This window comes from Muntiacus reevesi, chromosome 22 (assembly GCF_963930625.1).
Source record: "Muntiacus reevesi chromosome 22, mMunRee1.1, whole genome shotgun sequence".
Lineage (NCBI taxonomy): Eukaryota > Metazoa > Chordata > Mammalia > Artiodactyla > Cervidae > Muntiacus > Muntiacus reevesi.
This window is the reverse complement of record NC_089270.1, coordinates 46,722,636-46,794,338: the sequence shown is the minus strand read 5'-3', so window position 1 is coordinate 46,794,338 and position 71,703 is coordinate 46,722,636. Positions and strand designations below refer to the sequence as shown.

General features: G+C 39.2%; 3 protein-coding genes across 6 annotated transcripts; 1 reads left to right on the top strand and 2 right to left on the bottom strand.

The window, feature by feature from the left end:
• The first annotated feature begins 14,927 nt into the window (after positions 1 to 14,927).
• OCIAD1 (OCIA domain containing 1) lies at positions 14,928 to 37,947 on the top strand. Of its 3 annotated transcripts, none has more exons than XM_065914651.1 (9): positions 14,939 to 15,106; positions 16,461 to 16,523; positions 16,951 to 17,031; positions 21,503 to 21,556; positions 28,177 to 28,224; positions 28,991 to 29,126; positions 30,019 to 30,194; positions 34,188 to 34,340; positions 37,425 to 37,947. In XM_065914651.1, the coding sequence occupies exons 2-9, from the start codon at positions 16,466 to 16,468 to the stop codon at positions 37,460 to 37,462; spliced, it is 744 nt and encodes a 247-aa protein (XP_065770723.1). In that variant the 5' UTR covers positions 14,939 to 15,106; positions 16,461 to 16,465; the 3' UTR covers positions 37,463 to 37,947. The 3 variants fall into 3 exon arrangements, with proteins under 3 accessions (XP_065770726.1, XP_065770723.1, XP_065770725.1); XM_065914653.1 differs by lacking the exon at positions 14,939 to 15,106 and adding an exon at positions 15,165 to 15,271; XM_065914654.1 differs by lacking the exon at positions 34,188 to 34,340 and having other exon boundaries at positions 14,928 to 15,106.
• Positions 35,212 to 35,479, bottom strand: LOC136153020 (small ribosomal subunit protein eS27-like). The gene has a single exon (XM_065914655.1). It carries the CDS (start codon positions 35,477 to 35,479, stop codon positions 35,228 to 35,230), a length of 252 nt encoding a protein of 83 aa, XP_065770727.1. The 3' UTR covers positions 35,212 to 35,227.
• Positions 37,948 to 46,687: 8,740 nt separating the features above from the next.
• On the bottom strand, positions 46,688 to 58,427 carry OCIAD2 (OCIA domain containing 2). Of its 2 annotated transcripts, none has more exons than XM_065914249.1 (7): positions 58,307 to 58,427; positions 55,714 to 55,841; positions 52,483 to 52,579; positions 50,732 to 50,785; positions 50,368 to 50,415; positions 49,081 to 49,198; positions 46,688 to 47,853 (listed from the first exon to the last, which is right to left on the bottom strand). In XM_065914249.1, exons 2-7 carry the CDS (start codon positions 55,777 to 55,779, stop codon positions 47,772 to 47,774), a joined length of 465 nt encoding a protein of 154 aa, XP_065770321.1. In that variant the 5' UTR covers positions 55,780 to 55,841; positions 58,307 to 58,427; the 3' UTR covers positions 46,688 to 47,771. The 2 variants fall into 2 exon arrangements, with proteins under 2 accessions (XP_065770321.1, XP_065770322.1); XM_065914250.1 differs by having other exon boundaries at positions 55,714 to 55,837; positions 58,307 to 58,403.
• Positions 58,428 to 71,703: the final 13,276 nt, after the last annotated feature.

Below are 71,703 nucleotides of genomic sequence, written 5' to 3'. Positions count from 1 at the left end.
ATTGACCCTTGGGGAAGAGCTTCAGAGGAGAACTGGGGGTAAAAGACGGTAGTAGCTTGAAGAATGAATTGGAAGCAAGATGCTGGAGATGTGGAAGGTAGACAGCTTTTTCCAGGAAAATACATAATCATTCACTTGAAAGACAACCCTGACATCAAGCTATAATTTTACATGATAGGGATGGTGGTGGATTTAAAACATGTCCATGCTCCATGCTTCCACTGCAGGCAGCATGGGTTCAACCCCTGGTTGGGGAACTAAGATCCCGCAAGCCATGTGGTACAACCAAAAAATAAATTAAAATAATGCATCGATATGTCCTTAAAGCCCTTGATGTGCTGCGCTGTGCGGTGTTTAGCTGCTCAGTCGTGTCCGACTCTCTGCAACCCCATGGACTGTAGCCCACCACGCTCCTCTGTCCATGGGGATTCTCCAGGCAAGAGTACTGGAGTGGGTTGCCATGCTGTCCTCCAGGGGATCTTCCCAACCCAGGGATTGAACCCAGGTCTCCCACATTGCAGACGGATTCTTTATCGTCTGAGTCACCAGGGAAGCCCAAGAATACTCGAGTGGGTAGCCTATCCCTTCTTCAGAGGATCTTCCCAACCCAGGAACTGAACTGGGATCTTCTGCTTTGCAGGTGGATTCTTAACCGGTTGAACTATCAGGAAAGCCCAAAGCTTTCAATCCTTCTCCCTTAAAAAGCTAGAGTTCAATTTCCCCTCCTCTTGGGTGCAGGCCAGACTGAGTGCTTTACTGGACTTACTTGCTTCTAACAACTACATACAGAGGAAGTAGTGGTGATGGCTTCAGATACTAGGTCATAAAAGGCATTGCCGCTTCCTCCCTCCTCTTTCTCTCTTAGATAATTGCTCTGCAGAAACAGCTGCCTGGTCACAGGGACACTCAAGCAGCACTATGGAGAAAAACTGAGGCCCTTGCCAGTAACCAGGCGTAACCTTGCCTTGGAAATGTTGAATTCCAGCCCCAGGCAAAGCCTTCAGATGACTGTAACCCCAGATGACACCTTGACCAAAACCTTATGAAAGACCCTGAGCCAGAACCACACAGCAAACACACCCCCAAACTCCTGAACCACAAAAATTGTGAGACAATAGATGTCTATTGTTTTAAGCTGCTAAACTTAAGAATAATTTGTTACATAACAATGGATAGCTAATACATACACTATACAAATGGCGGACAATTTGAATTTTTGTATGGCTAATACAGGTTTCCCAGCTGGCTCTAGTGGTAAAGAACCTGCCTGCCAATGCAGGTGACGTAAGAGATGTGGGTTTGATCCCTGGGTCGGGAAGATTGCCTGGAGGAGGAAATGGCTCCTCACTCCAGTATCCTTGCCTGGAAAATCCCATGGACAGAGGAACCTGGAGGGCTATAATCCATGGGATCACAAAGAGTTGGACACGACTGAGGCGATTTAACACACACACATGGCTAATACTCTGACTTACTTCAGATAGATCTGGAAAAAGACAAGTCACACGAGATTTATCAGAACTCTCCCTTTCTCTTTTTCAAGTTTGTCTATGTATCCATGTATGTTTAGTTTGCAGTTATTCAGAAGAAATTACATCATTTAAATTTTAGTGGTGAGCAATTTAATTTTTTTATTACATGGGTAAGTGGATTTCTACATTTTATGCTGGTTGTATACATTAATGATCTCTAGAAAAGATAATGTCCCTGTTTTTTAAAACTAGAACAATGTGCATTTTATTTATTCACAGTTTCATGTCTGGCTTTAGCATTTGTCAGTTAAACTTGGGAAAACATTTGGGAAAAAGTAATCAATTTTTACTGCTTTCATTAGAACATTTTCTTTATCAGCTTTGGGAATGGATTTTATACATTGTTGGTTTTCAACCTTTCTCTATATTGCCTTTATAATTTTCTTTATCTTCACTCAGAAAGACTCTTTAGATTTAGAGTATGTTTTAAAAAATCATTTCAAGTTGTGACTATTTTTTAAATTAGACCACAGATATTCATGATTAGATTGATTTGACTGATCTCACTTTTTGGTAGATGGCCCAGTATCATCACTCCCTCCTCCTCACCCCACCCCCATTCTTAAAATTAATTTCAGTCACTTTTAATGCCCCACCCCCAGTGTCTTTCATGTCCAGATCCGGCACCCGAAAATTCCACTTGAATTAGTTTGGGGCAGGACCTGGACTCATTCCTTTTACAAATCTGACTAGGTGATTCTAATAGGTAACCAACTTGAGAACCAGCAGTGTGACAGATCCTTGCTATTCAAAGACGATCTTAAGATCAGCAGAACTGGCTTCACCTGAGAGTTGTTTGTTGCACAAACAGAATCTCAGTTTCCATCTCAGACTCGTTCAAGCAGAATCTGCTTTTTAATAAGTCTCCAGGTCATTCGTAAGGACTTCAAAATTAAGAGCACTGGCTAGATTCAAATCCTCCCTCTATGACTTACTAGCTATGTGACATTGAATAACTCAACTTTTCCAAGCCTCAAATCCCTCATTTATGAAGCAAGAATAATAACAGTACCTATGACCTATAGGGTTGTTTTGAGAATTTCACATGATATTGCACTAAAATATTTAGGACAGTGCCTGCCTTATAATAGTGAGGGCACAAAAAATGTTAGGTATTATTTACAGCGGTTACCTCTTCCTGCTTCTTCTTTCAAGCAATACTTCTTGGACTCAACCACCATTTAAACCACTGGCTCCTGGTTGCTTCTTTGGAAGCTGCAGGCTAGCCAGAGCAGAATCAACTGAGTGCTTTCAAGAATCTAGAAATCCCTCAGTCTCCTCTCTGAAGATTCTGATTCAGTCAGTTTGCGGACTGAAATCAAATTCCAGAGAATCTGTGTTTTTAAATCCTCCCAGGGTGACCTGATGTTCCAAGTCCTCAGACTGGGAATCAGTGCTTGGCATGCTGGTATTGCACAGCATTCACACTACCTATTCACTGCTGTAACATCAGCTCCACTGACGGCCTGACAACTCCAGATCGACATACCTAACTGACCATGGCAGCCCTCCACTTGGGTATCCTGTAGATACTGCAAAATCCTCATATTCAGAATTCATCCCAACAACCAAAATGCCCCGCTCCAATAGAAAGTCCTTTGACACTCTATCAGCCAGTGGTTCCAGCACTGTGCCCAAAACCGGGAAGCTGGGAGTCACTCTTGTCCTCTTTCTCTTTAACTGTCCTACTCAGTTACAATGTCCTCTTGATTATACATCTTCATTATTCCTGAAATCTGTTCTCCTGTCTTTGTTAGCAGTTCAACCATATTAATTCAGGCTTTCATCTTTTATTTTTTGCAATAAAATAGCCTTAATTGGTGTAGTTGTTCTTCTTGTCTTTTTTTTTTTTAGATTTTTTTGATGTGGACCATTTTTAAAGTCTTTATTGAATACGTTACAATATTGCTTCTGTTTTATGTTTTAGTTTTTTCGCCTTGAGGTATGTGGGATCTTAACTCCCCCACCAGGGATAGAACCTGCACCCCCTGCAAAGGAAGGCAAAATCTTAACCTCTGGACCACCAGGTAAGTCCTCTCCTTGCCTTTAATTTAATCTGTTAACTACACAGATGATAGTGATTTTTCTGAAATTCAAATCTGATCCTTGTTTCAAATCCATCTATGCCTTCCCTATTGTCTTTAGGATAAAATAGAAAGTCCTTTCTGTGACATATGAGGCCTTTCATGGTATAATCTCTATTACTCTGACACTTTCTCTCTACTACTTCTTCTCTGCTATGACTAATATGATCATTTTGGAGATGCTGAGAGCAACCCACTCCCTCACCTGGAGGTACATATGCTGTACTTTCCTCCCTGAGAACCCCTTCCTTTGTTCTTCCTTTAGCTAACTCATTTGTCTCTCAGAATTACCTCTTGCAAAAACCTTGTTCCCTGTGATGCTATAGGATCCCCTTAGTTACAATAGTAATTGCATTATGAACTGTACACACAAGTAGTTAAGCGTATGGATTCCAGACTCAGAATGTGCTCTGAGTCCTGGTATCACTGGTTACAGCTCTATGATACTAACCTACTTAATCTCTGTGCTTTGGTCACCTTGTTTGTGAAAGTATTATTTTCATAAGTCATCTCCTGTTTTGTCTTGAGAATTAAATGATATGACACATGAAATTCTTAGAACACTGCCTGACACAAAGTAAGTGCTTAGCAGCTATCAGTTATTATTATTATCTCCACTGATGAACTTAGCTTTTTAACAGCAAAGGCTGTGTTTATGTTTGATTTTGTTTATGTCTTGCTTTGTTTTTTTTAACCTCTGTGCTCTTTATCTGGTCCCTCCCATATCGTGTATACTTGTTAATGACTATACATCTTTTATTCATTCTGTCTTCTAACAAATATTAGTTGAGCACTTATGTCAGGCACTATTCTAAGCACAAGGGATACATCAGTGAAAAAATTAAAATTCTGCCCACATAGTGCTTACCTGGAGACAGAAAGGCATAAGTAAAACATGTCAGGTGGCAGTAGACAGGTAGTCAGAGAGGGAATGGGAAATGCTAGTGACAGACAAGTGTTGCTGATGGGAGAGAAGGAAGAGAAGCATTCCAGTTTTTAAATAGGATGATCAAGAAAGGTTCATTAAAAAGGTGCAGGCTCAGCAAAGATCTTAAGTAGATGAGAGGTTGATATCCTAGGGCACTCAGATATCCCACTCAGAGGAGGAAACAATTACATAGTCCCCAAGATGAGTATCTGCTTTGCGTATTTGAGAAAATGCAAGAGCAGTGTTGCTGTAGTGTAGTTCGAAGGGGAAGGGCAGCAGAATATGAGGTCAGAAGTTCTCTGATGGCTTAGCAGTTAAGATTCTAGGCTTTTACTGCCAAATTCAAGCCATATTTGGGGAATTGAGATCCTGCAAGCCATATGGTATGACCCCCCTCAAAAAAAAAAAAGGTCAGAAGGGAGGCAAAGAAAGATTGCAGGGTCTTATTAGCCATCATAAGGACTTTGTCGTTTATTGGAGAACACTGGAAAGCCACTGGAGAGTTCTGAGAAGAGGAGTGAGTATCTAACTTGGATTTTAACAAGATCAGTGTGGCTATGTTAAGAGTAAACTGAGGCAAGGCAAAGAAAGCAGTTAGGGGACTTGAGCAATAATTTAGGCAAGAGATGATGACATGGACCAGAGTAGTAGTAGTGAGTCTAGTGAAAAGGAATCAGATTATGGTGATATGACTGGAAGAGAAGCCAAAAGGATTTACCACGTGAGTGCATGTAGGGTGTGAGACAAAAAAGGAGTCAAGGACAGGATGCCTCCAATGATGTTAGCCCAATTAGAAAGAGGAATTGCCTCCAAGTGAAATGGGGAAGATTGAAAATAAGAGGTTAATTTTTTTCTGTTGTTGGAGATCAGAAATTTGGTTTGGGATGTGCAAAGTGTGTGATGCCTGTTAAGTATAAAGAGAGACAGATACATGAGTCTGGAGTTCCAGAAGAAGGGCGTATACTAGAAAACTAAATTTGGGAGTTATCAGGGCACAAATGTTATTTAAACCTCAAAATTGTATGAGATTAACATGAAAGTGACTGCAGAGATGTCCAAACTCTGAATCCAAGGGCATCCCAAAATTTAGAAGACAAATATGAGGAGGAATCAGCAAAAAACACTGACCAGTAAGATTTTAAGAAGAATAGAAAAGTGGGAAATTTTAGAATCAAGTGAAAAATAAGTAATGATCAATTGTGTCAAATGCTTTTCCTGGAATAGGACAAGTAATACAAGAATTGAGAATTGAAAAAACAGCCTAGTAACAAGTCCCCCTAGGTCATGGGGACTTTTTACAAGGGCATTTGCAAGTGGAAGAGTAAGGGAAAAAACATGCTTGAAGTAGGTCCAAGAGAAACTGGGAGAAGAGGAGTTGAATTTAGGAAGTACAGAAATTCTTTCAAGTTTTTACATAAAAGAGCAAATAAATAGGATGTGGGCTCAAGGGAAGTTTGCGGGGGGGGGGGGGCAGTTATTGTTGTTAAAGGTGTGAGAATTATAGCTTGTTTATAAGCTGGTGGGAATATTCCAACAGTAAAGGGAAGTCAATGATGCAGGAGAGAGTGAGAAGAACTGCTGAAAGGATGACTTGGAGTCCATTAGAGAGAATGAGATCCACCTTACAAGTGTACGGTGGATCTTGTACAGGAGCACAGGCAAAAGATACAGTAACAGGAGGAAAGACAGACTCTATGGGCACAGATGCAGGTAGGCCGGCAGATGTCATAAGAGCCTGAGATTATTCACTGCATCTCTTAAAGGTCCTTTAAAGAAATATCAGAACACATATTCTGTTACATATATAAATGACTTCTCATTTAACTATTTTAAAAAGAGCCTAGTATGCATGATACTGTTGATAGAAACATAGAGGGACACAGAATCTTTTCTAGCAAGAATTAGTACTGTGGGTGAAATAGGTAAACAAACAATGTGGTGGTGAAAGTATTATCAAAAAGGCATTTGAAAATATTACAGGAGCTAAGACTGAGAAAAGCATTGAACAAAATTTTCAGAATATATAAGCATGCAGCCAGGACTAATTTCCTAAGGTTTAAAATTCTGGGTCAGTAAACTTGCAAAATTCTGTGTTTTAACATTATAAGAATGTGAAAGTTCTCATTTCCTGCATAGATGGAAAAGTAAATAATTGCATTTGCTTTTTGGCCAATTTGAGGTTGATACAGTGAAACTGGTCTGACACTGTTAATACTTTACATGTCTAGACCTCAAACTTGCTTCTGTATCAGAAACTTCTTGGCTCTTGAATCAAAGTTTTAAAAATATTTTTTTCATGTAATAATTTTTATTTAAATATTTACAGTTGGCCTGACTCTTAAACATTTTGTGGGAGTTAACTATATATAAATATATACTTCAACTTTAAAAGAAGTTTAAGGCCCACTCTCCTAGGAGTTAGTATGATAAAGTGAATTATTCCCTTTGTGGTTCTAATCTTGTAAGAAAATAACTCCAAAGCTGAAATTTCTGAGTGGAACCCAGATTCAGAACTTCAAAATCAGCTATATGCAGCTGCACCCTGGCTCCCCTAATCCATCTAACAGCTTTTAATGGCTTCTAATAGTGACATTAGAAAAGGCACAGCAGATGTGCAAGATGGCTTCTGAAATCTAAAGTGGGACAGATGGTTCTCTGGCTGATTGACGGCATGAGAAGCTCTACTGCACGGGTCACCTCCTGTGAAGGTTTGCCCCTCCCAACTCCCACTCTGCTTCGGCCTGCAAATGGAAGGGTCTTACAAGAAAGAAAAGCAGGGATGGCTATTCAAAATGTCTTTGTTTAAAAATATTCATTGTAGTGGAAAGATTTTCTATAAAAGAAAAAGTCACCTAGATATGGAAAAAAATTCTTTTTTAACCTTTGACAAAGAATTGACTCTCTGCATAGTTACAACAAAGTAGATTCATGTTTGAACACAATACTCAGGAGACTGGAAGTAGAGATAAAAGAACCAAGAACTAATATAATTGAAATTTATAAGCATTGGTTAGTACTACTGTTTAGTACTACCAAACAGCATTGGTTAGTACTAGACTATTTCACCACTGGAACTCCCATATTGCCCTTAAAAATAAACTTCTTATTTTAAATTTTAACTATTTATGATTGGTAACCAGGAATTAATAGTCTAGGCTACATCACCTCTGTAGGCTTATCCCTCTCTCTCTCTCTTTTTTCCCCAAATTCCTTTCTAGTACTTCAAATCTTTAAGAAAAGTAAAAACAAACTCATATTCATTGCATGTAAACTAAATGCTGGGTCCTGTACTAGGTGCTTTCTTATAATTTAATATGATTTGGGATCTCGGCAATATTAACTGACTCTTTCCTCTTAGGTTCACATTAATACAGAAACTTGGGCCCCTGATTTTATTGATATTCTTCTTCGTCTCTTCTGCTGTTAGAGGGCAGTACAGTGTTAGTGGCTCAGCTGTATCAGATTCTTTCCGACCCCACGGATTGCAGCCCACTAGGCTCCTCTGTCCATGAAATTCTCCAGGCGAGAATACTGGAGTGGGTTGCTGTTCCCTTCACCAGAAGATCTTCCAGACCCAGGGACTGAACCTGGGTCTTCCACACTGCAGGCAGACTATTTACCATCAGGGAAGCCCCTGGTGTCAGAGGGAAACCAAACACAAAATACACCCAGGAATATGTGTCCACACCTAAGTTCAGATGCATGCTATGATTCCAAGATTTCTGCCTTCCACCCAGCTCTTAAAGACATTTACACAGTGGCAGATGCAAGGTCTCTCCATAGAAGAGACTCAGAAACAGTGACGTGTTTGTAAGGAAGAGTTGGGGATAAATTGTTTTGAAACTTCCTTTGTCTAAAATTATGCTTACTTAGAGCAAGCTTCCAAAGTACCAGTGAATTCACATCCTGCTGGGAAGCCTGCTTTTTGGAGGGTCTTCAAAAAGTGCTGCATAGTGATAAAAGTCTGAAGACTACAGTGGATCCTATACAGAGATACATTTAGACTTTACTGTTGAGGCTCATGAAGTAAACTGGGTTCGGACCATATGGACAGCAAACTCCCAGCTACCTCTTTCTATCCTCAAACAATTCTAGAAGTAACGAATAGCTGACTAAGTGACACATAAGAATGAATAACTGATCTGGAATATAGAATAATGGAAACCACTCAGTCAGAACAGCATACAGAAAGACAAAAAAAAAAAAAAGGCAACATATGAGATCTACTGGATAATACAGGTGCTCAAAACTGCTAACTATTAGAGAAATGCAAATCAAAACCACAGTGAGGTATCATCTCATACCAGTCAGGATGGTCACCATCAAAAAATCTAAAACTAACAAACGCTAAGAGGGTGTAGAGAAAATAAAACCCCTCCTACACTATTGGTTAGTGTATTGGTCAGTCAGCAAAAACAAGATGGGAAGCTGACTGTGACTCAGATCATGAACTCCTTCTTGCCAAAATCAGACTTAAATTGAAGAAAGTAGGGAAAACCACCAGACCATTCAGGTATGACCTAAATCAAATCCCTAATGATTATACAATGGAAGAAACAGATTTAGGGGACTAGACCTGATAGACAGAGTGCCTGATAAACTATGGACAGAAGTTCGTGACATAGTACAGGAGACAGGAATCAAGACCATCCCCAAGAAAAGAAATGCAAAAAAGCAAAATGGCTGTCTGAGGAGGCCTTACAAATAGCTGTAAAAAGAAGAGAAGCCAAAAGCAAAGGAGAAAATGAAACATATACCCATTTGAATGCAGAGTTCCAAAGAATAGCAAGGAGAGATAAGAAAGCCTTCCTCAGTGATCAGTGCAAAGAAATAGAGGAAAACAATAGAATGGGAAAGAATAGAGATCTCTTCAAGAAAATTAGAGATACCAAGGGAATATTTTATGTAAAGATGGGTTCAATAAAGGACAGAAATGGTATGGACATAACAGAAGCAGAAGACATTAACAAGAGGTGGCAAGAATACACAGAACTGTACAAAAAAGATCTCCGTGACCCAGATAATCACTATGATGTGATCACTCACCTAGAGCCAGACATCCTGGAATGTGAAGTCAAGTGGGCCTTAGGAAGCATCACTACAAACAAAGCCAGTGGAGGTGATGGAATTCCAGTTCAGCTATTTCAAATCCTAAAAGATGACACTGTGAAAGTGCTGCACTCAATATGCCAGCAAATTTGGAAAACTCAGCAGTGGTCACAGGACTGGAAAAGGTCAGTTTCATTCCAATCCCAAAGAGAGGCAATGCCAAAGAATGTTTAAACTACGACACAACTGCACACATCTCACATGCTAGCAAAGTAATGCTCAAAATTCTCCAAACCAGGCTTCAACAGTATGTGAAACCATGAAATTCCAGCTGTTCAAGCTGGTTTTAGAAAATGCAGAGGAACCAGAGATCAAATTCCCAACATCCACTGGATTATCAGAAAAGCAAGAGTTCCAGAAAAACACCTATTTCTGCTTTATTGACTATAGCCTTTGACTGTGTAGATCACAAAAAACTGGAAAATTCTGAAAGAGATGGGAATACCAGATCACCTGATCTGCCTCTTTTTTTTTTTTTCCTGATCTGCCTCTTGAGAAACCTGTATGCAGGTCAGGAAGCAACAATTGGAACTGGACATGGAAAAACAGACTGGTTCCACATACGAAAAGGAGTACGTCAAGGTTGTAATTTGTCACACTGCTTATTTAACTTATATACAGAGTACATCATGAGAAACGCTGGGCTGGATGAAGAACAAGCTGGAATCAAGATTGCTGGGAGAAATATCAATAATCTCAGAAATGCAGACACCACCACCCTTATGGCAGAAAGTGAAGAAGAACTAGAGAGCCTCTTGATGAAAGTGAAAGAGGAGAGTGAAAAAGTTGGCTTAAAGCTCAACATTCAGAAAACTAAGATCATGGCATCTGGTCACATCACTTCATGAGAAATAGATGGGGAGACAGTGGAAACAGTGTCAGACTTTATTTTGGGGGGGGCTCCAAAATCACTGCAGATGGTGACTGCAGCCATGAAATTAAAAGACACTTGTTCCTTGGAAGGAAAGTTATGACCAACCTAGAGAGCATATTAAAAAGCAGAGACATTACTTTGCCAACAAAGGTCCGTCTAGTCAAGGCTATGGTTTTTCCATTAGTCATGTATGGATGTGAGAGATGGACTATAAATAAAGCTGAGTGCCAAAGAATTGATACTTTTGAACTGTGGTATTGGAGAAGACTCTTGAGAGTCCCTTGGACTACAAGGAGATCCAACCAGTCCATCCTAAAGGAAATCAGTCCTGAATGTTCATTGGAAGGACTGATGTTGAAGCTGAAACTCCAATACCTTGGCCAACTGATGCGAAGAGCTGATTCATTTGAAAAGACCCTGATGCTGGGAAAGATTGAAGGCAGGAGGAGAAGTGGACGACAGAGGATGAGATGGTTGGATGGCACTACCGACTCAATGGACAGGAGTCTGAGTAAACTCCGGGAGTTGGTGATGGGACGGGAGACCTGGCGTGCCGCAGTCCATGGGGTCGCAAAGAGTCAGACATGACTGAGCAACTGAAGTGAACACTTTTGGTGGGAATTTAAATTGGTGCAGCCTCCAAAAAAAACAGTATGAAGATTCATTTAAAAATTAAAAATAGAGCTACCATATGATCCAGCAATCCCACTCTTGGGTAAATATGCAGAAAATACAAAAACTCTAATTCAAAAATATGTATACACTCTCATGTTCATAGCAGCACTAATTATAATAACTAAAACACGGAAACAACCCAAGTGCCCATCAACAAACAATTGAGTTAAGAATATGTAGCATACATATACAATGGAATATTATTCATTCATAAAAAAGAATGAAAATATTGCCATGTGCAGCAACATGGACGGACCTAGAGAATATCATATTTAGTGAAGTAAGTCAGAAAAAGACTGACTGATACCAAATATTATATGGCATCACTTCCATGTGAATCTAAAAAATATTACAAGTAAGTCTATATACAAAACAAAATCAAACTCACAAATATAGAAAACTAGCTTATGGTTAACAAAGGGGAAAGGGAGTACAAGGGATAAATTTGGAGTATGAGATTAACAGACACAAACTACTATACACAAAGTAGAAACTAGAATTTTCTGTACAGTAAAGAGAACTATATTCAATATCTTGTAATAACCTACTGTGGATTAAAAATTGTTGCCTGACATATAAAGAATGCTGTGGCCATCAAACCACCAGCTACCACCACAGCCCACACCCGTAAGCCTGAGGGAACTGAAGATGGATACAAAAGGGCTGCTGGATGCCAAGCCCTCAGCCACTGCAGCCATCCCCAGTGGAGTACAATGAGGGGACTCAGGATGAGAAAGAACAGGACCCTGGCTCTAGATAGCTAAGGTGCATGTTAAAGAAATGACCTCAATGACTGCTGCATCTTTCCATACATAGAAAAATACTAAAATCATTAACTTGAGATGTCTGGTATTCTTTAACCAACAGTAAGACTCCTGAGAATCCCTTGGACTGCAAGGAGATACAACCAGTCCATCCTAAAGGAGATCAGTCCTGGGTGTTCATTGGATGGACTGATGCTGAAGTTGAAACTCCAATACTTTGGCCACCTCATGGTGGCCTGATGCTGGGAAGGATCAGGGGCAGAAGGAGAAGGGGACAACAGAGGATGAGATGGCTGGATGGCATCACTGACTCGATGGATGTGAGTTTGAGTAAACTCTGGGAGTTGGTGATGGACAGGGAGGCCTGGCATGCTGCAATTCATGGGGTCGCAAAGAGTCAGACATGACTGAGCAACTGAACTGAACTGAACTGAATCTTTTGATGTTCCAACTACCTGGTTTTTATTGCAAAACTCCTATATTGCATGTACTGGCTCCTCCCTGAACTTTTTGGAGCAGTCTCTCAGACCTACCTCAGAGGTTGTCTCCTGGGCTTGATGTCCTTAGCAGGTCCACCGACTAAAATATATTTCTCAACTTTTACGTTGTACATTTTTTTTTCAGTCGGTACTATAATGGAAAATAATCTGAAAAAAAATCGTATATATAACTATATGAGTCACTTTGCTGTACACTGAAACTGTACTGTAAATCAACTATGTTTCAATAATTTAAAAAAAGAGAAATCAAAAGGTGAATCAACTTTCAGTAAGCCTTTGGCACCTACCCAATCTATGTTTAAATTCTTTAATTGTTGCATTACCAATGGACTCATTAACCTCTAAATGCCAGAAGAGAAAACGCCAATTTACCTTGAATGTTTAGAATCTTATTTTTTCCCACAGAAAGAGTACCATACCCTTTCTTCAATAGAAATCCAAGTTTTCAGTTAACTTGATTGCTGAGAAATATGTGGGCAACAGAAAATACACTCATCAATATCTATCATGTGCCAGGTGTTAGGCCTGGCTCAGTAATATAAAGAACATGGTAAAATTATGTTCTCTCACAGTTTATTCAGAAAGCAAAGAACAGATTGCGTTTTAGCATTAAGCTCACTCCCTGTGTCTTCTTATTTTCCTATTCTTGTTTCTTCTTTTATAAAAATGTACTCAAATTCACTTGAGAAACACTTATTGATTTCATACTATGTGCTAATCATTTTTGATGCCAGACAGGCTCCTACCGTTACGGATCTTTCATTCTAGTGAGGTGCTGTAGAGGGGGGCTGGGAGGGGGCGGCAGTGGGGGGTGGTGGGGGGGTTGTGGAGGAGAGAATAGACAAATAATTGTTTAGGTCATGATGAATGGTATGAAAATAATAAATGGAGTAATATGGAGAGTGACTGGGGAGCTATTTTAATTGTGTGATCAGGGAAGGTTTCTTTGATATGATGACATCAAGTGCAACCACAAACAAGAAGTCATGTGATCATCTGGAGGAATAAAGTTATTGAAAAATTAGCAGTGGTTGTAGAAGAAGGAACGATGATTGCAAAGTTCCCGAACTCTGAACCAGACTACCATGTTCTAGGAGCAAAATGAATATTAATTATTAATATTGATGACCTTAAGGATGTATTAGGGACTATAATGATTTATAAGCCAAGTTCTCAGTCTGAGAGAAGCTCTGCAATAGAGACAGAAACGAGCAAAAAGATCACAACAGTGGCAGAACAACATTATAGTGATAGAACTTTGCACAAAGAAGTATGAAGGAGTTATTAATCCTCAGGGTGTATTTCAGGGAAGTCTTTGCAAAGGAGGTAATGTAAAAGCAGGATTTTGAACTATCAATAGTGTTGACAAGGCAGGAAGGCGGTCTATGTCAGGGGCAAAGCATACAGGGAACTGTGAGTGCAAAGGAGTTTCCTACAGTGAACACTAAAATAGAAGCGAGGCTCAAGAGGACAGAGTCCAAGGCATGAAAGGGCCTGATATTCTGTGCATGATAGGAGATATCAAAAGCTCTAAGGAATGAACCACAGGATTGAATTTTAGATGGATCACCACAGACTGTCTCCCAAATATGTCTGTGGGAGAATAAAATGGAGGCAGTGAAAAAAGATGGAATGAGGATAGTCAGAGTTGGGCTCGGTAAGAAGTAAAAGCGATCTGAGAGGTTTTTAGGAGTTAAACGGAGAGGGCTGACTGTTCACTGCTTAATCACCAAAAACTTTCAGTAGCTGACTCTCAACAAATATTTGTATAGTGAAGAAATGAATGAATGGTTGTTGAAAAGTCATGAGTCGCACCCTCCAACTTCCATTACTAGAGAACTTGGACGGCTCGTTTAAGTGTGTCGTTTTAAACCCAACAACCCTATGAGGTAGGTCGTATTTCCATTTTTTAGCAGAGAAAAACCTGAGGTACAGAGAGAGCTGGAATGTACCTTGCCTGAGGTTTCTAGAACTAGTCAGAAGTTAGGCTCAAAAGTATCAGCCAAGTGCACATGTTTAATAGTTATTTGCTACTACTTAGCCTAGAGGCCCCAAGGAAGAAATGCACTATGTAAAGCCTAAACGCAGAGAAAGCTAAATAGCCAACTCTCAACAGAGGATAAAAGGGGCTTCCAGAACGTTCCTGCCGGCCAGTCACTGGAAGATTACAGCGGTGCGTCCCAGCAGCCTAAACCTTAGCCTCCTCCCGCGGGGTGCAGGGAGGAGGTGGGCGGGGTCGGGTCCGCAGTGGTGGGACGCGCAGCCGCAGTGCAGCTCGTGAGCGCCCCGGCCGGCGGTGGAGGGGAACGCTGCCGGAACAGGCCAAGGCGGTCTACGCAGACGACGCAGGAGTTCGCGTCCTTTCTGAGGCTGCTCGCCTTCAGACTCCGCAGGGAGGTCTTGACGTCATTTCCTTCCGTAGGTCACCACTGCTTCCGGGTCGCGGTCATCTTGAGTCCGTATCTGGGTGACTTCTTGGCGGTCGAGTCGTTGACCGCTCCCCACCCCCAACCCCGCTGCGGTCCCGCGCGCCTCCCGCCTTCCCCTCCCCCCTCCACCACACTCGAGTCCCCTCCGGGCCTTCTGTCCCTGGTCGATCGGGCTCGCCGCGCCACCGCCCGCCGCCGCCGTCGTCGGGAGGTGGGTGAAATGACGCAGAAAGCCCTGTTCCGCCCCCCATCTACCCACTCACCCATTTCTGTGCGGCCGGCCGCTCCCCTGCGCCTTCCGCCATTTTTCCCGCCTGCGAGGGTGGGCCGATCGCGCTTTGGGCCTCGGGCTCCGGGGTGCCGGTGACCAGGGCTGGTGAGGGAGCGTGTCTGGGGGTGTGCATGGGAGAATTTGGTGGTGACGGATGTGTGTAGGTGTTGGAGGTGGGAGACGCAGTGGGTGGGGGATGGGGTGCAGGAACCGACGGTGGTGGTTCTATTCTTTGGGAGCAAGAGATTAAAATGATTTTGTGAAAAGGGGTTTTGTCAAACCTGACAATCTCTTTCTAGGTAGGATGCTTTTGTGAAAAGAGGATTTCGGTTTTTTCTTTTGCGGTTGTTTTAGGATATACGTAGTTTATTAAGGAATCTCCATCCATCCATGCATTGATTTACTCTGTTCTTTTTCCCTAGTCAAGAGGTTGGCATAAATTAATAGAAGGCCCTCAGTGACAATTTACTGAATAAGTGAATTATGGAAGGGTCGCAATTGCTCTTCTCTTCGCTTGTGAAGTTTCCCGTTTTCATTTGAACTGTCTTTAAGATGAGAATAAAGACCGTCCTACGTGAACATTGTGTACAATACGTAGCTGTCTAATCTGCTGATCTCTTAAATCCGGAGGCATGGGTTAAAAATAATAATAAAATGTATGTTCTTGAAATGCTATGCATTTTGTGTATTTCGTTTATTTTTCTAGGTCTCCATTTGGGGAGGGAGGAAAGAGGATACAGAATGTGCTGTTAGCTTCCCACCACAGGGAGAACAAAATGACGTCCTTGTTATTTCAGTTTTGTTTTTTTTTTTTTTTGAAGTACTGCTTTGCAGAAGAGATTGTATGTTTCCTGGTGATTATTTCATTTTTTAAAAATGTAAGCCCAGAAATGATTTGGGATTTCCTTCTCTATTTTGGTGAATTATCTTCATCGTTGGGCATATGTTTCGGAGAGGATCCTAACACAGGATAATGTGAAATAAACCGGCCTCAGAAGGAAAAATAAGTGTTTTTTAAACATCGGTAGCCTTTTGTATCTTGATATAACCAACTGATAAGTAATTGTATTATTTATCTATTCTTCAATTACAGGACCTAATGAATCGTTCTAAAATAGTTACTAGGTTTGTGACTTTTTAAGGCAACTTTTCAAGTGCTCTAGATGTAGTTGTGTTTTGTAAATATTTGTTGGCTGGTTGCAATGTAGACTAGTAATTTTACTGTGTTATATCTTGATTTATTTTGGCCAGTTGCAGTGATTTCTAATGCTTTTCATAAATGTTTTTGATGCAGGAAAGATGAATGGGAGGGCTGATTTTCGAGAGCCAAATGCGGAAGTTCCAAGACCAATTCCCCGTAACTATCAGTTAAATTATTTCTAATTAAAAGCACTTTTTATGTAGAGAAATTTTCATTGCCTTGAATAACTGTAGCCACTGGGCTGGCTTCATGACTACGTGACCTTTGCGTTGCACATGGACCCATTAATGGTCTACTCTTGACATCGTTAAATTCCTAATAATTTGAACAGAGGGTCCCAAATTTTAATCTTGCACTAGACCCAGCCCATTTTGAAGCCAATCTTGACTACATAGCTGGTAGAATACTGGCACTAACTTTATATTTGAAGTCAAAGTTTGTTAAAAGTTTACAATCCACTTATTCCATTACTTTATTTTTTAAAAAAATTATGTTTTGTTAATGTTTAGACTAAGGTACTTTTTTAGACTTAGTTTTTCTTCATGGGTGTTTTAACGTTTTACTAATTCTCCTTGGTAAAAAGACATAGGGGCTGATTACATTCCAACGGAGGAAGAAAGAAGAGTCTTTGCAGAGTGCAATGATGAAAGCTTCTGGTTCAGATGTAAGTTAAATTTTCTGATCAACAAAATTTGATCTTTAATACCTGAAATTATAATGACTTTGCATAGAAAGAATGGGTAGCTTTTTTACTTTGGTATGGTTATTGCTAAAAGAGGTTGGTTAAGGAAATAAAGTTGTACACATTTTATTTAAGCATTTAAAATTGAAATATAGTTGATGTTTGATGTTAGTTTCAAGTGTACTCCATAGTCATTTGACCTTTGCATACATCATGAAATGATCAGAATTGTATGCATTTTAAAGTAATAATTTCTTTTTTCAAGATCATGAAGTATTTTTATTGACAATAGTAATAGCATTTATTGAGTATACATGGGTTATGATACAATCTGGTGTTCCACAGCTGGTAAGCAGTGGTGTCTGGACTTGAAGCCCTGTCCCTCTGAAACGAGTTCATGATTCTACCCCTTGAACTTTTAACCACTGTAGGATAAAAATTGGTTCGTTTCTGTTTTATTGATGTGTTATTACACTACAGCTTTTGATTTCTGACTAGAGATTTTATACATGAAGATTTTAAGTACAGAGAATGGTGAAAGCAACACAAAACATAATTTTCCTTTGAGTAGAACCATGTTGCTTCTTCAAGAGGTCACTGCAGTCCTTTCAGATAAGGTAATTCTAGCAAAAAATAAAAACAAGGTGAGATTTTAGAAAAGGAGGGGGGACAAATAAAAAGGATGTACATTTTCATCAGTCAGCCTGGTATTTGTGCATATAGTGTGTAAGGTACTATGCTTGGAATATGTTTTATGAGATAGTCTTTGTCCTGAAGTAGTTTTATGTTGTACTTGAGACAAAACTAACTGGGGACACCTTGAGAAAGATTAAGTGCATAACCGCAATAGGATTAAAAAGATAAATTAGTTGGAATTGATTTAGCTATAAAAGGCTTTATTAAACAAATGAGACTTAACAACCAATAGAACTTCAGGTAAATGAAGAATGGTGGGGGAGCATTTAAATGAACAAAATAGTGAACAAAGGCAGATTCTCTAATAACTGGATCTCTTCTGGAGCCTTGAGTCTGAAGGGATTGGAGCAGAGGTCTTTTCTTGGGAGTGGAAAATAAATATAATACCAAGGAGTTAAAGGTTTGCTATTACCTATTATATCTTCTTGAGGGCTTCCCAGGAGGTGCTAGTGATAAAGAACCTGCCTGCCAATGCAGGAGACGTAAGAGACACAGGTTCAGTTTCTGGGTTGGGAAGATCCCCTGGAGGAGGACATGACGACCCACTCCAGTATTCTTGCCTGGAGAGTCCCATGAACAGAGGAGCCTGGTGGGCTACAGTCCATAGGAATGCAAAGAGTCAGACATGATTGAAGCAACTTAGCACGTGCCTGTGAGTTCTTGGGCCAAGGGGATGATACGTTATTTATTTAAAGAGACATTAGTTAGCAGTGTGCAGAATGAGTTAGAAGGACAAGAAGGTGTACAAGTAGTTACATCTGCACAAACATACAGGTAATGTAACAATCTACATGCTAGGGTTAGTTTAATGTGTGTTATATATTACAGCAATTCTCAATCTCTGCAACTGCTGAGAAAGTGTATGAATTCATGTTTGTTTCATGCATCTTTTATAGGTTTTGTGAATGACGTTTCATACATCTGTATTGGTTTTCAAATAAAACAGTATATGATTTATGTAAGAGAGCATAGACTCTGAAACCTGACTGTCTGGATTCAAGTTACATCTCCAACATATATTAGCTGTGAGATTTTGGAGAAGTTCCTGATCTCTGTATGCCTCAGTTTCCTTCTGTGTTAAGTGGGGATAATAATAATCTATCTTATGGGATTGTTAAGGAGATTCATTCAGTTTAATTTACTGTGTGTTAAGCTGTTTTATTGAATGGCTGTCAGTGCTGTTGTGATGAATGGAAAGTTTCAATTGAAAACGATTATGAGTTTAGAGAAGTATTTTGCTAGCCTAAGAGAAGAGTTAAAGGAATTTTAGGGGTTCTTGTGTTGAATATGATTGAGATCATGGTTGTAATACAAAATAGCATTTGGTCAGCAGTTTTACTGATTTGCCTAAAGAAACATTTAGTTGACTCTCGAATGGGAGTCAAGTGCAGTGGGAAAAGACCACTGACCTGAGAGTTAGACGACTTAGGCTTTGATCTAAATTCTGCCGCAAACCATCTGGGTTGCTTTGAGCAAATGACTTGTTCTTTACTCTGACTAGAATGAAGACTAGATAATCTCTGAAGTCTCTTTTAATTTTTCATTCTCTTTTTCTGTAACAGAATGCATGAGTTGGGAAGAGACGTTAGTTCTACTCGGTTACCCTTTTTAGTATGAAAAGAAGTTAGGAGATTTATGGAAAGATACAGTGGTGAATGGCAGAACTAGTACTAGAATCTCGTTAACCAGACTGTTGCTCTTTACATTGTTCCATCTTGGCCTAAGAAGAGAGCAAAATGGAGAAATTGTCCTTTGTAGAGATGGCCAACTAACTCATTGCCTTTTATCCTTAATGATGCTTTAATGCTTCAAGTTGCAATTCTTGAACCAAGCTGAAGGAGAAAAGTGATTGCAAAGTGTACTGATGCTGTAATTTTAAAGGAGTATCCTTTGAAAAACCTTAAATAATATATGAAGGCATTTTAACCAACTAACATTAGATCATTTTTCCAGCAGAGGTAAAGTCCGTTAGTAAGTAATAGAGCAAGGATTTAAGCCTTAGAGTTTCTGCAGATTGTGTCTGAGGGCCAAGCTAATGCCCTATTTTAGTAATTCAAATGCTTATTGACTTTGGTTCTTAAATTGCCTATATGTATTCTAGACCATAGTTGAGCAAGCTATAGCCCAAGGACCAAATCTGTTTTCGTATGGCTATAAGCTAAGGTTGACTTTCACATTTTTGAATAGTTGGAAAAAACCAAAAGAATTTTTCATTACACATGAAATTTACCTGGAATTCCTGTTTTTGCGTTCATAAAGTTTTATTATAACATAGGTGTGTTCATTTGTTTGTATATTGTCTCAGTGCTTTTGCTTTAAAATTAGTCGTTGGGGCAAAGACTGTGTGGCAGACAATACTTAAAGTATTTACCATGTGACTCTTTACAGACCATTACCCAACCCCTAGTCAGGAACTTCAGTCTCCAATGCAGCAGTCATGTGTAACTATTTCAATGTAAAATAGTTTACAGCAGAAGGGATACAAAGGAAAATCAGCAAAGGTTAAGGAGTGGGTGAAATTCAGAGACAGAGCTTCTAAGAGTCCTCTCCAAGTAGACACACACAGAATGTACTAAATTTCTCCAGTTGCATGTTGTAGTAACACATCAGAGACTTAGCACCCACAGTTTTTATTGGGATCTGGTCACATAGACCCCCTCAGCCTAGCAGGTAACAAAATTGCAGACTCCCTGAAGGAAAGGAGGTGTTTGGTATGAACAGTATTTGTGTAAGTAGTTCGGGCATAGTGAACTGCTTATCATCCAGGTAAAGTTTTACATCAGTTTACCTGTCACCCTCCCAGATAAAAGGGAAGGACCGACCTTGAAAGCAGGCCTCTGTAAGGAAAGCAGTCTCGGGGCTGCCGTGTTAAATCTTTCCTGCACACTACCTAGCTGGGAAAGAGATGCAGACTTAACATCGAAATCCTTTTGGGCAGTTTGGGTAGAGAAGACTGGTTTCATGAACAATGAGCCCCTTTGAGATGATGAGAGTTTGGGATTTTTCACTCGGCATGAATAGGCATATGTATGTCAGTCATACTTTCATTTAGTTTTACAGAATTCTCTGGTTTAAGAGAAAGCATTGGTATTTAAAATGTATGCTTTCTAATTGTACTGATCACCATATGATTTTGGGCAAGTAATGTATCTTGTGTATTGGTTCACTCTGTAATACAGAACTTAAAAACTTGATATCTGGTATCAGAATTCATTGGAATCTGGAATCTGCCATTGAAAGTGGCTGTATGATCTCGAACAAATTACTTAATGTCTCTAAGCTTCAGTTTTCTTATCTTTAAAAGGATAATAGTAATATCTAGCTTATAAAGATGTGGTAAAAATTAAATGAGATAATGTGCTGAAAGCACTTAACATGGTATGTGGAATTTTGCAGTTTGTAATATATGTCTTGCCTACCTCATCATTAATTTTTTTCCCCCTTCAACTTCAGAGGTAACTTTTGGTCACTATTACTGTGTTGTTTGAACTGATGACACCAGTGAATGGCTTTTTTAGAGCCTAAATTTTGGGTGGTTCTGAAATTATGTTGTTTAATAATCTGTCATATTTTTTTTAATTTAAATTGGTTTTTATGTTTCCCTGAGTATATATAGCACAGCTTTTAAAAGTGGAGAAACCTCTTTTGAGGATCTTAATTGCGCTGGTTTTACTGATAGACATCTATTTATCCTAATGAACTCAAACAAAATCTTTTCCTTTTATTGATGTTGACAGATTCTTTTTCCCCCCTACAGCTGTACCTTTGGCTGCAACAAGTATGTTGATTACTCAAGGATTGATTAGTAAAGGTAAATATTTTAAACTTTGAATTTGTTTAGCACTTTGGATATCATGTTTTTATGTTCTGTTTTTCTCATCTTTAGATAAGGGACATATGGTAATGTGTCATATTAAAAATTATCATTAAAAATTTCTACATTAGAAGGGATATATCGCCATGTATCCAGATTCAGATTCAAATTTGAGAATTTGATGTCCTCCTGCAGTGTGTATTAACACTATAAGAACAAGAAAGTAATCACCAGCGGTGGTTTACAGGAAAGTAGAGAAATAAACCTGGTTTAGGTAGACCGTCCACATAACTCATCACCTAGGAGCTTGTTAGAAATGCATATTCACAGGCCCCATCCCAGGCCTGCTGAATCAAAGAGTCTGAGTTAAGGCTCCTGCTGAATCTGTGTACTGATTAAAAGACTGAATTCTCTACCTAGCTTCCTAAACCAGCTTTGTCTTATACTGGGGGAGTGGAGGTTCTTCCTTGTCCAAATTCTGTTGGTTTAAATAGTGAAGTTGGCAATCTCTCAAAAACCAGAGCAAAAAGAAAATACGTAGATATTCTGTTAGCTGTTAGCAAAATAAATGAAAATTTTGAATTACACAGTAAAATATGCTACTTGGAAAGAATAGTTGTGTTTAGGTTAGGTATTAAATGTATCAGTCTGTACATCTTTAAATTTAGTGTTTAAGCAGTGGAAATATTCGTCACATTTATTTTGTGACCTGTCGTCTTGGAATGAGAAGGTGTCCCAGAAAAGGACAGTCAGCAAGCCCCTTCTGAATGTTACTGCGATGGGCACGTACGGCCTTTCCATGTTAGCAGTGTGAAACACTTGGTAGTATTGGCACAGCCAGCTGAGAGGAGTGGTTCTGAAGGGAAGTGGGAGGAGCTTTTGAGGTAAAATTTTGTTTTTATTTCAAGAATTTCCAAAGAACCTCACTAGACAGGAATTTTTAAAAAGCAAATGAATCAAGATGCATTTACTTGTCTTCAGAGTTGTTTTATAGACTAGGGTTGTTTCTATGACGTGAAACAGACATTTTAGTCTCATTAATTTTAAGGAAAAACTGAGCAATGGAGAAATTATATTGTCTATTATTATACTACCCATTTTATTTATTTGAGTTCTGTCAATCATTTAACTAATGATTGGAGCTAGACATGGGGTGGGGTGGGTTATAGAAAAGAAAAATTAGTAACAGCTGGTGGTTCATGTAAGAAAAAGTGAATACAAAGTCGTTAATACGACTTTGTGAATACAAAGTCAAAGCAAATAGAGAATATAATTAAATATTAAATAAGCTTCTAAGTTTTCTGGTAGAGACTCCCAAGAGTTATAGGTTTTCAAAGAAGAAAGATCTTTGTAGGGCTACTGTAATGAAGGTTTTGAAGATGGGTAGGATTTAGATTAAAGGAGATGTAGGAGAATCTCAGGAAGGAGGGACCTGGTTATCAGAATGATAATCATGACAGTTGTGGGGGGACAGTCAGGAGACTGACATGGCTAGAGTGGCAAAGTCATGCAGGGAAGAATGAAAATGTATGGCTAAGATGGAACCAAGAGAAGTGGTAATTTTGAAAAGATTACAAAGCAAAATTTTGGAACTTTTGGGCTTACATAGAATAGGAGACTTTGGACAGCTTGAAGGTAAGGCACAGTGGTAAAGGTTGGGAGGATGAGATTGCACCTACTCACTTAGACCTTAAATGACACCATTGCTGGGTTTTTGCCTGTTTGGGAATGCCTTCTAGCTAATTATACGTATAACCAAACCACGGACAGAAATTCTCTTTTTGTAGTTGAACACACATCTTCATAGGATGGGGTTCTTACATAGTTACCACTGAGAATCTTAGGCCCTAGTACTGAAATGACAGATTATTGTTGCAGCCAAAATCATCTTGGACTTCTGGTTACTGTTTGGTGATTATTTGACTTGAAATTAATGGTGATTTATGCCTCTGATTTCATTTGCAGAAGTCATACCATCAGCAACAAAACCATCTTCAACATCTTTCTCTGTAATTTTTCTTAGTGACTGGGCTTGAAGCTTTTCAGTGGGATTTAGTAATCCATTTTTTAAAAAGGATGAGTTGTCGAAATTGACTTAACCTAATTTGTAGAATAACATTTTCTATTGAGCATGTCACGTCATCTTTATACCTTTGTCAGAGTTTTGTTGTTGGGATTTTGATACTTTGAGTAAAAGATACAGAAAAGAATATTGAGTGATATGTCACCCATATAATTATCTCCCAGAATTCAGGGCTTTTATTATTGTTGAAATTGTATTGGGATCTTGTTTTTGGAGGGTGAGGTATTCTAATGAAAAATCAGTCTCAAAAAAAATATTGAGAGAGACTTTAGAAAAGGAATTCGAATCCAGCAAAACATTTTGCATTTAATCAAAATGCCTAACATTTTGTGTATGATTTTATCCATATGTATGATTTTTATCCAGTTTGTCATACTCTACATAGTCTTAGCTGCTTCTGCTCTATTCATTCTTTTAAATCAAAACATTTAAATATGCTCAGATCATTTCTAACTTCAGAACATAAAAAAGAAAAAATCTTTTTTATCCTTTTACAGCTGTTCCTAGTTATCTTGAATTTGAAGCCAGACTTCATGAATGAGCACTTTACTTTTTCTTTTGACCTAGTGAAGTGTATGTCATAGATTATGTATATAATCTGACATATACTAAAACGTACCAGTACAACCTTTTTGTTGCTTGAATTTGATAGACAGATTTTCTTCATGACCATTACACAATTTTAACCAGTCCTTCTTAAAATGTTCTTGTGTCTTGGCTTCAATTATAGCACATTCTTCTGGTTTTTCTCCTATTGCAGGCAATTTCTCCATGTTTTCATGTTTTTTGAATGTCTGATATGCAGTATATACTGTTTCGGGTATGTAGCATTGAAGACGAAAACCCACAACCTCTTGGTGCTTACATTCTTAGTGTGGGTTTTTTCCTTCACTGTGTTCTTAAGAGTTTTACCTTGTCTTTGAATTTTTAGTCCATGTACTATCCAGCAATGATGGGAAGTTTAGTGACCATTTATTGCTCTAAGTCCTCATAATTATCTCGAGCCTAGGTAATCTGCTCCAGAACCATGTTCTGCACATCTCCACATGAATGGCCCTTCTACAGGCTTCTCAGATTGAACTCAAGTTCAGTCCCAAACTGAATTCACTTCTCCACAGATTAATTCCTCCATTCCCCCTGAGTCTGAATGGCATCACTCTAGCCAGGATTCAGACATTTTTCACTTCTGTTCTTTACCTGCTTTGTCCAGCAAATGTCCATTCTGTAGTCCAGCTCTTTTTTTTTTTTTTTCAGTCTACAGGCAATTTATTTTGAATATAACAATATAGGGAGGCTGAAAATAAAAGAATAGGCAAAGGTATATCATGTAAACATTAATCAATAATAAACAGAATTCAGTATATAAATGTCAGATAAAATAAACATCAGAGCAACAAAATTAGGGGATACAGAGAAGAACATTATATAATAATGAAAGCTTCTCAGTTGTGTCCAGCTCTTTGCGACCACATGGACAGTAGCCTAACAGGCCCCTCCGTCCATGGGATTTTCCAGGCAAGAGTACTGGAGTGGGGTGCCGTTTCCTTCTCCTGTAGTCCAGCTCTGAAGTATTTCTGTAAGCTATCTACTTTCATCTGCACTCCCATTGTAATTCATGCACCATTTGTTGGTAAGAATATTGCATTAGTCTCAGTAATTGTATTTGTCTCCTTTCTTGCTACTTCCCTTTAGAATATGGACTTGTTTTTTGGCAACTGACAGGGGGCATAGTGCATGCAGTAGACACTAAAATACAAGAATAATTCATTTTATTGTGCTTCACAGATACTTTTGTTTTTTTACAAATTCAAAATTTGAGACAAGCTGTATAGAGCAAGTCTTATCAATATCATTTTTCTGAAAGTAGCTGTTCACTTCTGTGTCTCTGTGTCATATTTTGGTAATTCTTGCAGTAATTCAAACTTTTTCATTATATTTGTCATGGTGATCTGTAATCAGTGCTCTTTGGTGTTACTGTTAACAAAGATTATAGCTTGCTGAAGGCTCAGATGATGACCAGCATTTTTAAGCACAAAGTATTTTTTTTTAATTAAGGTATGTACATTGTTTTTTAGACATAATACTATTGCACATTTAATAGACTACAACATAGTGTAAACATGAATTTTAATATCCAGTGAGAAACCAGTAAATTTATGTGATTTGCTTTATTACGGTGGCCTGGAACTGAACCTGCAGTTATCTCCAATCTGTGTCCGTATTTGAGTGGATGAATAGCAACCATTACACTATATTCTGTTTGTCTTCATTTGCTCTGTAGACTAAAAGCTCTGTGAGGCTAAAGAGAGTGTCTCTTTACTGTTACATTCCTACTTCCTAGAATGTAGTGCCTGTATGTTACAAGTGGTATATAGCTGTTTGGTGACAGAATAAAGAAACGGTGTTTTTGTGTAAATGTAGATACTGTTACAGTCCTCCCTTTTCTCATTATCTCAGTTCATTTTATAAAAAATTAAATGGCAAAATTACATATACATGATGCAGTCTTTTGTGTACCTTCCTTCAACATTATGAGATTCATCCAGCAGTATCCCAGAATTGGCTCGCACCAGCTCCAGAGGGCTAGTTGTTAAAAATTTTAGGAACTTGGCAAACCAATTTCTAAAGCATTGGTAGCTTGAAACTGGTCATAGGGCAAGTATTTACACCACAGAAATCAACTGACATTACAAATCAGAGCCCTTTATTTGGAAAGCTTGTTTACCAGCATGTCACTGGATTCATTCACATTGTTGCATGTAGTTGTAAGTTATATATATTCATTGCATATAGTTTTTTGATGTGTGAATATATCATCGCAGTCTGTCCATCCTTTTGTACATTGATAATTGTGTAGTTTCCAGTTTTGACATTACAAATGGTTCCGCCATGAACTTCATGTCTCTTTGTAGACGTTTTGCTTGGTCATAGATTATGTCCAGGCCCAGTGTTAGTGGATACTTTCTAAACTTCCCAAGCTGTTTAGACCAGTTTACACTCCTACTACCAGTTTATTGATTTGTTGGTGTCATTATCACCAACACACGCTACTATTGTATATTTTGAATTTTAACCGTTGTTAGTGAACATGATAGTGATTGCATTGTAGTTTTAATTTGCATCTCCCTCATGGTTAATGAAGTTGATCTCGTGTGTGTTTATCAGATGTCTTCTTGTAAGACAGGCTTTCTGTGGTCTCTTCAGGATATTTATCTGGTATAAGGACATGAAGAATCTTGTGCTTTTTCTGTAAGCTTTATTGTGTTTATATTGTCACACTTCTTAGTTCACTGACCAGGGATTGAACTCAGGCCCTTGGCAGTGAAAGCCCAGAGCCTTAACCACTGGGATACTAGGGAATTCCCTGTTTTGTCTTTCAGACTTTTATTTTCAAGTCATCTCGAATTACTTTTGAACATTATATGAGGTAGGATCAAGGTACATGTTTCCCCCGTACGGATTTGTGGTTGGCCCAGCACTATATTTTGAAGACTAGTCTTTGTTCACTGCAATGCAGTGTTGTTGCCTCTGTTATAAATCAAGTGACTGTATGTGTGGGTCTGTTTCTGGATTTTTCTGAATTTGATCAGTTTATGTGTTCTTGTACTTAAAGCACATTATCTTAATTAATTAGTATAGCTTTATCATAGATCTTGATATCTAGTGATAGCTAGTTCTCTGTTGTGGTCTTCTTTAATATTGCCTCGGTTTTTCTTGACCCTTTGTGTTCCCACGTGAATATTAGAATAAGCTTTTCAGTTTGGGGAAAAAACTTTCTTTGCTTTTAATTGGGATTGCGTTCAATTTATAGATGTTTATGAGGAACTACCATCTTTACAATATTTAATCTTTGAATTCATGAACATGGTGTGTTTCTCCATTTACTTATTTTTCATTTCCCTCAGTAAATTTTGTAGTTTTCAGAATCTTTCTTATTTTTTATTAGATTTGTTTTTGGGTCTTTGATGGTTTTTGCTGCTGTAGTAGTATCCTTTTTAAATTGTTTTTTTTTTTTGTTTGTTTGTTTGTTCCTGATACATAGAGATGTGTATTTTTTGTTTTTGTGTATTTTTGTATAGTGAGCTTGTATCAAGTGATCTTGCTGAATTCATCCATTCTAATAGGTTAGAATCTTTTGATTTCTTCATGTTTCTCTTGATGTTGAATTCTTTTTTGATTAGCTTCAGGCTGCTTTGGTATTCTGGAAAGAGCTGATGCTTTCAGGTAATATATAGAGGTAGTCTGTACTAATTTTTCCTTATGTCTTTGTGGGTTGCTCAAAGCCACTAAGAAATAGATATATCTTGCTTTATACTGCACTGCTAAACTTAAAACTACTTTTGTCTCACATTAAAAAAGACCAACAGAAGTATATGACTAGCAGAATTATTTTCTTTGTATTTTTGACCATAATTTCTGTACCATTCTTCTACTCTTAGCATAAACTCCTCTCCTTGCAATAAAAAATAAAAAAACATTTTAATTATGTAAATGTAACAGTGTTGCTCAGAAACATTTACTGTTTTATCTTTAGGAATCCTTTCAAGTCATCCCAAATATGGTTCCATTCCTAAACTTATATGTAAGTATGAACAATACTAATTCTCGTAGCTTTTTTGCCTAAGTAAAATAAGTAGCTTTTACAAATGTTCTTACTAATAACAGTTATTTCGTTATTTGTTTTGATAAATGATTGTGTTTAAGTTTTAAATGAATTACTTGGGCATTTTATTGTTAGCATTCAAAACCATGGGTTAGTTGAAAGAGGCATTTTTCTCTGTTTTATAATGTCTAAAACCATCAGTTTTAAATTTTGTGAAGATATAATGTTTAGTCTATGAGGAAAGAAAGTTTAGCTATTCTGATTAATCAAAGAGTATTTGAAAATTAAGTGTAATTTTTTTAAAACCCTAATTTGCAAGTAGTAAATAAACATAACAGCATTTATAAGTATAGCTTCTTTACATTTTATAATATGGTTAGTAAAAAAAATAGTAAATTGCCCTAAAAGAGAGTGTCTGAAACTTTTTATGAATCTGACAGGGTATTCTGTCTTCTGTATCAGAAAGATACAACATAGCCATGCTTAGGTAGCGCTTCATAATTTATTGTTTTAAGGGATTTGTTTCACATAATTTTTAACTTACTTGATTTATATCCACTGAATCTTTCTGTGAACTCTGAGTGCAACTCAATGTCATACTTTTACCAGTATTTCAGGAAATCCCAGTTTTTCCACACCAGAGACATATTTAGAACTACAATTTTTTGAAGTGTTCTTTTAGAAAAGATTTTTGTCTATAAAGAGGCACATTGAGTTACACTTTTTGTTTATTTTTACAAATAAGTTGCTTGCATCATGGGATACTTTGCTGGAAAGCTTTCTTATGTGAAAACTTGCCAGGAGAAGTTCAAGAATCTTGAGAATTCCCCTCTCGGAGAAGCTTTACGATCAGGACAGGCACGACGATCTTCACCAACTGGGTAGGCCATTCAGATCTTTATAAAGGCTTTCATTTTAGCCAAAAAACCTGTAACTAGATATTGACGTAGTTGAGTGCATGAAACATTGCCTCACTGAAGGACCACTGGAAACTTGCCATTTTGTGGCAAGCTAAAGCTAATTTTATTTTTAAAAGTAGAACAAGATTTGTTTACTTTGGTTTAAAATAAAGAGTTGCATCCTATTGGGAGTTCATGTCCGAGAATGAGAGATTTTAATTTGGCAAACTAGTTTGGTTACTATGTTCTTATTTTTTTAATTGCCAAATACTATCAGTCTCATCTCTTGGCAGATTTCAACTTGTTAATCCTTCTGTTGTTTAAAATTGTAGGAAAATTGTGTAAGTGTAGATAAATGAATCTGTCTTTCTTGAGAGGTAGATAAATAATAAAGTAATTAAGTAGATTCAGTAGATAAATTGTCCTGTCACGAATAGTAAGTGACAGAAACCCCATGAGAACTACTGTTATTTATATTTGCTTCAGCAAAATGGTGTTTATATGGACTACTCCCTGTGGAAGTAACTTCCCAGTTAATGTGAGAAATGGACATATTTTCTGATCTGAAGTACTTTTTCTTTCCAAGAACTTTAAACACATTAAAAGGATCTCTGAAGCCTAATAATAGAAAATCGGATACATATTTTCTCTTCTCTATATTAAGAGTGACAATTTTTTAGTTGTATAAGTGGATCAGAACATACTTTTGTTTTTGTGGCAGAAACAGACTTTATTTTACTGTTTTAAATAACTATACTAAAATTATATGATTCCTTTAGAAAATGACTTAAGTTTTTGTATCTTAACACACTTCTTTAAATAAGGCATAGACAGTAACCCATGTTTCTTTATACAATATGATTTTATTTTATAGGCACTATTCTCAGAGGTCAAAATATGACTCAAATGTGAGTGGTCATTCATCTTTTGCAACATCTCCAGCAGCAGACAACTTAGAAAAAGAGATGCTTCCTCATTATGAGCCAATTCCATTCAGTGCTTCTTTGAATGAATCTACTCCAACTGGTATTACTGATCATATTGCCCAAGGTAGAAACTTCTCTTGAAATGAATTTCAGCTTTTATGGTCCAACGTATGTATAAACTTTATTTGATGACCTTTTTTGCTGGATATCACCTCTGTATTCCACCATCAGCCTAAACTCAGCATGTTTGTTTGCTCATCTGTTCATTTGAATTCATTCTTCATTCCTTCAACACTTTTGAGGTCCAGTAGGTATCAGGTACTCTGATAGGTATGGAAGTAAAGATGAATAAGAGCTGGCTGTTTGCCCTGAAAAACTCTCAATCTGCTGAAATATATAGAAAAATAAGAATAAATTATTAATATGCTCCATTAATTGAAAATACCATGTTTAGTGAAATAGCAAAGACGAAATGATAAATGGTGCTTGAAAGAGTCTTTTAAAGGTTTCATTTCTTACTGTGGTCTTAAAGGCTCTCTTAGCTTCTTTGTAATGTGAAAAAAATTACCTGCTTTACAGAACTGTTGTCAGGTGAGAAAATCCATGTGAAAGTGCTTTGTGAAGTTTGTGTGAATATTAGCTTTGAAGATCACGTGATGTGAGTGAAAATCAGCTTTGGATTAAGGCCTGCATGTGAATTGTGATTGACATGTGCTAGCTATGTGTCTTCAGACAAGTAATTTGTAGTGCCTTCAGTTTCTTGATCTCTTGAATTGAGATGGTAATACCTGTCTTAAAGAAATTTGGGAATGAAATGAACTAATGAGAGGTAATGCCTGAAAATAATAGACTGTCAACAAATGTTAGCTAGCTTGCTTCCTTGCTTTTTCTTCAGTCTAATTTGCCATGAAAGATGAATTGGAAACAAAGTGTAAGTTTGTAATTTCTTACCTAAAATCCAAAACTTTTTTAAAAGAACAAGATTTTTAAATAATTAATGATAAAAATCTGACCTGAACTCAAACTGATTTCAGCTGGATAGAGCTATATTGATCATCTTTGTTTGTCTTAATATTTTTTCTAGATTTTGTTTTAGGAATGTTGTGTTTGCTTATTCATCACTACTTCAATGGACATTAAGTAATAAGGGATATATACGGTAATGTTTTTTCTAAAATCTAAAACTCTGATTTTTGAAGCATTTCTGACTCCCACGAGTTTGGAGAAGGGATTGTGGACCTCATAGAGTATTTGAAAACAACGTGCTTTGAAATAAATACAATAAGCCAGTACCTGTGGGGCGCAAACAAGGTTAAAGGGACATTTGGGCCTTCATTTCTTTTCAGACAGAAAGAGATTTTATTCTCTATGTATGAATAGGTTAAAAGGAGGGAAAGTATAGAGTGGAAAGAGAGGTGTTGATTATAGATCAAGTAAGGTTCCAGATGGTGCTGAAAGGGTTCTAGGTTGGTCAGGATATAAAATAGCCATTTGCTGTATGTGGCTGTTTAAATTCATTAAAATTAAGACAAATTGAAAATTCAGTTCCTCAGTTGCTTTGGCAGCATTTCAGTTGCTCAGTAGCCATATGTGTTACTGGCTACTGTGTTGGACTGTGTAGAGAACATTCTTATCATTATAGAAAATTGTATTGGACAGCACTGTTATCTTAGAGCAAGAGTCAGTGCCGGGGGTGGCGAGGGTGAGTATTAACTTTGCAAAAGAGACAGGAGAAAGTGAAGTTTAAGAGTTAAGATAACTGAAGAGATTCTTAAGTCTTATTTTTTGTCTGCACTGCACGACATGTGGAATTTTAGTTCCCTGACCAGGGAGCAAACCCACGTGCTGTACTGAATCATCAGGAAGGCTCGAAAGTCTTTTTAACTGTTACCATTTCTCCCCCCTTAGTAGCTGGATATGTGACACCTGATTAGTGAGAAAGGAAAAGAGGTCAGCAGCATAGGAGAGAATGGTTAAAGTCATTAGTTTATCTCCAGAGTCAGCTGTTTCAAAGTGTCTCCCATTTCTCCAGTCTCCCAAATTCAGATCTATTCTACTTCTGTTCTAGCCACGCACCAAGTCTTCCCTTGCTGTGTCTTGCATCCTTCCTTGCGTTTGTATTAGAAAATTTCATTCCATGTTACATAATTTCTTTGCCAGTGAAAACAGACAAAACGTCCTTTGGTATCTGCCCACAGACTACAGCAGGGACCAAACTTTGATGTGTTTTAAGTCCCCCACTGTAGCCATCCATCCATCCTTGCTCTGCTGTCTCACCCCTGCCCCCAAGTCAGGGTTGCCACTTTAGTTCCCCACGTGAGCCCACAGTGGCCTCCTTTGCTTTCCTGCAGTCCTCCCTTACCAGGACATCCGCCCCTTTTGTTTAAGTCCTTTTTGTCCTCTGCTTTCTCTTACCAGGAATTGAAAGTTATTAATCTCTCAGAGTAGAAAGCATTCTTTCATAGTTGTTATGAGACTTATTGTAGTTTATTACAGTTAGATTTAAATCAGTGCTTTTTTACATTTTCCTGTTCCTTCCAGCTCTTTACTGTAACAATGCAAAATATTTTCATTTGGCTTTTACAAGTGAAAAAAATTACCCCTAATTTTCTGTCTGATTCATGTTTTCATTATTCGTTGCAGAATTTCAGAACAATGAAATGTTTTTCTTCTTGATAAGAAAGTGTATTAGACCTGGAAGGAACTTTAGTGAAGATCATCTAGTTCAAACTTCCATATTTCACAATTGAGAAAATAAGGACTCAAAGAAGCTTAGTGATTTGCCCAAGGACATTCATTAAATGTTGTCAGAGTGGGAATGAGAATCTAGGGTTCCTAACTACTCATCTACTATAAGCTGTCTCCTTCAGAATTTAAAAAATATCATTTATGGTGAAATCAAATGAATTCAATAACTTATTACTAATGAAATGCAAGGTGCTTTTAAATGCACTATACAGTTTTAATATTTTTCTTTAAGCAAGAAAAATGTGGGTTTTGTCCATGGTATATAATATTAGAACTAATTAGAAATTTAAATCCTCTGCTTTGTATCAGCACAAGTATACTTTATGGTAAAAGATTGTAGTTGAATATAGTCAATGAAATGTTATGTTGCTTTGAAAAATGTGAGTATTCACTGGGACCTTACTATTGACTTTCAAAATAGTACCATTTATAAAAACTGCTTTAAAACAATTATTTTAATTCATATGGTTATATTATTAAAATGATATACCTAATTTCTGTGCCTCTGAAAAATATTATTTTGGGAGTGGTTTATTAGATTTTATAAGTTAAGTAGTTCACTGAATGTTATGTTAACATTAATTTTTAAAAAATATTATCTGGCTTTGTTTGCTGACTATATATTTTATAAATTATATTCAATATTTAGTCCTGTTACCTAACCATTTCCTTATTTTTATATCAGTATTTGACTCTCTGATAAAATGTTTTCATACTTTGACTTTCTTTGGGAGAGAGAGAGAGAGAATAAATGCTGGTTCCCCAGGTAAAAGTTGCTACTTTTTTCTGCCTCAGTATTGTATCCATTAAACCTGAATCAAAATGTTGCTTCCTGTGATTAAAGACTTATGTTTTATACCTTTCAATAGCTATTTTCAAATATTATTGAAATACAAGAAAATAAATTTTTTTAATTGCTGGAGTTGTTTGTATATATATAGACTGGATACAGTAACATTTAACTATGGAAATACTACTAAATCTACACCATGTCTAGTTTTGTTCAATTGTCGCTAGTAGAATATATTTCTCTTTAATTATATAAACTCTATGAATAACCTCCCAGTTTAAAGCAACACTGGCAATTTAATGAGTCAGTTGTGCTGGTATATATTATATCCATTCTTCTGGCCATGGGTAGTTTAAAAATATATATTTTTAACTTTAGAAATAAAAGCTTGAAAGTGTAAGAGGAAGTAGATTTTGGTTTTATAATTACCTTGGGGAAAATACAGAACCTTTGGAATGCTGGTAATAATTTGATCCTTCACTTTACTTTTTTGGTAGGCAAGGAGCATTTGTAAACTTTAGTTGCTTTGGATTTATTCAAATCCTTTTATCACCATTTATTAACTGTTTGTTGTTTTAGGACCTGATCCCAACATTGAAGAAAGTCCTAAAAGAAAAAATATTACATATGAGGAATTAAGGAATAAGAACAGAGAGTCATATGAAGTTACTTTAACACATAAGACTGACCCCTCAGTCAGGCCTATGCAGGAAAGAATGCCAAAAAAAGAAGGTATGATAGTCTAGTCTGAATCACTTTACTCTTTAGGATTGGAAACTGCAGCACTAGTTTAATTATACTAACGTGTGATTTAATGCCTCAAGCAATTAACCAAAATAACATTTTTTTAAGACGGTAACTACTTAATAGTTATCAGTTCTTCCTTTTTTAAAGTGTTCCAAAAGCCATTTTACGTTAGAAAATAATGAAGTCCAAATAGTGTAACTTAAAACAGTAAGACTAAATTTTTAATGTAGAAATTATACAAACATTTGATTGTTTTCCCTTATGAGAAGCCAACTTGGGAATTGATACCATTCTTTGAAATGATGTATCTATTGCATAAAACCAGATTAGATTGATAATGCCACTTTTGGCAGAATCATAGAATCCTGATTGAGTAATAAGATGATGGTCTTGTATGTCTGCGACACTGAAAGAGTTCCATGCTTGCAAGCTAGCTTTTAGGGCGTTTCCAAAGAGGGAGTTTGACTCTCACCCGTGCTTTGTGCGTAGTTGCTCAGTTGTGTTCGACTCTTTGCAACCCCATGGACTGTAGCTCCCAGGAAGAACACTGGAGTGCGTTACCATTTCCTCCTCCAGTGGATCTTCCTAACCCAGGAACTGAACCCATATCTCTTACATTAGCAGGTGAATTCTTTACCATTGAGCTGCCAGGGAAGCCCCTTAACAGTACTTCACTCTATAATTAATTATTACATACAGAATTTTTTTTTTTTTGGTATCCAAAACTTGTTTATCGGGATGGATTCCCATTCATCTTTTTCTTCCCCCCATTTATTTTTATTAGTTGGAGGCTAATTACTTTACAATATTGTAGTGGTTTTTGCCATACATTGACATGAATCAGCCCCCATTCATCTTGATACAGGGAGATTTTAGTGCTGCTTCCGTCTGAAAGAGCATCCTTCTGTAAGCCTTGCTTTTCCTCCTGTAGGCTGGCAGAGGACAGTAGAGCAGCCAACACACAAAACTACTGTTTGTGCATGGCTAAAGACGGTGGTGATTTTATAGCATCCTGGGCATTTTACATCCATGAAATAGGAATTGGGTCTCTGCACCAGGTGCTGCTTCTTGTGTTTCCTCTTCTCTTCTGGAGAGGGATGAAGAAGATCCCTTGCAAGACGCATGTTATTGTGAGGAGGTTGTCACCGCCGGAAAGTACATACAGATTTTTTAAATCATGATTTTAGACTTTTTGGAACAGCTGCGCATAACCCAGAGTAGATTTTCTGACTCCAAAGATTTGCCAGTAACAAGAGGGCGTTTTGAATAGAGCTTTGTAGGTCTTTCAGTATAAAATTTTGTAATATCTTTCTTGAGGAATTTTAGAGGATGTGTCGTTGTTTCAAGATTTTCTATTTACTACTTTAAAAACTGAAGGAACAAAAAAGTCCTTTGTACCTTCTTGAGAGTACTCCATAGAAAATGCAAAAATACATAAAAAATCCTTAGTATTTTTTATTGTGATCATCCTTTAGAGCTAGTTTTATTTCTAATTGGTAGTAATTGTTTCATTTAGAATTCTATTTTATAACAGTGATCCACCTCTGTCATATTATTGATGTTCTTTACAGCTTTAAAATAGATTTGTAATCAGCAATACTTGTTAATGTTTGTCATAAAAATTTTTAACATAAGCCTTATGTATTTAGTAGTTATTACTCTGTGATATGTGAAGATTCACTGGTACGCTGATCTTCTAATTAATTTGAGAATTTAGACTGTAAGCTCCATGAGGGCAGGCAGTAGTATTCTCATTTTTGTAATCTGCTCTACTGTATGTCTGCATAGCATAGTGCCATCATTTGATATGTCAGAAATGTTGTGTTTTGGTTGGGCCTTCTAGTACTAAAAACTAAGAAAAGATAGGGTAGATGAGTGATATTTGCTGGATTTGGACATTTGCGCTTTTGGCTGTGAATAGTTTTGAAGTTCTGTTTCGTGATACAGTGATGTGAACTGCTTTTCTTTGTAAAAAGAAAGCTTTTTTTTTTTTTTGCGCTTTATGTAATTTAAAGAAAAAAGTTATGAAACAGTTTGTGATTTCTGTTGTAGAACCTAGACAGAAATTTAACAGTACAGTATAGATTCACTAGGTCAGAAAGTGTCATTTAAAAATTCTCAGCTTTTGTTTATGTGGATTATATTTGTTATTACTTTAGCTAGTTAGAAATTATGGCAGAAATTTTAAACATCTAAGCATGTTTTCAGTTAACTATCAACAGTGATATCCCCACACATCATGTAGCTCCGTGAAAACTGCCTTCTACACATGAGGAAAGAAGAGCAAGGGGGAAAAGCAAAACAATGTCCTAGTATAATAATGAAATAATTTTGACTTTGAAGACTTCACTGAAAAAGTCTTGGGGAAGGGAATCCCCTTATATAACTGCTTCTTTACATTGTTAATGAATACTTGGGTCTTCTGAAGAGTTATAATTCACAGATGATGGCTGTGTAGAAGAGGCTAAAAAGTAAGAGTAGAGAAGATAAAGAACATGTTTCAAAATATAATTTCACATAAAATGCAAAAATATTGGAAAGCATTTCCTCCTTGTACTAGTATTAATCTCCTGAGAGAGATTAAATTAATCAAATCTGAGATTTCTGTGAAAAACGGCATTCAAATGTTCATTATTGTTTTATTTTTCATTTACTGGTAACTATTGTATATCCTGTAATGTATACTATGCTTACTTTAGATGGTAAAGTTGTAAAGGTACCCAGGCTTTGGACCTAAATAGACATGTGTTCACGTTTCAGTTCTACCTATTTTGTTAGGTTTGTACCTTGGGCAAGTTACTAATCTGTTTTCCTTAGAATGGGGATTATATGTACTTTATCAGGTTGTTTTAGACATCAAATACATTTGTAAAGGTCTTGATACCATATTTATGTCCAACCTCCAGTTCACAAAAGTCTAGCCAGCCCCTTTTTATAATAATAATTTGACTCTCATGTGCATTTATTCAAATGAGAAACATAATTTAAGTCATAATAATAGCAAACATAAAATAGTTCCTTTCACTTATTACTGTTTGGAATCATCAATTATTTGTGCTTTTTTCCTAGTCAAAGTAAACAAATATGGAGATACTTGGGATGAGTGAAAAATTGCATCATTGGACCTACTGAAGGAGTTTCAGTATCCAGCTTCATCTAGGTGGTCATGAACATCTGCATGCTTTGAGCTCAGCAGCAGTCTTCATAAACACATTTAAAACTAGAACCTGGGTTTTTGTGGTTTGGCTTATTAAGATGATGTTTTAAAACTCAGACTTTAATATTGTGTGAATGTAGTCATTTGGGGAACTCTGAATGATGGTATTATACCATGATTATACATAGTTTGTGAAATTGTTTTAAGTTACAGGGCAAGGATACTCTGTTATAAAACTTTCAAGAGAATGTAATACTCTACAATCACTGCATCTGGAAATAAATGATACCTGCATGTTCAATTGGGGTGGGGGGGAGCAAGCATAATTTTAAGTGTTAAACTTTACGTCAAAATTATTTAAACGCCTTTATCCAGTGTTTGCTGTATTCTCTTAGTGTTTATGGTAAATAAAATGTAAAGGAACGTGTATCTTCATTGATTTTATGGTCTTATTGTTTCTAGTCTGCCTGTGTGTTAAATTGCTTCAGTCGTGTCCGACTCTGCAATCCTATGGACTGTAGCCTGTCAGGCTCCTCTCTCCATGGAATTCTGCAGGCAAGAATACTGGAGTGGGTTGCCCTCTTCTTAAGTACAATCATAAGTAAGAGTTTTGTAGGGATAGGAAATAAAGTCATCTATCTGAATATTTAATTATGATACAAAGAATGTGACTCAAAGCAACATGCAGTGAATAGCCCAGTGCCCTAAAAAAGCAGTGTTTGAAAAATTTGCGAATTCCAGGGGAATAAAAATTTAGTATACTCTATTTCCTTCATTATTGACCTAATACTTGTTTCTCGGTCAGGTGAGTGGAAAGTGAAAGTGTGGTCTCATCTAAATTATACTTAATTGTATTACATTTCCACCAGAAACAGTATTTCAGTTAGTTACTGCTGCAAATCATCTCCAAACGTTGTGGCCTAAAACAGCAACTCTTCTTTGTCTCAGCATTTCTGTGTCAGAATTTAAGGAAGGAGTCAGCTGAGTAACTGTCTCTGGGCCTCTGAGGTTTGCAGTCAGGTGCTGGATGGAATGGAAACAGCAGCAGGCAGATAGTCTGGGGCCTGGCCAGGCTTCTCTCAGCTTCAGGACCCTGCTGTGTCTGGGTGGATGGGGCTCCTCACGGTATGTTGATCTTAGGGCTCCAGTGTGAGTGCAGCAAGCCTTTCAGAAACTTGCCTTTTTTTCTGACCTTGCCTCAGAAGGCCTGCCTCAAGCGGGAACATAAACTCCACAACTAGTCACGTTTTTAAAAAGAAAAAACGAGATGGAAGATGCTGAGCTCTTTTCAGCCCCCCATTTGACCTCAGTAATTCACACCATTCTCACTTGCAAAATTTTTCCGGAACTCCATTGTGACAGCTCAGGGTCTAGGAGCTCGTCATCTAATCAGGTCCAGGTGTGGCTGAGGTAGAGGTCCTTAAGTGTCATTCCTCTCAGTCTGAATACGTGTGAATTTAGAAGTAATCTTCCCTGTTTGTCCCAACCTCTTTCTGCTTTAGACTTTCCTTTTTAAAGGGGGAATGAGAAAGACACCGCAGTCACCTATCTTTGGCACTTAAACCCAGCCAGACTTGTGTTGTTTTGACTAGGATTTAGGCATAACCCCTGGGGCTCTGAGTCATCCTTTCCCACAAAGGTAGCACATGATTGCCCATGGAGTAGTGCTCTCAACCTGCCTCTTTCCCGTAGGAATTAGGGATTCCAAGTTCTCTGTTGATATTATACCTATCCAAGCTGAGAGAACTTTAAACCTGTGGAGCTCTTAGGTCCATTCAGTTACACAAAAGCCCCTGTAAGTCTGTTAGAAATAGTCTCTTCTGTCACGGCCATACCACCCTGAACATGCCCGATCTCATCTGATCTTGGAAGCTAAGCAGGGTCGGGCCTGGTTAGTACTTGGATGGGAGAAATAAGTCTCTTCTATGTTGGGCTCCCTGTGAGACTGATGAACAACCTCCCCAAAATTCTTGGAAGCCTTGGGCAGGGTCTTCAAACTTGTAGAAGGCCATTTGTGTCTGAAGTGTTCTGAGGCACGGTCATCTTTCTCAGATCTGAAACGGAGTCTTAGTGCCCTTCTCTGAATTTGACCTTTGCCTGGAAGCTATTTCTGTACATGAGAATCCTTTCCTGGCTTAAAAGACTCTTCTGAGCCTTTATGTTTTCTCCAAATCACATTTTTCTTATGTAAGCTTTCTCCTCTCTCATTTTACTTACACTTTTACTTTACAGCACTTACAGTGCTGAGGTGGCATCCTCAGCACTGATCTGAAATAACCAGATCAAGTTTATTAGGTGTATATATATATATTTATTTTTCATTTTACCACAGGTAGCAGTTTTACTAAACTCGACTACACAATCTTCCCTTGTGGGTCAGCTGGTAAAGAATCTGCCTGCAATGCAGGAGACCAGGGTTCAATCCCTGGGTTGGGAAGATCCCCTGGAGAAGGGAAAGGCTACCCGCTCCAGTATTCTGGCCTAGAGAATTCCATGGACTATATATATATAGTCCATGGGGTCACAAAGAGTCGGACATGACTGAGCGACTTTCACTACACAGTTAGGGTCTTTTCCAGGTTCCAATAACATTTTCCTTTATTCCTTGTAATTCCTCCTTTTCAGCCTCCTCTCTAGGCTTCTGTTAACACCCTCATCCAGGCCCTTTAGGTTTTCGTGAAAACCTACTCAGGGTCCTGCCAGTTGTTCCCCAAACCAGTGCCACATGTTTTAGGTTTTTATGGCAACTCCTTACTTCCAGCTACCCAGTTTCTGTATTAGAGTTTGATAAGAAAGTAGAACTGTTCTGAATGATAGAGATTTACTATAGGAATTAGATCTTAGGAAACTGTGAAACTGATGGTCTGCTGTTTATTGTGTGTGCAACTAGTATTAGGCATGTTCTTATAGTCAGGATAGAGACCTAAGCAGAAACAGGTCACTCTAGGCCTAAATTTGGAACGGTCATAACTTAATTTCTGCTTCATATTTTTCCTAAAGCAAGTCATACGGACAAGCCTAAGGTCAAGAGATAGGTAAGTGCATCCCACTAACAGTGGGAGAGAAATACAGAATTATGTGACAAAAAGCTTTCATGTAAAGAGAGAGAAGGAATTGTCTTACTCAAGGGTCTTCCCTGGTACTCCCAATGCAGGGGACCCAGGTTCAATCCCTGGTCAGGGAACCAGATCTCACATGCTGCAACTAAGAGTTTGCTTGCCTCAACTAAAAGATCCTGTGTGCCACAGGTAAGGCCCAGCGCACCCAAATAAATGAATCGTTAAAAGAATTGGGCCAGTAATACATTCACAAGGGGAGCAGAAGTGACCAGTCCTGCCCCTGTCATTCTAAAGGCATTTAGCATCTATCTCACACAGACATTATGTCCTATTGTATTATAGCTATGTATTTAAATATCTTACCTCCTGCACTAATCTCTCTGAAAGCAGGGATTTTTTTATATATGTGTGTATCCCTATTTCTTCAAACACATTGCCTTGCATATTGAAGGTCCTGAAAAATATGGAGTTAATGGATGAAGCCATTTCTGGGCTTCCAAATCATAAGCTCTGGTTTTCAAAACATTCAGGAAGCTTCCTTTTTTTTTTCCCCTCCTATTTTTTGGCCATTTTGTGTGACACATAGAATCTTAGCTCCTTGACCAGGGATCAAACCCATGCCCCCCTGCAGTGGAAGTGTGACATCTTAATCACTGGACCACCAGGGAGTTTCCTTTTTGATATTTCTTTCCTCACCATCATTAATTTCTACCTCCCAGGTTCCTTCTCTTGTCACCTCCCCATTTCCATCCTCATTCTTGCCCCAGCCATTTCTAGAGATGAGAGAATCCAATAAAGTATTTTATAATATAAATTCTTCAAGACAGGCCTTCAGTCAACAAAGATTTTTTTAGACAATTGCCACAAATATTATACATTAATAAAGCAAAGGGCCAAACTAGTTTTCAGTGCAGGTGACACAAAACTTCCATCACAAATTTTGGACTGAAAAGGACAGATAGGTGAGTCTGAAAATAGCTCCATGAAATTGAAAAGAGATAAGTGTATAACGAGTTATACTGAAGTTCAGAATGACCAGCTGCATAAACATAAAATAGGCAGATGAGACTTGAAGGCAGATCATATGAAAAAGCCTAGCATGGGCCAAAGGCATGACACAATCACACAGGTTTGGACTACAGCAGTAGTTAGTTGTTATTGTCATAGCTAACATCCATTTGTTACTGAATTAGGTCATAAGGATCCCACTTGGGCTGTAGCCCAGCAGAGGCCTCTGCCTCAGTGAGGAAAGTTCTTTTTCCATTGGGGTTCATGCAGTCAAAAATGAGTTCAAAGCTGAGATTGAAGCCTTATTCAATGGCCAGAGAATGGAGACATGGGAACTTAGTTCATAAATCAACTTCTTACATAGGGGATGATTGAGGCAAGATTTTAGGGAAAGTTTAATGAGGGGGAGGCATAAGCATTGCTTTTCTGAAAAGAGGCAGGGTTCTTCCTGGTGCCACCTCTTTTTTGCCCCTGTGTGGTCCTTGGGCATCTGGGTGAGAAGCAGGTCGAACCACTGTGGTGCAGACAGGCGGTGATCTCAGCCTGATTGGTTGGTGGTGAGGTAATCGGGAGTTGACATCGTCAACCTTCTGGTTCCAACAGTTTGAGGTCTAAGTGTTTTGTGGGCAGCATACAGTTAACTTCTCCCACCTGGTAGGAGTTTTAGTATCTTCGAAACAGCCCAAAGGACATGACTCAGAGTATCAGCTACAGACCTTGAGGAGGAACTAAAAGTCCTTGACTTTAATGGTGCAACCATTATTTCATGTGTGCAGAAGTGAAGAATATGCTAGTGTATAATATGCCACTGGTCCCACTTCACACAACTACACGTTCTGGTCCCAGACTTTGAAGCCTCTGGGTTAATCACTGAAATCTCTACAACTCTATAAATGTACATGATATCAGATTTTATAGTTCAGATTTGGGTGCAGAGTTCCAAAGTGAAAATTGTTCTGTTGAATAGCAAGAAAATTACCTACATGACATTTTCATTACTTAGGTCATTCAAGATAAGTATCATTATCGCAATGTTAACAGAAACTAGGAAAATCATTCTGACAGCATAGGAAGAGAAAATCTTTGCTTAAATGAGAATTTAGAAAATACATTAGCATTGTATACAGTATATCATTATATATAGTTATAGGTAGATAACATACAATATATATTGAAAATTCTGGAAATTATGATCTACTTTGGTAAATGAATCAGACATAAGAGGATTTTGCTACTATTTTTTAAATTGTGAGATGCTTATCTCATGCAGAATATAGTTAAACTCCAGCAATAACTTTTGGACTTTAAGATCACACCAAAGCAAAATTTAGAAACAAATGGTCACCCTAGCTAATACTGGGTAGAACGTTTGAGCAATGTCTCAGAATTTAAAATATCTTGTATAGAGTCCTTTCTAGTCATCCATACATACATTACCTAAGACAGAAACACACTTCTGGCATAACTGGAGTGTCAGTTCAGTTCATCACTCAGTCGGGTCTGAATCTCTGTGACCCCATGGACTGTAGCATGCCTGGCTTCCCTGTCCATCACCAACCCTCCTGAAGTAATTCATGTCCATCAAGTCAGTGATGCCATCCAATAATCTCATCCTCTGTTGTCCCCTTCTCCTCCTGCCCTCAATCTTTGCCAGCATTAGGGCCTTTTCCAGTGAGTCAGTTCTTCATATCAGGTGACCAAAGTATTGGAGTTTGAGCTTCAGCATCAGTCCTTCTAGTGTATATTCAGGAAGTGTCACATGGGAGTAAAGTAAATCACTTCAGTGATGTTTTCTGATTGGATGAGGATCATCCTTATTACTGCCCTTCTCCACTGTTAATGGGCTTCCCACATGGTGCTAGTGGTAAAGAGTCTGCTTGCCAATGCAGGAGACATAAGAGATCTCTGGGTTGGGAAGATCCTCTGGAGGAAATCATGGCCACACACTCCAGTATTCTTGCGTGGGTAATCCCATGGGCAGAGGAGCCTGGTGGCCTACAGACACGGGGTTGCAAAGAGTCAGACACAACTGAAGCAAACTAGTATGTACGCATGCCACTGTTAAGAACATTTTACCATGTTCTCTAAATAAAATACACATGCAGGACAACACCCGTTGATTTCAGATATCATCTGTCTGTTCTTATAGGTACATCCAGGAATAAAGTATCTCAGTCAGTTCAGTCGCTCAGTCATATCTGATTCTTTGTGACCCCATGGACTGCAGCATGCTAGCCCTGTCCCATCACCAACTCCCAGAGTTCACTCAAACTTATGTCCACTGAGTCGGTGATGCCATCCAACCATCTCATCCTCTGTCATCCCCTTCTCCTCCTGCCTTCAATCTTTCCCAGCATCAGGGTCTTTAAAAATGAATCAGTTCTTAGCATCAGGTGGCCAAAGTATTGGAGTTTCAGCTTCAGCATCAGTCCTTCCAATGAATATTCAGGACTGATTTCCTTTAGGATGGACTGGTTAGATCTTCTTGCAGTCCAAGGGACTCTCAAGAGTCTTCTCCAACACCACAGTTCAAAAGCATTAATTCTTTGGGGCTCAGTTTTCTTTACAGTTCAACTCTCACATCCATACATGACTACTGGAAAAACCAAAGCTTTGACTGGATGGATCTTTGTTGGCAAAGTAATGTCTGCTTTTTAATGTGCTGTCTAAGTTGGTATTAGCTTTCCTTCCAAGGAGCAAGCATCTTTTAATTTCATGGCTGCAGTCACCATCTGCAGTGATTTTGGAGCCCCCCCAAAAATGAAGTCTGTCACTGTTTCCACTGTATCCCCATCTATTTGCCATGAAGTGCTGGGACCAGATGCCATGATCTTAGTTTTCTGAATGTTGAGCTTTAAGCCAACTTTTTCACTCTCCTCTTTCACTTTCATCAAGAGGCTCTTTAGTTCTTCTTCACTTTCTGCCAGAAGGGTGGTATCATCTGCATATCTGAGGTTATTGATATTTCTCCCGGCAATCTTGATTCCAGCTTGTGCTTCCTCCAGTCCAGCATTTCTCATGATGTACTCTGCATATAAGTTAAATAAGCAGGGTGACAATATACAGCCTTGATGTACTCCTTTTCCTATTTGGAACCAGTCTGTTGTTCCATGTCCAGTTCTAACTGTTGCTTCTTGACCTGCATACAGATTTCTCAGGAAGCAGGTCAGGTGATCTGGTAGTCTCATCACTTTAAAGGTTTTCCACAGTTTGTTGTGATCCACACAGTCAAAGGTTTTGGCATTGTCAATAAAGCAGAAGTAGAACTCTCTTGCTTTTTCAATCATCCAGCAGATGTTGGCAATTTGATCTCTGGTTCCTCTGCCTTTTCTAAAGCCAGCTTGAACATCTGGAAGTTCACGATTCACATACTGTTGAAGTGTGACTTGGAGAATTTTGAGTATTATTTTACTAGTGTGTGAGATGAGAGCAATTGTGCAGTTGTTTGAGCATTCTTTGGGATTGTCTTTCTTTTGGATTGAAACGAAAACTGACCTTTTCCAGTCCCGTGGCCACTGCTGAGTTTTCCAAACTTGCTGGCATATTGAGTGCAGCACTTTCACAGCATCATCTTTCAGGATGTGAAATAGCTCAACTGGAATTCCATCACCTCCACTAGCTTTGTTTGTAGTGATGCTTCCTAAGGTCCACTTGACTTTGCATTCCAGGATATCTGGCTCTAGGTGAATGATCACACCATTGTGATTATACTGGGTGGTTAAGATATTTTTTGTATAGTTCTTCTGTGTATTCTTGCCACCTCTTCTTAATATCTCTGCTTCTGTTATGTCCATACCATTTCTGTCCTTTATTGTGCCTATCTTTGCATGAAATGTTCCCTTGGTATCTCTAATTTTCTTGAAGAGATCTCTAGTCTTTCCCATTCTATTATTTTCCTCTATTTCTTTGCAGTATTTAAACATTACATTTTAAACTCCAAAAACCAAATGTGAAAATTTTCCATTTTCTTCACTCTTGAACATCAGTCCAATAAGGAAGAAGGAAAGTTTTGCCAAGGAAGTTGGTTAGATATCCAATGTTTACCATGTAGTCTCTTCAGTTCTTTCTTTTATGCAAGTTTATGTACAATCTTATCTCGTTCTTTGCCAAGGTTTTTGGTTTTAAATCACAAAAATACTGCTTCTAAAAACTTATGACCACCTTGGTGGTGAGTGTTGATAACTGCTAAATGCTAACAGACAAATGCTGCTCCTTTCACGTCTCTTCCTGCAAAAACAGAGCCCCCCTCAGACACCTGTTTCCTAATAAACACAACAGATAATGCAGCAAAATACTCAAGATTTCTTGGCTGACCTTTGAGGTTTTTCCCCTGATTGATTTTCTTTTGCACTAAGATCACTGTGATAAACTGCTTTAATAAGAAACTTATCCACTTAGGAAAACCAGAGAGCCCAAACCGTAAACGCAACTGGAGTCAGAAGGACTATGAAGATGTCAGCAATAAGCATAATGTTCCCTTTCAGCAATAATAGATTCATCCTTCCCCCACTACCCCGAGATGGGTTTTCACACTGACTTGCTGGGCTTAACAATGTGAAAATACTCTGATCCCTGGGAATTCATTTTCTGGAACACAGAAAATAAATGTGCCCAATTCTGAATTTTTGCCGATAGCTGAAATAACACAGAGTCACCAATTGCTAGTTTGTCAGAACCAGCAGTTAAACTGCACCCAAGAACCTAGGATATTGGCTCTGCATTCTGATTTACACAGAATTTTATCGACAGGAAGAAAACCCAGAATATGTAATATAAAATTGTGTGGGTGTTAGTTGCTCAGTTGTGTCTGACTCTTCACAACCGCATGGACTGAAGCCCAATAGTCTCCTCTGCCCATGGGATTCTCCAGGCAAGAAGACTGGAGTGGGTTGCCATCTCCTTCTGCAGGGGATCTTCCCTACCCCAGGATCAAACCCAAGTCTCCTGCATTGCAGGCAGATTCTTTACCATATAAGCCACAAGAGAAGCCCATAATATAAAAAGGGACATGGTCAAAATTACTCCATTTCATACACTTAATAGCCATGTTAAAATAAAAACTTCTAAATGTTTTTGATGTAGAAAATAAAATATATATCAAGCATTAATTTTTTTCTCTTTGAATTTTTTTTTTATTTTTAAGCATTAACTTTCAATGAGGTTTTCCATTTTACATCCATGATACAGTTTTTAAGATGAATTAAGTAAAACATAAAGTGTACATATACACCCCTTCATTAAATGAATGGTGACACATATATAAAGCATTTTCCTGAGAAAGTACAAAGATGCAGAAGTTTTCATGTAGCGCTCAGACAACCTAACAAAGACAAAAGGTCCCCTGTGGGAGAGTTTGTCTTCATGCAAAAAAAACCTGGCATGAGAATAAGAATGCAACTCTTGGGGTTGAATTGGCTCCCTCTGAGCTCCCTTAAAACCCTGAAGTTTATCAGTGTCTGAATTAATTCTTCCAGTGATTCTTCCCAGAAATATGCAAACTGTTCCGGAGGGACATTTGGAGAAGTTGTGTTTATTCTTTAAAGCCACCAGCAGCATATAAAGGAGCCCTAGTTCTCAAGAACTGACCATGAGCTAAGCAAGTAACCTAAAACAGCCAGCTTTTCCAAAACTTCACCATACGGGGCAGACATAAAATTACTAAGGTCACTAAAAGGACAGCTGATTTACATTGTAACGCTCTCAAATGAAATATTTTTCATTAAGTTAAAAGAGCCTGGCCCCTACATTTTAGAAACCACTTCCCATAGACACAGTCTTTCTTATTTTTCTGTATTTCTACCTCCATACACATTGGTTTTCTTTGGGCATGAACTCCCAAGTTTCTCAGCATTCATTCCTGTTCTCTATCAGAGATCTTAAAACCCTGAACAAAAGCAAGTATGAAATGGGGGTGAATGGGGGTGAATCAGAGAAGACTTCAAACTCTTTCATTTAGCTGTAAGGAAATAAGAATGTTATTTGGTATATGAATGCTCCCAACATGTTCTTAAATAGCAGAAAACATGGAATGCTCAATTTGATTGAGAATTAACAGGAAAGCATTTCAACAGAGCAAGAGAATCACAATGTTGCTGTTCCACAATAAGTAAGTTATTTTAAAGTATGCTTGACATTTTACAGGTGTACAAATTCAGATGCTTTGAGAAACTTCAGTGCCCACAAACACAGAGTTTAGGAAGTGGAAGGCTGTGAACTTCTCTCCTGACTTAATCCATGCTTTGTTTTGCATTCCTCACAGGTAAGCAGGCAGTGCCTAAAACAGAAGCAAAAATGTTGGTTTGTACTTTGACACTGGAAGCTCTAGTCTGAACACAATATTGTCTAGAGATTTTTTTTAAAAATGTAATTGATATATAGCTAACTTACAATGTTGTGTTAGTTTCTAGTGTACGCAAAGTGATTCAGTTCTCCATATACATATGTTTATATATATATTATTTTCTATTGTGGTTTATTACAGGATATTGAGTATAATTCCCCGGGTTATACAGTAAGACCTTGTTGTTTATCTGTTTTATATATAGTGGTTGTGCATCTGGTCATCCCAAACTCCCAATTTTTTCTCACCCCCTCTCCCCTTTGGTAAGCGTAAGTTTGTTTTCTATGTTTTTGAATCTGTTTCTGTTTTGTAAATAAATTCATTTGCATCATATTTTAGATTATTTAGAAGTGTTTTCTAAGCTAGAGTTTTCAAGCTTGTTTTTCCCAGGAACAGTCGGAGCTGTTTCTTGGTCTCAGGCTCCTGGACTCTCATCACCAGGAGGCCAATAATGATCTTCCTGTCCAGTGTTGTCAGCGTGTTGTGCTGCCTTTCAAACAAGAATGGGGTGTTTAGGGTAAGGTGTCCCCAACAGCAGTCCTACAGTACCACGGTAGAAATAACTATTATTCACTGAGCACTCACTGTCACAAACAATCATTCCTATTCCTTACAGCATCCCCCCAAAAATTCTGATCACCATTTTATACAGATGAGAAAACTGAAGATTTGAGAGTTTAAGAAACATGTCCAAGGTCACAAAACTTAGTAAGTAAACAGAACTACTTGTGAACCTGGTGATTCTAACAGCAGAGGTAATGTGGCTAACTCCAGGCTTACTGCTAGTATCCCCTCATGAGCATCACAACTTATACTAATAGTAAAGGCTCTGAGAAGTCTTGCAATTGAGAGTCCTGGTTAAACTTGTGTAATCTTGTGACAGTAGAAGCTGTGTTGGCTGATTAAGGCATTCATTAGACACTTGTACAATGCCTTCAACATAGTAGGTACTTACTAAATGTTTGATGAGCAAACAAAAAATAGGTAACTCAGTTAAATCATAATTATTAATGAAGTTGAATAGCAACAACTCAAACTTTGAATTTTTTTCAACATATCAATGTTACAAAGTATTTTAATATTACAAATAGTTGAATGACCTTTCATTTACTTTTTAATAGTTACCTTTATTATAATCCCTTAACCAAACAGAGTACAAACCTATTATGCCCTGGACCGAAACCAGCTCCACGCAGCTGACCTTCAAAGGAATGGAATTTACTTTGGCACACTCCTATATACGATGCTTTTCCAAGGCCAAATCCTAAGATACCAGCAACTGTAAAAGCAGGTTAGGAAAGATAAACAACTTAAATATTTGGAATCTCCTCCACTGTCTGCTAGAAGTTTCTTTATTAACAGCAATAATTCTTACATCAAAAGTACCTTACTAAATCAATGAACAAAAACTCTGGGAATGAAGCTCTCTATTAAAGAGCAGGATTGGGAACTAGAGACTTTTTGATCTCCTCAGTTTTGAACTGGAGGTAGAAGGGTCGGGTTACAGCAAGCCCAGGTGATGCTCTGACACGGGCAGCCAGAGGGCAGCCCAACTGGCAGACAAGTCTGTGAAGTCACCCAGGAAGGGAGAGGTGGGACTTGAGTTGTGGCTTTGGGTAGCCTCCAAATCACTAGGTAGGAGACCCCTTAATTCTCTGTGTGGATGGAGTATGGGGAGCCACATTATCTTCCAGGCAGCGGAGGGAGCTCAAGAGGCAAGACCATGGAAAACATTTCTAACCTGCTATTCCTGCCGGGAATGAGGTTTTGGATGGTACCCCAGAATGCATCTTCTGTAGACATAAAAGTTCTCTGCGTAACCAGTGCAAGAAGGTGAAAGCCTAAGTTTATGGTAAATGTATATTAGAAAATGGGCTTCCCTGGTGGTTCAGTGGTAAAGAATCTGCCTGCCGATGTAGGAGACTTACGTTCAATCCCTGAGTTATAAAGATACCCTGGAGGAGGAAATGGCAACCCACTCCAGTATTCTTGCCTAAAGAATCCCATGGACAGAGGAGCCTGGTGGGCTACAGTCCATGGGGTCGCAAAAAAGTCGGACATGACTTAGCAACTAAACAACATTTTCAGAAAGCCCCGATTTAAAAAGCTATTCATTTATCGTGTCCATTACAGAAAATATTTGGAAAAGATCAGCCAAAATAAAAAATTAAAATCCCCTGTGGAGCTATTGTCAGAGGCTCTGCTGGCAACGTCCTCTTCGTGTCTCCTGCCAGGCCCCCCTAGGCCACGCTTTAGAGAGGACTAAGGTGAAGTCCCTACTGCTCAGCTTTCCGTCAGAAAGTGTCGAATGAACTAAAATACTGCAATATGGCAAAAACTGGAGACTGGTGTTTCAGAGAGGTTGACCTGGACATTCCTCTCTCCAGTTATTATAAACATTTCCTTTTTATAAAAATGAAGCTTTGTTTTTCAACGTCTATGACTTACGTGCAACTTTAGGCAATGAACCAAATCTTGGATTCGCTGCTAAATAACCTAGGAAGTAATGTATAAAGACATTATTATTTCATTTTATAACATTTAAATTAATAAAGGATAAAGAGGTCTTAATTTCACCTGCAAATTTAATTTCCCTTTGCCATGTAACCTAACACAGCCACTCATTCCAGGGAATAGGACATATTTGGGAAAGAAGTATGGGGACATAGACTAGAAACAGTCAAAAGTCTGTATAAATAAATCCTTCACCAAAACAGAAATGCCAAATATTGTACCAAAGCCTGCCAGGAGGACCACAGAAAACTGGATTCTCTTCAGTTAAAACATTTACCAAATCCCAACTCTTACTTACCATGATGGACCAGTCCTTGGGTGACAAGCATGCTTACAAGAGAAAAAGGCAGAGCTGTAAAACAAAAAAGCCCTTCAGTATTGGTATTATGAAATTTGGCACCTCCCCTAGAGGTCAGGGAGAATTACTGTTTTTTTCTTCTTACTTTGGCTGTGAGATCTTATTTATTTGTTATTTTACTTATTTGACAATTTATTTATTTTACTTATAAACTTACAAATTTAAACTTTACTTATTTACTTACTTTATTTTACTTATTTACTTATTTTACTTATTTGACCCCAATTTTCTTGGGGTCTTACCCAGGCACTCAACCTAATGCACAGCATTAACAACAAAACTTAGACTCCCTGCAATTCCATCTCCAACACCCATCATGTATCGGACTCTCATCACTACATACAACACAGGCATCTTCACGTGTGTATGCACTGAGTTGGGGAATTCGGGAATTGCCATTAGCTGTATATTTGGAAAATTTCAATCCTGCATAAGAGTTTTTAAAAAAAAAAGACAACAAACTGCACACCCTGTTTAGGATGCCCTGCTTTTGTCTTTTAACACCATTTTGTTGTATGATTTGGATATGTTTATTTTCTGAAAATTACTACATTCGCAGTAAACATGGGCAATGTTTAGAGATGATTTTTAAAAACAGGCACATTAGTCTGGCAAAAGCAGTTTCTAGTCAAAATGTGTCAAATGACTTCTTCCCAAAGCAGGGAAAAGTGATTATATATATATATTATATATTAACATATATATTAGGATTATTATATAATATATATATTATATATATACACTATTTGATTTGGCTTAGTTGCTAGCTCTTCCTAGCAGCCAAGACAAATCAAATAGCAACCAGCTTTTCCACTCAGATCTACCTACCTGATGGGTCATACTGTAATGTAAAACTACTAAGGGCTTAATTCAATTACTTACTCATGGGTTATCAGAAAATAATTTCTAGCAGCATAATCAGTAATCAGTAATGCATAGCAAATATCAACTTCTAAGCAGTGTTACTTCCAAAACAACTGATACTGGATTTCCATGATTTAAGAAATCAAAATGAGTATTTCAAAGTAAAATTATCTCTATGCCAGCAATATTGGGACTGTATCTACAGGCTCTAGTATGACGTTTTCAAATGACAAGTCATGAATTTTTAAAATTAGATGGGACTTTAATGTAGTGCCTGAATTCACACCCTTGTCTTATATAAAGCAGGCCCAGAAAGAGAAAGAGACTTGGCAGAAAAGGTTATTTCAAGACACTGTAAGGGAAGTATTAACAGGATGCTCCCACTCTTCATTCATTCCACAAATATTTAACTGGTTCACATATTTTTATATGTGAAGCACTGTGTTTGGCTCTGGGAGGGAGCAATGAACCTGAACTTGATGAAGGTTAGAGTCCAGTGGAATTGTAGAAGGTCTACTCTTTCAAGAAATTCTAAGTTAACACTCTTGGTTCACTTTCTCAGTCGCATGAAGGAGAGTGTTAGGGGTGAATCACTTTTTGCTAAGGAGGGTAAACAGCTCCTAAATCAGATATTGTCCCCACCCTTAAAAAGGTCTCAATATGGATTTAAATTCCAAACAGCCTCAGATACCAATGTTCTTCCCAGAATTATGCAAGACTTCTGCTCAAAGAAAAAAAAATCATTACCATAATTCTAATATGATATTAGGCAGTTTATATGAGGCAGCAAATACACTGTTAACAACGACCAAGAGGGGTGCGATTACCTCTCTTCCAGAAACTTTCTTCTTGACATTCCCGGATAATCTTTGAAATCTCTGATCTGTGGATGTGCAGTTTTGATTTTGGACAAAACAACAGACTCTGCAAGGGAAGTTACACGATGAGTTGATTGAAATCATCAGAAAAGCATCTGTTCTATTTTCCCTCGAGGAGGGCAAGGAGATCTCTTCCCTCTGGTCTCACAGCGTGTGTGCCTTAGATCCCGGCTGCCAGCACTGAGCAATAGCCGGTTTCAGCCAGCGCTTTCCAGATGCAAGTGCTGGGTGAACTTGAGCAAGAAAAGAATTTTTTTGAGACGCAAATAGTGATCCATGGTCTAGCGAGCATGAAGCAGATATCTGGTCAGAATGCGTTACTGCTGAGGCCACATTTTCTTTTTTAAATATTTATTTAACTAGGCTGCACCAGTTCTTAGTTGTGGCATGCGGGCTCTAGTTCCCTGACCAGGGACTGAACCCTGGCCCCCTGCATTGGAAGCTCAGACTCTTAGCCGCTGGACCACCAGGGAAGTCCCCACATTTTCTTCTTACTTCCAGCCTCTGCACGCAGTCACTTCCCCTGCAATGCTACTCACTCCCTGGGTTGTAATCTTTTGTTGTTCATTAATTTTTTATTGTGGTAAGATACCCATAATAGTCACCACTTTAACCATTTTACTTAAAATTTTTTTTCATACTCTGGTATACTTTATTTTTTAAAAAATTCTATACTGAAGTATAGTTGGTTTACAAAAATGTGTTTAATCATTTTAAAGTATACAATAAAAAAACAATTAAAAATATATCAAGAAGTTTAAAAAAATATGAAACAATATAAAAATAAAATAAAGTATACAATAAATGGCATTAAGTATATTTAGAATATTGTGCGGCCATATCTATCTAGTTCCAGAACTTTTTCATCACCCTCAAAGGAAATTCCATACCCATTGAGGAGTCTCTCCTCACTCCCTAATCACCTAGCAACCACAAATCTGCCTTTTGGATCTGCCTATTCTGGATATTTTGTACAAACAATATCACACAGCATGTGACCTTGTGTGGTTAGCTTCTTTTCCCCTGCGTAATGTTTCAAAGGTTCATCCACGTTGTAACATGTATCTGTATTTCATTTCTTTTTATGGCTCAGTAATGTTCCAGTGTATGCACATAACACATTCTGTTTATCCATTCACCCGCTGATGGACACCTGGACTGTTTCCACTGTCGGGCTATTGTGAATAATGCTGCCGGCAACACTCCTGTACAAGGTTTTGTTTTCCGCTCTGCTGGGCCAGGCTGTAACTCTATGTTTAACTTATGGGGGAACTGCCAAACTGTTTTCCACAGGAGCTGCACCATTTTACAATCCCACCAACAATGTATGAGGTTTTCAATTTTTCTATATCCTTGTCAACACTTGTTATTTTCTGTTTTTGTTCTTTTTTTTGGTTGTTGGTTGCACTGTGCAATTTATGGGATCTTCGTTCCCCTACCAGGGGTTGAACCCGAGTATTTCTTTTTTAAAATTAGCATATTAAATACTTTTAATATAAATTATTTAATTTGTTTAAACTAAAAACTAAATTGTTTCTGTTTTTGATTGGAGTCATGCTAGTGGTTGTGAAATGGTGGCTGTGATTTGCATTTTCCTAATGATTAATGACATTAAGCATCTTTTCATCAGATTTTTGGCCATGTGTATTATCTTCTTCGGAGAAATACCTATTCAAGCCCTTTGCTCATTTTTTAATTAGGTTGTCTTTCTGTTACTGACTTGTAAGAGCTCTTTACATATTATGGATACTAAACCTTTATCAGATATATAATTCATAAATAATTTTTCCCATTCCGTGGGTGATTCATTTGTTTTTTAGAAAACAAGCCTTATTGAAACTTTTCCTTAAATCAAACTTCTATTTTCTTGTTTGTGAATTACTTATGTAGGTCCTTTGCCTTTTATCTCTTGGAATTTTAGTGATTTTCTTGTTGAGGTGCAGGTCTATGGCTTTTGAAGTTCACCCTGTTGATTTTGCAAATGTTCTTTTTGGACTTTCTGTAGTAGACATCAGTGTGAATGGTGATTACCATTTCTTGAGCACTTGCCCCCGGGCCAGGCACTGTGCCAACACTTTACGTGCATGATGGTGAGGTACAAGGATCCCGTGGTGCCGATGCCTTCAGGGCTCTACTTACCACCCGAGCAGGCAACTCCGCTCTTCTTCCTTATAGCTCCCCGCAGGGCAGCAGGCGGAAGCTGTGGTCAGGGTGAGCCCAAGCAACCGACCGAGCGGCTCTTATGCTCCACTTGTGTTAGCTCAGCAAACACTCCTCCTTACCCCAGTGTAAATATTTCTTCTTGGTTCTGCCTGTGGCTGTGGCAGAAATAAGCATCTCTCTCCTTCCCCTCCCCTAAACACACACACATGCAGGGTCAGGGAACCTGAGGATCACAGTTGCTCTGAGTCCTGCAGTCAAGATTGAAGTACCAGCAGAGAGTGTCCCCAGGGAGCTCTGGTGAGCCTTTTCTGTAGAGCCATAAATGTTTTATGGCTCTCCATTTCACAGAGGCAACTCGGGTGTCTAAATTCTTTTCCTGGTGACATGATATCATTTGTCTATTTGCCTCTCCTAAACTTTGCTCTTAAATATAATCTCCACAACCCATTTTTAGCTTGAAAAATTGACCTCAGAGAACATGAACTCTATTTATCCATTACAATACCTTCTCTTTTCTTCATTCATGTGTCCCCAAGACACATAATCTTCATTCTCAACAAGCTGAAAAACTGTGCCTCAGTTAACACTTGGGTTCTCAATCTGATGACTAATTTAGTAGTTAAGGGCTCTGCCATCTCAAACAGTAACAACTGTCAGCAGCACGTCCTTAGCATGGTTAGCCTTGGTAACAGAAATGTAAAAAACACACATCATGTAGCATTCTGTTAGAGTCAATAAAGAGTTTTGCTCTGCTAAAGGAAACCTCTTCAGTCACTGACAACCTATAGCAGAGTTAGTTAGGTTGAATTCTAAACAGGGAAGAGTAAAGAAAAGATTTTGTAAATAAAAGTCTCCTTTTCAGAAACATACTTTTCTTCTCCATTCTATTTTCATTGAGCCTATCCTACAATGTGCCAGGCAGAGAAAAGTAAGACAACTGATCAAGGATGAGGTTTAAGGGGAAGTCCTGTATGATATTCCTCTTCAGATGGCAGACTTCATATTATAAATACATACCTGCTTGCTTGGTGGTGGCAAATGGGGACCTTTTTCTTGGTTTTCATGTGTGGACACTGAAGCCATGATGACCTTGTCTTTGCTTCTCTTCTAGTTGAGTGGACTCAGCTTCCTTGTTGACCCACTATCTAAGGAAAGTAGAAGAGAGTTACCGTGCAGTGACTGAACATTTATGTCAACCATAAAAACACCCTTAGGATCAACTCCCCTATTTGGAAAACTTACTTTCATTTTGTCATTAATCTTAACTTCCAACCATTTGCAAACTCACTTTCTAATGCTCCTTCTCCAGCAACACACACACACACACACACACACTAACAGACCGATGGTGACAGATCAGAGGTGGAGTGAAATGAGATGTCAAAGAAAGCACAGTGAACTGTTTTACAACCTATAGTGTTAGTCAGTTGGTCGTGTCTGACTCTTTGTGACCCCATGGACCGTGTAGCCCAACAGGCTCCCTCTGTCCATGGAATTCTCCAAGCAAGAATACTGGAGTGGGTAGACATTCCCTTCTATAGGGGATCTTCCCAACCCAGGGATCCAACCTGGCTCTCCCATGTTGCAGGCAGATTCCTTACCATCTGAGCCACCAGGGAAGCCCTTAAGACTTATAAACTACCCTGAAAAAAATTTCAATTCATTACAAGGTCATTAGCTTACACAAATATTTACTGAGTGTCTATTATGTGCCAGACCAAAGGATACAAAGGATAAGACGAAATCAATACTAAAGTAACTCACAGTCTACAGGGAAGACAGGCAATTATACAACATGTAGAAGTCTTCCCTAGAAGTAGGCACAGGGTGCTGACGAAGGAGAGGAAAGGAGGAATGTTCGCTCTGGTTAGGTCTGAAGACACCAATGACTAAGACTCCTGAGCTTTCAAGATGGCCTGTGGAGAGTGGATGGACTCCAGGGGCAGGGAGATCAGATTGGAAAGTGCTATCATAGTTTAGGGAATGAAGTGAAGAGGCCTGAACCAGGACCCTTGTGGGAAGGCTAGAGATGACAATTTGGCATCTGGAAATGTTGGATTTGGGTGCCTGTCGGGGCATACATTGGAATTAGCCATTAGGGATTAGAATATTTGAGGATTTGGGTCTAGAGTTACAGATAAAGAGTAGGCTGGAAAGATCATTTTGGAAGTTGCCATCTCGGAGATGACAGATAAAGTAGGAAACAGGAGTAAAATTGTGTAAGAAGAGTACTGGAGAATGTGAACATCGAGACCAAGGGAATACCAACAGGAGGAAAAACAACAACAGGCCAAGGAGAGGACTGAGAAAGAAGCTCTGATACAAAGAGGAAAGAGTGCTTGAGGAAGAAAGAATCATCAGTATCACGTGGCTGAGAAAAGCGGTTTGGCAACAAAGGGCATAGTCCAGGCGGACCACGAAACCTACCCAACCTCCTGCCCTGTCAACGGGCCACTGCCCTCTGCAGGTCCGGAGTCCATGACAACCACTGACTTCCATGCAAAATGAACATATTTTCATACACAATTCAGTTTCCTGCTAAGCTGCCAGGAATATCAGCCAAGGGGATCCATACTTGACCAAGTTTCACTTTAGGTGCTTGATGTTATTGTAGAGGGGGAAGTATGATGCCCTAGGGTGGAAAATCTCGGAATCAGGAAGACCTGAGTTCAGATCCTGACTACTTGGTAGCCTGGCTTTGGGGTAAGTGACTTGAAGTGTCTGTGCCGCAGCTTCTCAACTGCCAAGTGTGGGTAATGGGCCTTAAGGGGCTAGTGCAAGGATGAGGGGTGAGGTCCCTAAGTCAACAGCTCCGCACCCAGCACACAGTGAGTGTGTGAGCAGTGAAGGGCAGCTGTCAGAACCCTGAGCACCCTATTTCTTGAGGACTTCCAGGAAGTCTTTGCTGACATAAGGCCAAATTAGATTACCTTTGCCTAGTTAGGCCATTGCCTCAAATCTGGAAGCAAAAACACTACAGCTGGGCTTTGGAGCTCAAGTCCCCTCACACCCACTGAGTCTTCAGTCCACATCTGAGCTGGGCTTCTCAGGGTCTTGCCTTAAGGTGCAGCCCCCATCCTCTGCCCAGATCGGGTTTGGGGCCCCTCTGCTTCTTTAGCTGTTGAGGGTGGGATGTCAGAAGTCCTGACAGATGGGCAGTGGGAGGGAGGCGATCGGCAGGATAGGGGATGGGGGCGTGTGATCGGACACAGCCAGGGCGGGTCCCTGCACTTTCTGGTAGGGGAGCAGGGGCGGGGAGCTGGGGCGGGGGCGGGATCAGCTTGCAGGAAATTGCTGCCATCCGGGGTCGCATCCGGAGCCGGGCCAGAGGGGTGGGGGTGTAAGGGGCGATTCTAGGCTGAGTACCACCATCCTGAGAGCACCAGAAGCCATGTGGTCAAAGAAGGCCACCCCCTCTCGCTACCGCCCCCGCTGTCACCTGCCCCCACCCCCAAGAGGGCAGCCCGCGGGGCTGGAGATCGCCTCGCAGGCCGCGTCTCCCTCGCGCGCCCAGCCAAGCTCGCCGCCCCGTGCGGCCGCGGCTGCAGCTCCGATGCTCCGGCTCCCCCGGTGCCCGCGCCCGCCCCCGGCGGCCCCCCGGAGCCCTTACCGTGGTCCCCTCACCGCGCTCGCTTCCAGGACCTCGCCTGGGCTCCGGAGCCTCCCTCCGCCCTTTCTTCCCCTCGCTCCGCCCCCGCGGCGCCCGCCCTCGCTTCCTCGCGTGAGTCATTCAACAAGTACACCCCACCCCCGCCTCGCAGTCCCTGTCTCTGTTGGCGGCCTCACACCCACACACAACTGCCCCGGCTTAACCCGGCTCCTGTTGGAATCTCCGACTCCACCCCCAAGTCTTGTCCAGACACCGGTAGATTCTACCGAATACTTACTTCCTCGATTGCCTTTCAAATAACTCCTTTCCTCCCAACAAAAAGAGCGACAACCATTTATTGAACACCCTCCTTGGACCAGGCGGCTACTTCCACTTATCTGCAGGCTTGTCTTTTCTTTTGCAGTGTAATTGGCATGACGTTACATTAATTTTAGGAGCTCAACATAATGATTCAATTTTATGTACGTTGCAAAATGATCACGCAGTAAATCTAGTTAACATCCCTCACTATTTGTAGTTATCAAAAAAAGTTACCCCACCCCTCCCCTTGGATGAGGATTTTTAAAATCTCCTCTTTTAGAAACTTTCAAATATGCAATATATATATAATATTATTAACTATAGTTGCCATGCTGTGCGTTACATCCCTGTGACTTATTTTATAACTGGAATGTTCCACCTTTGATGCCCTTCGCTCATTTTGCCGATCCCCATGCAATCTTTTCTACACCTCTTTAAGGTGAATGCTGTTATGTGCATTTTATGGACCAGGCAACCGAGTTGTGCAAGGCCACACTGGTTGTTCAGTCTCAGTCGTGACTGACTCTTTGCCACCCATGGACCCCAGCACACCAGGCTTCCCTGTCCTTCACCATCTCCCAGAGCTTGCTCAAACTCATGTCCAGTGAGTCGGTGATGCCATCCAACCATCTCATCCTCTGTTGTCCCCTTCTCCTCCTGACTTCAATCTTTCCCAGCATCAGGGTCTTTTCCAATGAGTTGGCTCTTTGTATCAGGTGGCCACAGTATTGGAGCTTCAGCTTCAGCATCAGGCTTTCCAATGAATATTCAGAATTGACTTCCTTTAAGATTGACTGGTTTGATTTCCTTGCAGTCCAAGGGACTTCCAAGAGTCTTCTCCAACACCACAGTTCGAAAGCATCAATTCTTTGGCACTCTGCTTTCTTTATGGTCCAACTCTCACATCCACACATAACTCCTTGAAAAACCATAGCTTTGACCGTACAAACCTTTGTTGGTAAAGTATTTAAGTTAAAAATAAAAGATACCTCTTTACTACCTGTGTCTCTCTCCCCAACCTCAGCTGCGATTCTTCCCTGGAACATGCCATTGGGCCTCAGGGAATGTCTTGAGTTGGAAGAGAAGCTGTGCATCACTTGGAAGGCCCTTATCATTTCACATCTTTTCCAACTGTCCTAATTAGTCTGTACACCTCTGGCCTCTTTTGAGCCCCTCCGCTATCCACTGGGCCTTCCTTCTGTTCCTCATGTTCACCCAGTTCTCCCTGGGTGCCTCCCCCTGCCTGGACTCCTCTCCCATCAGACTTGTGCTGGTTTTTTCCTGCTCACTCTTCTCTTACTCTTCCTCATGGGGATCTGCCTTACCCCAGACACTCTAAAGTGGGTCTCCCTTTTCCTTGTTCATAGCACTTATCATGCGTTATCATGAACACTCCTGTTGGTGTGCTTACCCCTTTAAAATTTATATCCCCTGCCTCAGTGTCCTCTTCCTGAGATACAGAACAAGATGGTATTATTTTGCCCACCATTGTGTACTTAGCATCTCATATTTGAAACGGCCCAGTGAAGAGCTGCTGAGTGAATGAATGAACTCAATGAACCCAAGTTCAAAGGCTGCCTGTCAGGATACTGTTTGGGAGAATCTGTGTTCCTCCCAGTACACCTCCAGACCACTGTTCCTCCATGTAATTCACTGCTTTCTTTTCGCTCCCACTTCCCCCTCTAAGTGAAAGGAAATACAATTCTGTTTCTAATTTTGCTTTGTGTTAGGGAAGTCAGAAATAACTCTATTTCCTGGTCTAAAAGGTTGAGCTTTCTAATCAGTTTTGTGATAAAATTGAATAGTTGTAACTATTCAGTAGTTCAACTATTCACAGTGTAACTATGTTACACCAAAATTTATCTTCCAACAAATATGCTACAGGCATTTGAGCTTTTAACATCTTGCTACAATAGAGTCTATATCCCTACCCTCATTTCTACTTTCCACCAGAATGTTCTACTTAATGTCTGAAATAACTAGAAGTTATCCATCAGATAGTAAAGAATCCACCTGCAATATGGGAGACCTGGGTTTGATCCCTGGGTTGGAAAGATCCTCTGGAGGAGGGCATGGCAACCCACTCCAATATTCTTGCCTGGAGAATCCCCCTGGACAGAGGAGCCTGACAGGCTGCAGTCTATGGGGTCACAAAGAGTTGGACACGACTGAGAGATTAAGTGCAACACCCATATGCCATGGGCATGGATTATATAAATTCATTACTTGGTACTGGTTGGACAAATGTGAGGTGCCCCTGTATTGTTCTAGGTACTTTCAGAGATAAAAGAGAAAAGACATGGGTCCCTTCCACAAAGGACAGATCACTTCCCAAAGAATTAGGATAAAATACAATATCCACAGCCCTAGAAGTGGATAATGCGAAACAGAGCCTTTCTTTACTGAAATTTTATTTTTTTAAAAAAATTTATTTTAATATAGTTGATTTGCAGTGTGTTAGTTTCAGCTTTTTTTTTTTTTTTAATTCTATTGAAATATGGTTGATTTACAATGTTGTGAAAAGAGCCTTTCTTAGGTCATGTCTTGGTAGCTGCTGGGGCCTCAGGATCATGATGGCAAAGTTGATTATCGCTGGCTAATGCTATGGAAACTGTGGCTGATTTAGAAAGTGCAAAAACATTCACAGCAGGCTGCAGCTTGAACAATTCCCATAGCTCTGTGCTGTCCCCAGGAAAGATCCTGATTCATTAGCAGGGCCCTATAGGATTCAGCCCCTGCCTGTCTCCCCAGCACAGGGCTCTTAGGCCCTTCAGGGGTCCTACAGAGAGCCTGAGGTTCTCCCTTCTCATGCTTCATGCTTTTGCATATGCTGGGGTTTCAGCTTTTGCATTCTCCACCGCTCCCTCCCCCATTTGTTTTAAAATTGAAGTATAGATGATGTGCAGTATTATATGTTACAAGTGTACAAAATAGTTAGAATTTTTAAAGGTTATACTCCACTTATGGTTATTATAAGATATTGACTCTACTCCCTGTGTTGTACAATGTATCCTTGTAGCTTATTTTATGCGTAATAATTTGTGCCTCTTAATTCCATCTCCCCTTCCCTCTCCCCACTGGTTAACCACTAGTTTGTTCTCTATAACTGAATCTGTTTCTTTTTTGTTATATTCACTAGTTTGTTGTATTTTTTTAGATTCACAAATAAATGATATCATACAGTTTTTGTCTTTCTGTGTCTGACTTATTTTACTTAGCACAATGTCCTCAAAGTCCACACATGTTGCAAATGGCAGAATTTTGTTCTTTTTTTATGGCCGAGTAGTATTCCATTGTATATATACCACATCTTCTTTATCCATTCATATTGATAAATGCTTAAGCTGCTTTTATATCTTGGCAATTATAAATAATGCTGCTATGAACATTGGGTACATGTGTCTTTTGGAATTAGTGTTTTTTGGGTTTTTTTGGGACAAATATCCAGGAGTAGAATTGCTGGGTCATATGGTAGTTGTATTTTTAGTTTTTTGAGAAAACTCCATAATGTTTTTCACAGTGGCTGCACCAGTTTACATTCCCACTAACTGTGTATGAGGGCTCCCTTTTCTCTACATCCTTTCCAACGTTCATTATTTGTGTTCTTTTTTATGATAGCCATTCTGATAGGTGTGAGGTGATACCTCATTGTGGTTTTTAACTTGAATTTCTTTGATGATATAGAGCATCTTTTCAAGTGCCTATTGTCCATCTTCATGCCTTCTTTGGAAAAATCTCTATTTGGGTCTTCTACCCATTTTTTACTCAGGTTGTTTGCTTGTTTGATGTTGAGTTATGTGAGCTGTTTATATCTTTTGCATATTAAACGTTATCGGTCTTATGATTTGCAAATATTTTCTCCCATTCAGTAGGTTATCTTTTAGTTTTGCTGATAGTCTCACTCATTCTTAAAGACTACGCCTAGAGATCACTTCCTGATAGCTTGGCCAAACTCAAGCTTGCTTTCCAACTCCTGGGTTCCCATTGCACTTGGCAGTGGATACCTATTATGTATATGTGTGTGCATATATATGTATTTGTTATGCACGTATGTGTGTGCAAGTGTAACAGTTATCACTAACATGTGTTAAACACTATGCCAGGTGTTCTTCTGGTCTCTCTTCACCTTTTGACCATATGCACAGCAGTCCCCTGACAGAGATGCTAGTAACTTAGCCAGGAAGTGGCAGGACCAGAGTTGGGACCCAGAACTGAGAGCCATGCATTTCAGAACTGTCCCTCAGCTGTCATCACGCTATGTTTCAACCGCTGATGTCGTTCATAGTCACTCCTCTTGACTTTGAGTTCCTTGAGGGCAGGGACTGATCTTGCTCAGTAAATGGAACACAGTATGAACTCAAGAATGAGTAAATGAGTTTAATGAGGCATGGAATTAAAAAAATGAGTAATACCTGGTCCTTTATTTCAAGGGACTCACAGTCTCTTTTTCTCTTTTTTCCCTTCCCCAAATGGTTGCAGGGCCTTTTAAAAACCCGAGAAACTGGTATTATTATTCCAGCTTTACATGTAAGAATAATGAGGCCAAGAGAAGTTAAGTAAGATGGCCAAGGTCATAACTGGGAACAGGCACAGCCAAGATTCAAACCTTAGTGGCTTGGCTCCAGACTCATGCTCTGAACCTCTAGAATAAATATGTCTCCACTAGCCACAGTGGGCAGAAAAGACACAAAAACAAATGCAAAACTAGAGACAGGTATGAAAGCTTAGGCGGCGAGGTAGGAAGAAGGACCCTGATAAGCACTTAGGAGCAGCCTGCCATGAGACTGACTGAAGAGCAGGCCCTAGTTGGGAGGGCCAGGTAGGGGATGCATAGAAAACAAATGCTGGTGGAAATCACTGTAAGTGCCTTAAGGAGCTCTGGGCTCACTCACAACCACCTCTTCCCTGCTGGTTAAAAGGGGCTCTGACTGGGATCTGGTAGGGAAGTTTCCTCGTGTGTGTGTGTGTGTGTGTGTGTGTGTGTGTGTGTGTCTGTGTGGTGGGAGTGGGGTGTGTGGTGGGGATGGGGCGGTGGGCATCTTGAATGACCTTAGAGTGGCCAGAGCAGCCCTCACCCTCCAGCCTTCCTTTTTCTTGTTCCAGCTCCCCACTTGCCAGCTGCCTGCTTCTGTGAATCACAAGATCTCGTTGAGTCACTCATTCCCTCTCTGAGGAATAAATAATGTCAAGTCTCACAAAAGCGAGCGGTCGGGTTTACAGAAGGCATCATGCAAAGATGGAGCACGGGTTCTGTTCTCCTTTGTGAACGGGCACAGCTGTCAGGATAGGCGTCTTGCCAGGCTCTCAGCTTGAGCTTTTGGGCCATCAACCCAGAGCCCCGGCTGTTTTAGCTTTGTTTAGATTTGATGCTCAGACTGCCAGACTCAGCAAGAAGCAAAGTCAGCCCCAAGAATCATAATTTTGGCCCAAATGGGGAAAATCTGAAATATGACGATGAGTATACATCAATTTGGTTGTGTCTCCAGTCTTCCTGAGACAGGCCTATCCTTTATTTCGCTCATGAATGCCCATGATTGACATCCTGAAAGTTAATTTAGTACTTTAATATTCCAGAGCTGCTTCCCACAGCCTGTAATGTGCAGAGCCCTTTGAATGCAAAACCCAGAATGTTCCTGCTGTAGCAGAGAGAATATGCGGTCAGTCAGAGGACAATAATATCTTGTGGCAGATTTTTTGACCTCTCTCCAAGGGGGCGCTGTCATCTTCGTTTCTTGGTGTTTGATCTGAGCCTCTCTCTAGAAGGTCCTCCCGATCTGTCTGGAGTAGGGGTAGCAGTGTTGTGTGTGTGTGTGTTAGTCACTCAGTCGTGTCCAATGCTTTGCGACTCCATGGATGCTAGCCCACCAGGCTCCTCTGTCCACGGAATTCTCCAGGCAAGAATACTGGAGTGGGTTGCCCTTCCCTTCTCCAGGGAATCTTCCCAACCCAGGGATCAAACCCAGGTCTCTTACATTGCAGGCAGATTCAGAAAAGCAATTTGATTTTATGGTGAAAAATACAACAGGGTATAAATACAAGAACAGATTTTGCTCCTTGCAGGGCATAATTCTACTTTAGAAGAGAGGCTAATTAATCAAAATCAAATTGATAGAAGTTTGGGTAAAGCTGACGTTTTTTGAAAAATAGACTTTCTTTTTTAGAGCAGTTTTAGATTCATAGCAAAATGGAGAGGAAGGTACAAAGATCTCCTCCCACCTCCACTCCTGTACATCTTTCCCATTATCAACCTCCCCCAAAAGAATGGTGTGTTGGTTGTAATGGGTGAACCTATGTTCACACATTATTATCACCCAGAGTTCAGAGCCTAGGAATTTAGTACGTGGACTCGAGCTAGATTGCCTGGATTCAGTTATAGCCACACTGTATGCCTAAAGACTATAGTTATATTAATATAAATAATGACTTGGCACGGTATCTGACACATAGGTAGAGCAAGTAGTTTGTGTTCACGCTCATCTCCTTCAGAAAAACCCTCCCTAGCTTCTTGTGCAGGGATCCTTCCTGTGCGGTATACTTGAATGACCTCTTTATGTGTCTCTGAGATGTGAGATCCCTGGAGGCGGGACTGTCTCTCTCGCCTTCATGTCTGTGGCTGTAGCACCGCCTTAAGACATTAATTTCTGTCTCATACTTGTTCATCAGCTTGAGCAAATAGTGGGACTTCCCCATAGCAAGAAAATCCTCAAGGGTGGCCTTAACTCTGTGGCCAAAATGTTGGCTCCCTGTCCACCAATGCCAAATAGAAACATGGAGACAGAGTTTAGAGGAAATAGAAAAGACGAGCTTTATTTTTTTTTGCCACACAAAAGAGAAACACAGCAGGCTAGTGTCTCAAGAACTGGGTCCCCTTTTCTTGAGAATAGGGAGATGTTTAATATCCTCTTGAAGGTCTTGCTTTTTTTTTCTCTTGCAGAGTTTCAAAACGGCCACAGCTGGCATCAGACAACTCAGTAACTGGGTCTTGTGTTCTGAAGTTATCTGCCTGTGACCTTCTTTTCTGAGATGCAGAATGCTACAAGAGTGCAGGGGGAAAAGAAAGCTAGGTGCAGGGTATAGTTTATGGGTCAGAGAGTAATTTGCTTTGTGAAGGACAAGTCCAGCTACAAGTAGTAACAGCTAAAGAATAACCAGGATTGTTTAGTTCTTGTGGGCCAAACTTGAGGCCTGTTTGACTGGTATGGGCCAAAGGCTGTTCACTCATTTTCTGTTTTTGCTGTGGCAACTCCAGGTTTGTTGATGTCTTTTGCATCAAAAGTATAAAAGGAGAATTCATTTAAAAAAGCATGAAGCAGCCCTCTAGAACATCATTCCTTTGTAAAATTTTGTTGTAGGGCAAAAGAGCCCTAGCTGAGAGAGGAAGAAGTGGACTGATCCTAGAGGGAAGATTTTGAGTTTCTGGAGGGACTGGAGAGGAAACAGAAATGTGTGGAACCTGGAGCAGCGGAGGCCAGCACTTTTCTCCCTCTTTCTAGATCTCCCTCTTTCTAGATCTAGGTCTGTGAAAGGACCTCATGGCAAAAGAGCCCCAGTGTGCCCCGAGAAGGGAGGTTCGTTGAACATTTAGCTTCCCTGCCTTCATAAGTTGTGGTGCTGGGTTGGATTTTGACATTGACCGTCTCCACGGCGCCACAGGGGATCAGAGGGCCGTCTAAAATGCTCTGGGCTGTGCTAGAGTCCCAGAGCCCTACTCTTGACCCTAGAAGAAGGGTACCTCCCCTCTCTGCCCCTATCAAATTCACAAGTTTGAATTTCCTGAGTGGCGGGGTGCACCTAACAATTGTAATTTTATCTAGAGACAGAAGAACGTGGCTCTTTCTGAACCCTGGTGAAATGAGCTAAAATTCACACACGCAATGTGTTCATAGTCCTTGCCAAATCAGGCCTGAGTGTGTTTGGTAAGTGGATGATACAGGAAGCATCTTGAAATGAATCCAGTCTATTTGAATAATACTATAGAAACGGTAGTTTTTGTTTACCAGCTTTGAATAAAGATTTTCCAGGGCAATTTCCTGAGCTTTTAAAGCACATTCAAATTATAAAGTATAGTTGGGCGAGACAGAAAAGGAAAGACGACCTCAACAGAAGTAGGTTACCTTTATTCAGACAAGGAGGGGTGACAGTCGGCCTAACGACCAGGCTGAGCGCCGAGAGGGGTCAGGGAGGCTTCACATTTATAGGGAGGTTTGTGAAAGCGATAAGGGAAACGTTAATCAGGCGGGATATTTTGAGTATTCTTTTGTTGAGATGACATTTGTAGTTGGGCAGGGGGTGATAAGTCTTCTGGGCAGGTGTAGGGGTTGGAAGGTTTCTGGACAGGGTATAAGTCCCAGATAGATGCAACTGGTCTGGAGCATCAGGGCCGAACTAAAGTTCTGTTTTGCTTTCTCCGAAGTTAGATGATTCAGCAAAGGGCCTTGGAGACTGTTGTTTTCTTTTCTAGGCCCAAAAAGACTCCTTCACAAATAAGTTACCTTTGAAGAAAGATTCAAAAGTCTTTCATGACTTCAAGTAAGCAACAAGTTGAGTTTATAATTCTCAGTCTTATATTTGTTGGTTGCCCAGGCAGCTAAGCCCGGCTGCTTAACACACGGACCCTGGAAAGATTGCAGTGTCCAGTCAGAACTTGTATCACAAAGCCCCACCTAATATGGTAAAGCTTGTTAGGCAAAACACCCAAATCCTACTTCGTATACTGCCCTTCATTTCACAAAGCTGCCTTAGACCTGCATTTCCTGGTCTTTGTTCAGAATGAAAGTTGTTTAGGCTGTTCTACTCTCAGTTACTTGCAGTCATTCACCTAAGAATTACTCAAACGAATTAAATCTAAAGATAATCCCCCAAAAAGTTCCTTTAGTTCTTAGTGTCTGCTCATTTCCCTCTTCATTCTTCAGAGATTTGTTTCTAGGTTGTTCTAATAACCCACAGACTTGATTTATTTTCTTGCCCTTCTAAGTATCTGAAGAGTATCTACAAGAAAGAAAATAAATGGAAAAGCAGAAACAGGCTAAACAGTATGACAAAGCATTCAGGCAAATCTTGAAAGGTGAGATATTCCAGTGGACAATTGCTTTGGACTCTCAGCAAGTCAGCACCATGGAAACCAAGGATGTTATAGAGGAAAAGAAACTGGGACCCAAAACAACCGCAGTGCAGCCTGTGGTCCTAGCTTAGATTCTAGTTTGAACAGTTTTAAGCATCTATTGGGAGAACAGTTGTAGAAATTGGAATAAGACTTGGGTCATAAGTGATATTAAAGCTCATTAAGTTTTAATATTAGGGTTAGTATTGTGGCTTGTTGGGAGTAAAAAGAATTCATTTTGGTTACATAGGTTGTCCTTATATTTGTGAGTTGCATAAGTATTTAGGGGTGAAATGCCATGATGTCCAACATAAAAAAATAATGTGAATGTAAAAGAATAAAATCTGGAAGAACTGAGTTTAGATCTTCCTTATAAGAGTCAATTAACTTGAAAATCTGCTTTACTGTACATGAGTTCAGATATGGTACACGAATACCTAGGTGGGGAAAATACATGGAATCTGGGGTATGTTTTGCATTTAGTATGTGCATTTGGATGTTTCTCTCTGTGCCTGCTTCCCAGCTGTCATAAAGGTGTAGTGTTAGTGAATCTATTGCAGAAGGTAATCATGAGATTAAATGAGTTAGTATACATAAACTCGTTAAAACACTTCCTGGCATAGAGTAAACTGCTGCGTAAGTGTCATCTCTTATTATTATTGCTGTTTTTGTTATTAAGGAGTGTGATCCTAGAAGATGCTGTGTTCAGATACAATCAGGACAGCTTCTTGAAATTCTTGGTATGTTTTTAGTAGCTGTGGGAGGCCTATATTCCTAGGGACCAATCTCTGAGTTCTTCCTTACAGTATATTGAGAAACGTCCCAACCGTTGTTTTAGGGATTGGTGAACAGTGGTGAGACCTAAAAACATTTTTTTTTTTTTCTCATTGGTTATAATAAGGCTTTGGGGTTAGTGTCCTATTAAAAAATCCTAAGTTTTAAGTGTAATTAAATAATAGGTAAGCAAAGATGCTACTAGAAATAAAATCTTCTGACAGGAATACTTCTTTATTAGAGATGCTAGAATTCGAATTCATCTTTTCCTTAAAAAAATTAGTGAAAATAACATGTGATTATCTTTATGTGTCAACTTGACTACCCGTAGATGCCCACACTGAAAGTGGACTTCTTTGGTGGTCCCGTGGTTGAGAATCTGTCTGCCAGTGCAGGGGACCCGGCTTCAATCCCTCGTCTGGGAATATTCCACATGCCACGAGGCAACTAAGCTTGTGTGCCGCAACTACTGAGCCCACGCTCTGGAGCCCGTGTTCTGCAACCAGAGAAAGCCCTGAGCGGCAACGAAGACCCAGAGCAGCCAAAAATAGATAAATAAAAATGAAAAAAAAATTTTTTTTGATTGTGTTAATTATCTGATCCAGGATGTTTGTAGATGAGATTAGCATTTGAATCGGTGGACTCAGTAAATGGTCCTCCACAATGAGGGTAGGCATCCTCCAATCGGTTGAAGGCCTGAACAGAACAAAAAGGTGGAGGAAGGTCTAACTTGCTCTGTTTTTCGCTGCCTCACTGATAGAGCTGGGACCCCTCATTTCATTCTCTCTGAACCTTAGATTGAAATTTACACCATCAGCCCCTCTGATTCTCAGGCCCTTGACCCAGCTTTCCTGTGTCTCCAGCTTGCAGATGCAGACCATGGGTCTTCTCAGCCTCCATAATTATGTAGACCAATTCCTCACAACCTCTGACTCTTTCTCCTAGCCAGTAGGAGATATATTTGTTTGTTGTTTAGTCACTAAGTCATATCTGACTCTTTGTGACCCCATGGACTGTAGCCCTCCAGGCGCCTCTATCCATGGGATGACCCAGGCAAGAATACTGGAGTGGATTGCTATTTCCTCCTCTAGGGGATCTTCTCAACCCAGGGACTGAACCCATGTTTCCTGCATTGGGAGGCAGATTCTTTACCACTGAGTCAACAAGGAAGCCAGAAGATATATATCTATCCATATATATCTGTATCTAACACACAACATAAGATGCCTTTATAAATATATCCCTTCAAGCAAATCTGACACATGATGATTTAGGACTACAGTTGGTCTCTGTTACTAACAGAATAGAAAGACAATAAATATGATTTTGTAGCTGTATTTTCAGATTTTCAGTTTAGATAAATGCTGTCCCTCAATTAACACTCTACATGGTTTTAGTTTTCAGTGCTTCATGTCCATTTTGGCCCTTTAGTGCAGATTAATAACTTCTTGGTGTCTTTCTTCCAATACAAACAGAGCTTTTGAACTTTAGGCACTGTGAGGACTTTGCAAAGTGTTCCGACAGCACATTTATCTTGGGTTTCAGAGTAAGCCGATATCTCAAGATTAAATGGATGTGTATCAGAGAAAGTCCTAAAGGTCTAGGTTACAATTTACAATTATGAGAAATTATGAAAATCATTTATTCGATAAGGTCTGCACTATCAAAATTACAGCCTCAGAAATGAGAACATTTTTATGATGTTACTATATCATAATTTTGTAAAAGTAAAACTTTATTTGAAATATACACATGAATAATTTACCATCTCCTGACACTGAATGACAAATACCTTGCTAACATACTTCACATGAGATGTCTCATAACTTATCACAACACTCAAGGATCTTTCATGCCTGTTTCCCTTGAGATAACTGATATGTAGCCAGGTTAAAAACTGAGTTGAAATTTAGAATCAATGATTTATTCTTCATCCAACCAATATTTATTGAGTGCTAACTAGGTGTCAGGCCCAGTTCTAGGTTCTGGAGATATACAGGTGAATAACGCATCAAAATTCCTGCTTTGAGAACTGGGAACACAATTCTTTGGAGTCTAGCAGTTAGAATTGAAAACTACTTCTTCCATGGTTAAGTGGCATTTTAGCCTGACTTTTTATAAGTTTAATTCTACAAGATGGTTTCTTTTTCCTGATAGAGAAAGGTCCCCAAACATGTCCTAAGTCTACAAAGAGTGAAAAACTGGACTAAAGCTAGACTTCTCGAGAAAAACAAATAAACAAAAACCAAAAATAAAAACACTCTTTGACATAGCTACTTCCTTAAAAAGCAAAAAACCAACACACATGCACACGCACATACACACACACGTTTCTCTGTATCTTTTCAAATCATCACCCATTTTAGACAAATTTTGTGAACATAAGGCAATACCCTATACAATTCAGCATTGCCTAGCCAGTGGACTATTTTTCTCTGTTATAGATACCTGGTTGCAATAATTTTCATGTAGTACAAAAAAAAAAAAAAAGGAAACCTCAGTGTATTTCCGTAATACAGTGACTTGAATTTTCTGGGAGAGACTGTAGTTCATCAGGTAAGGTTTTTACTCCCTTAGCAACCAAATTACCCTCATGCTGCAAACTTTAACAACCTCTGCAGCCGCCTGACCTACTTAGGAAACCACACCAAAGCACCTGCATCTCCGAACACTGTGGCCCATATGTACATCTAACCTATAATTTATGGTTCAAGGTTGCTGTTTATTATGTTACATGGGCAAGGAGTCTCAGTAAGACATTTTAAAATAGTGACATTTCCCTATAGACAGCTTCTGCCCCTATCTAAACTTTCTATAATTTAAAATAGAGCACAAGCTTTTCATATTGAAAAGTACTGGGATAAGCAAATAACAGAATGCCTTCAGCAGTAATCATGAGCATATAAAAATTTTAAATCATCATCCTTATACCATACAGTTATAATGATGAACACATTCTTTGCTTCTAGTTTCAAATATGATGATTTATGATCTTTATATCTGAGTTCCATTTTACAGCCTCAATACATACATATTATATTAAAGGAAGTGAAAGAATCTTGAAATAAGATTTTCCTCTCCTCCAGGTTAATGAAGATAGCACTCATTTCTTTTACCATTTATTGAGAAAAAGCTCATATGATTCATAGTAATGTCGGAGTTTTGAATAACAATGCCCTGGAGGTTTGAGCTGTGCATGAAAATTTAAAACAGACGACCTTAG

Excerpts from the sequence above, each read along its gene's own strand:
- LOC136153020 (XM_065914655.1), bottom strand. The coding sequence starts at position 35,479 with ATGCGTCTTGCAAGGGATCTTCTTCATCCCTCTCCAGAAGAGAAGAGG.
- OCIAD2 (XM_065914249.1), bottom strand. The coding sequence starts at position 55,779 with ATGGCTTCAGTGTCCACACATGAAAACCAAGAAAAAGGTCCCCATTTG. Across the intron at positions 50,786-52,482 it reads AGAAAGTTTCTGGAAGAGAG|CTCTGCCTTTTTCTCTTGTA; the intron begins GTAATCGCACCC and ends TTTGTTTTACAG. Across the intron at positions 47,854-49,080 it reads TTCGGTCCAGGGCATAATAG|GCACTGCCTGCTTACCTGTG; the intron begins GTTTGTACTCTG and ends CTTCTGTTTTAG.
- OCIAD1 (XM_065914651.1), top strand. The coding sequence starts at position 16,466 with ATGAATGGGAGGGCTGATTTTCGAGAGCCAAATGCGGAAGTTCCAAGA. Across the intron at positions 16,524-16,950 it reads AGTTCCAAGACCAATTCCCC|ACATAGGGGCTGATTACATT; the intron begins GTAACTATCAGT and ends CTTGGTAAAAAG. Across the intron at positions 30,195-34,187 it reads TACTGATCATATTGCCCAAG|GACCTGATCCCAACATTGAA; the intron begins GTAGAAACTTCT and ends TTGTTGTTTTAG.